The sequence below is a fragment of the Vitis vinifera genome, chromosome 19 (assembly GCF_030704535.1).
Source record: "Vitis vinifera cultivar Pinot Noir 40024 chromosome 19, ASM3070453v1".
NCBI classification, from domain to species: domain Eukaryota; kingdom Viridiplantae; phylum Streptophyta; class Magnoliopsida; order Vitales; family Vitaceae; genus Vitis; species Vitis vinifera.
In genome coordinates, this window is record NC_081823.1 from 8,478,808 (window position 1) to 8,550,896 (window position 72,089).

A 72,089-nucleotide genomic window follows, 5' to 3' on the forward strand; every position below is an offset into this window, starting at 1 on the left:
GAAGTTATTCCAAATGAGACTAAAATGTATTGAGATGAAGAGTTTAATAAATTAATGTGAAATACAAACAAATAAATAAAATAAATAAACATGAAGTTTTTTTTTTTTTTTTGAAGTCTATATCCAAAGCTTTGTCAATTTTATAAGGATTTGCACCTCATGTGGAGAATTTTTTGCATTTAAGATTTTTTTTTCTTTTTAAGTTTATCTCTACGGATGGAGTATTTTCCAAATAGAGTTTTAGTACACCAATCAACATACATTAAGAAAGTTTTGAAGCGTTTTTATATGGATAAAGCGCATCCTTTAAGTTCTCTAATGGTTGTCTGATCACTTGATGTGAAAAATGACCTATTTCATCCTTGTGAAAAAAGATAAATTACTTAGTCCTGAAGTACCATATCTTAGTGTTATTAGTGCACTTATGTATCTTGTCAATTGTATATGTCCAAACATTGCTTTTTCTATCAATTTATTAGCAAGATATAGTTTCGCTCCAACTTGAAAACATTTGAATAGCATCAAACATATATTGCGTTATCTTTGCGAAACTACTGATATGAGTTTATTTTACTCAAGGGAATCAAAACAATTAATTGCTTAGATATACAAATGCAGGATTTCTTTCAGATCCACATAAAGGTAGGTCACAAACAAGGTATGTATTTAATTGCAATGGTACTACTATTTCATGGAGATCTGTTAAACAAATAATTGTGGTCACATCATCAAATCATTTAGAAATACTAGCAATTCATGAAGCAAATAGTAAATGTGTATGGCTAAGGTCAATGATCCAACATATTCAAGAAACATGTGGACTACCTTCCATCAGATGCAGTGCAACCAAGTTACATAAAGATAATGTTGTTTGTATTGCACAAATTAAAGGAGAATTCATAAAATACCTATTCACAAAGGCGTTACCTTCAACCACATTGAAAAAGTTAAGGTATGACATTGGAATGCGAAGATTGAGAGATCTACCATTTGGAAAGTTGAAGAAATCATAATCATGTTTACATGAAGGGGAGAATGCTAATATGGATATATTGTACTATTTTTTCCTTCGTCCAGGTTTTGTTCCATTGGGTTTTCCTGGCAAGGTTTTTAATGAGGCAGTTACCATATTCTTATGATCATCCAAGGAGGAGTGTTAGAAAATATGAGAATTTATCGGGTTATGGGAACTTGTAGATGATCATCCATATTGATGTATATCTCTTTGTGACTCCCTATAAAAAGGAGATACCTCTAATGAAATTCAAGAGACTTTTCTCATGCATTCTATTCTCTTCATACATTCTAATTTTTCTTTCTTATTTTCTTCTCCTTTCACTTTATAATTTTACAACATAATCCTTAATTTATTTAACAAAAATGATCCATTATATGATTTTATAAAAAATATTTCTTAAATAAAAATTTATCTTTATTTGGTTTAAAGAAATATTTTTTTTTCTATTCCATTCAAGGTTTTTTTTTTTTATTGACCATGCAAATTATTTTAATTCTATAGAACGAAATTTTAAAAAGATTTTATTATAACTTTCATTTCCAAAAGGTACTTGAATCCAATTTTTATTCTTAAAAGAAGATTTTATAACCTTTATTATTATTATTATTGTTAGAAAAATTAGGTTAATTCAACCTATGGTAATCACCCTAGAAGGGGGGAGGGAGGGTGAATAGGGTGATGGTCTCTTTTTGCAAATTTAAACTATGTGAATGTAAGAGACAATTATATACAAGTATATAATAAGCAATATAAAGACAATTGCATATAAATTAAAAGAGTAGGGAAGAGAGAATGCAAACACAAGATTTTATAGTGGTTTGGCGCAACCCGACCTACATCCACTCTCTTCTAGCTTCAATCCCAAGCTTGAGGTTCCACTAATTCAAGGCTTCCAAACCAAGCCTTCAAGCAATACAATTAGATTATGGTTCCAATTCACCCTCTTGGACTTTGGCTCCTAGCACCCGTTACACTTCTCAAGAGATATCCCATTCTTGAACAACCCCTCAAATGATACCCCACACTTGAGGAACTTCCTCTCAAAGATTTACAAATAAATGATCTCACAAAATCCTAGTACAAAAACTTTAAACTCAAATGATACAAGAAAACTATGATTGAAAAGTGCACTAAGGATATGCAAGTTTTAGAACAATGGCGCACTCAAAAACACTCTTCCAAGGCTCAAATATATTCAAGAAAGGTTGGGGAAGGTTAAGCTTTTAAACAATGAAGATTGGAGCCTTTTTATAGAAAAGAAAAGTCAAACTAGTCGTTTAGGGTTCGATCGGTCGAGCTAGGGGTTGACCAGTTAACTAGCCGTTAGCATTAAATGCTTGGCAGGTGACCGTTGGGCCTCAACCGGACCTCGACTGGTCCTCGATCGGACCTCGATCGGGAAGAGAATCACCTCGATCGGGAAGAGAAGGCCACTAGGAGAAAGAGAAAGTTTTTGGCATCCCTCGATCGAACGAGCACAACCGGTTTAATCGGTTGAGCCATTTTTTTTGCACAACAACCAACTTTTTCAACTTAAAACCTTTTAAAACAAATTTGAAAAACATTTAAGACAAGGTTTTAGTTGAAAACATGAAATCATCCAATTCTTAAGATATTTAAAATAAAATAACTCTTGGATGATTTTGGTGCATAAGTAAATAATGTAATGCATGAAAATCCTAGTGCACCAACAACCTTACAAAGAGATCTTATGAAGCTTGGGTCTTGAAAAACACTTCTCTTTGAGGTGGTCTTCTTCTTCATGATTTCTCCTTGGCTTGATTTGTTTTTGTGATTACCACTTTGGAAATCGTCTTGCCTAATCATACTTGAAATATAATCATTAGTTCTAAACCTTATTTTGTTATCATCAAAATCAAGATTAACCAAACCTTAGTTTCACAATTATTATTATTATTATTATTATTATTATTATTATTATTATTTACAAATTTCTTTGCTCAAAAGAGATTTTGATTTTTGTTACTATGTGTAAAAAAAATGTTTAAACTTGTTGGAAAAAGTTTAAATTTTATTAATATTAAAAAGAATTATCCTAATTTATATATATATATATATATATATATATATATATATATACTTGCATTAAATAAAAAAAATTCAATCATTTTTTTTTAAAAGGGTGATTTTCCATTGTTTAAAAAAAAATAAGGTGGTCATTATTACTTATTATATGGGTAATTTTAATTAAAAAAAAAGTGTTCCAATTTGTTAAAAAAAAAAAAAAAAACCTTTAGTCCATTAAAAAAAAAAAAAAAAACCTTTCTAGTCTATTATTAAAAAAAAAATTAGTTTATAAAAATAAAAATTCAAATTAAAAAAAAAAACACAATATCTTATTAAAAAATTAAAATAAAATAAAACTGACTATTAATATGCATTAAAAAATGGGGGGAAGCTACAAATTTATTAGAAAGATATTTTAGTTTATTAAAAAAATATTAATCTTTATTTAAAGAACTGGTGTTAAATTTATTGATTTAATTTCAATAAAAATATCTTAAAATTTTATTGAAAAAAATAAAGATTATAGATTTTTTTTCCCAAAAAAATGTTTCCCACATTTATCTAAAAAAGGCTCACAAATTTATTATTTTTTTTATCAAAGGAAATAATAATAAAATTTTAAATTATTAATGTATAAATGTCAAGCAAAAATCATCAGCCCATTCAAAACAAAGGCCCAAAGCAACAGTCAAACATCAAAGTAATAAATGTCAAGCTCAGTATCCATCAACAAGCCCAAAATATGCATCAATACCCAAACCAAAGCCCCCAAATAGGCCCAATCTTACAAACAATTACTATTGAAATAAATAAATAAATAAACTTACTATGAACCCACATTTTTCATATGTATTACCATTTAACAAGGAGATTCATTTTTTATCATAAAAAGCTAATTTTTGAAAATTTAGAGTCACCATTTATTTTAGTTTATTTTAAAAATGAAAAAAAAAAAACATTTTATGACTCCTTATTTGGAAAATTGACCTAATTTATTAGTAAAGATGTTTATTATTTCAAATATCACTATATAATTTTGAAAAATCTTTGAAGAGTTTATTTACATTGAAGAATCCCCATTTGTGACCTCAATTTGATTACTTTCATTTATTCATCAAAATATTTAATTTTATTCAAATTTATTTTCAAAAACTTTTTCGAAAGAATTTATTAAGTATAATTCTATTATAAGACAAATATATGAATTTTATTTTATTTTGAAGAAAAAAATTATTTATTTTTTCTAGAAAAAAAATGATTTTTAAAAATTTGTTTTCAAAAAAGTATTCCAATTCAATTTTTTGCTTGAATGAGAATGAGAAAAGGATGGGAGAGTAAGAAACAAAGAAAAATGAAAATAAAAAAAAAAAACAAAATAAAAATAAAGTGGTCTTGAAATATTAGGTTTAAAAAAAATGAAATGGAATGTGCTTAGGACTATTTTGGGATCTACACATATAATTGAGTCAAATGATATGATTTTCTCAAAATGTCAAAAATACCTTTAAAGAGTTGAATTACAAAATGATATTCAAATTGTATAAAAGAAATTTATGGTGTGCAATTATGTTGTATCATTTATAGTGCACCTTATTTATTATTATTTTTCTTTAAATTTAATTTCTTAATGATTAATTTTTAAAAAAATATTTAAAAATAATAAATTAAACTGGTCGTGCAAAATAAAATCTTAATTTGAAAAGTTTATTTCAAAATATAACTTTAAATTATCTTTTAAACCACAATTTAAAATGAAAATATTAAAAATATTTTTAAAATGATTTCAACCTAATTTTTTATTTCATGTATTAACAATACACATAATATGAAAATTCTAAAATGCATACAAAAATTCCATTAAAAAAAATGTTCAATTCCAATTACGTTTTTAAAATGTTGTTATTAATCTTAAATTTTAATGAAAGATTTGTTAATTACTTCAAAAAGGGTACCAAAATGTTAGATTATTAACAATAAAATAAAATGGTAAAATAGATAATAAAATTTAAAATAAATTTAAATTACAGAAAATATTGATTTTTACTTAAAATTTAACTTATTCAATTATAAAATATAAATATAGAAATAAATTAGAAAAATTAAAAAGATTCAATTAAAAGTCTATTAATATGTTTATTGTCCTTTCCTTTTTCAATTTTTTTTATATTATTTATATAAGATTTTTTATGATATTTTTAAATAAAAAGGTAATACTAATGAAAGAAGTTTCATTTCAAAATTTAACAAGAAAGTTTTACTTTAATAGTTTCTAAATACCATTTTTTGTCTTATAATTTTTTAATAAAAATATTTTTTTATTTTCAATCATTTTTTCTTTTCAGTACAATCTAGAAAAATGATAAAATAGATGATATTGGTCATATTAAAATGTTAACAAAAATGTTTATTTTAAAATTATAAAAAAAAAAAAGGTTTTTTATTATGTTCTTATTCCAATTTTGTATATTAGTAAATATAAGAAAATAATTATAATAATAATAATAAGGCCAAATAGTTTGTTGGCTTTGACCTTTCTTTTATATATATATAGAGAGAGAGAGAGACATGAATAAGAATAATTTATATTTCTTTTATAAATTTATGGATTAATTGGTTAAGAGGGATGCCCAAATTTGTAAAATTAATCTCTCTCATTTTTTAACTTAAAAGAATGCTCATTTTTTTTTATATAAATACCCTTCAATACTTCAACTATTACATGTGTGTTTTAAAAGAAATAGTCATTTTTGTAGAAAAATGTGAGGTCATTATGGTACAAAATGGGGTTTTTTTTTTCATGTTAAAAAAAAATGGAGGGTTAATTTTAAAAATTGAGAATGATTTCATCATTTTTAATCAAATAACCCTAAAGGCATATTTGGTATAAGTTAATATGGAGTAAGAATGAATATTTTGTTTTCATTCATATTCTCGCCTAAATAGGAATGAATTTGGTAATTCTTTGATGTATATAAGAATGCAAAATTGGAATGATAATTTATTTCCATTTTAATGTTAAGTAAAAATGGAAATAAAAATAAAAAAAATATATCAATATTATATGCCCATATGGTTTAAAATAATTTCTATTTTTATCTGGAAAAAATCTCACATTATACATAGTTTAAAATAACTTTTTATTTTCATTATAAAAAAAAATCCTTTAGAGGTTTTTTTTTACTAAATAATAAAAATCTATTTAGGCATGTGATGCAATGCTAAGTAAATATGGGAATGAAAAAGAAAATAAATAAATAAATAAATAAATTGTCAATAATATATATATATATATATATATATATATATATATATATATATATGCTTTAAAATAAATTTCTATTTTTATTTTAAAAAAGTCTCACATTTAGTTTAAAATAATTTGCTATTTTTATTATAAAAAAAATCCTTTAGAGTTTTTTTTTTTTTACTAAATAATAAAAACATATATGGACATGTGATTTAATGACTTTTAAAAAATTTATACCATTATTTCATTGTTGGTTTTTAGAAAGTAAAGTAAAATAGAGAATTGTTCTTCCAATTTTTTTTATTAGGAAAATGAATTTCAAGTAAGACTTTTTATTAAATAATTTAATAAGTTTAGTAATTTTAAAAAATAATTTAAAACTCAAAACAATTTAGCTTTTAAATCAATGGAGGTTAAAATTCAGATAAATTTTATCTTTTGAACCAATGGAGGCCTTTTTGAATTGACTTATGACAAGTCAAAAATTCTTTTTTAAGCTCAATAAAAACTTCTATTTATGTTTGACAAATTTTGTTGGAGAAGTTTATGGCTTAAAAAAAGAGTTTATATGGAAGTAAACAAAATTTTGCTTCTATGTTTGTATTTTGGCTTGTGCAAGATATTCTTTCATATTTCATAAAGTTATTATAATACCAATACTATTTTTTAAAAATTATGACTTTGACTTTAACTTTAACTTTAACTTTTAGTTAAAACTAAAAATATGAAGTTATTCCAAATAAGACGGAAATGTATATGGATGAAGAGTTTAATAAATTAATGTAAAATACAAATAAATAAATAAAATAATAACAAAATCTAATTAAAACATAAAAAATAGTGAATCTACTTTATTTTCACTCAAACCCATCAATATAATGTTTAGGCATTGTCTAAATCAACCCAACAAGCCTTTTTTTTTTTTTTTTTTTTTTTGAAGTCTATCTCCAAAGCTTTGTCAATTTTATGAGGATTTGTACCTCATGTGGAGAATTTTTTGCATTCAATATATATATATTTTTTTAAGTTTATCTCCAAAGCCTTCTCAAATTTTAAATGTTTTTCCGTTTATAATTTATGTAGGATAAAATAAAATACTAAAGTGTAATGGTAGTAGACTTTTACTAGAATGTTGATGTAGTCCCTAACTAGGGCTTTCACTTGGCCAGGTCTACTATTCCATTTAGTACATACATGATTTTAAACATTTACGTGTTATTAGCCAAAAAATTTTTGAAGACAATGTTAGATTCTTCTAAGAAAGTCAAGGGAAAAAAATAATAAATTAAATAAATAAATGAAGACAAAATGAGATTAGTCTCATCTTCATTTAGAAGGAAAATACCAATGCATTATTTTATTTGATACAAAAGAGTAAATTTTAAACCTCAAATTATATAGAGAACATGTGTTGCTCGTGTGTTTTCATATGCTAGGTTGCGATGGGTTGGCGGGAGATACCATGTTCATGCATTCCTCATGCATAAATCTCTTTAAGCTTGCAAGAATTGTCGGTGCTCCTTCGCCTTATCAAATATGTGTGAGGCTTGTGCCCCTTTCATATGAATCATGCTATAGTAGCCACATTGGAATGAGAAGGACATTCACCATTTGGAGGTCCCCTTCTATGATAAAGTAAATTTGAAAGCTTTGCCAAATGCTTGATCAAGCCTTATATATTAGAAGGCAAGTTCCCATCAAATTTGTGGATTGTTGATAGGATATAAGTTTGGGTTAAAAACAAAACTTACTTATAAGCACATTCAGTTCTTCATGCATACTTTAGATATAATTCTCTAACATGGATGAAGTATCATCTTTTGTATTTGAATCATTGATTAGACCACCAAGCCTTTGCAATCATAAATTAAGTCATTGAGTCATAGCTCCATAGGCCATCTAGGCTGCGATACTCTCACAAGAAGCATGAACATTTTAATACATATCATATACCTTTTTAAAACGTGAAGCAAAAGGAAGAATTAATAAACTTATTTGAAGTTTTTTCATGCAAAACTCATTTTAATAAATAGTCGTACTCAAGCTTTTCTTTTTAAACTTATCTCTAAAATGTTATGAACCTTAGGATGGATGGTTTTCATTGCGCAACAACTTGCATAAATTGAACTCAATCTAATATATTCCTTTTTCAACTTGAAGGGACAAAAAGAGCAAATGACTTTTGTTTGAAAATTTCCAAATCTGACTTACACTTAGGTGGAGCTTAAATTGATAGATTAAGCTATTGTGCTCAAGATAAACCTAACTCGACGTATACATATATCATCATTTTATAAATGTTTTATATTTTTTAATTACATTCATCTACATATATTACATCTTCTATTTGTCAAGGACTATTCATGCTTAAAAATAACATCTATAATGAAAAATTTTCTAAGAATTCGTTTGCATATATCATCAAGAATTTAAAAATGAGTTTGGTTACAAACCCATAGTGTTCTTCAATATGAATAGGCTATAAACTCTTGTACTCAAGTTATTTCAAAATTCTTTAATGTAAGGAATTGTACCCAAAAAATTGTATTCAAGAACCCCTTATTAAGCTTGTCTCCAAAATTTTATTTTTGCAAAAGATAGTTTGCATCATGCTATAATTTAAGCCAAATTTGATTTTCTTGTAAAAGTCTTCTTTTGCAAGTCTCTCCTTCCTTACTAGTAAAGAGTTGTATTATTTGTTAAATAATTTGAATATTAAGTATTTTGTTGATCATTGTTTATAAAAAAAAAATTTGATTATTTCTCAAAAAGATAGTATGAAAAAAAATAGTTTAGGCTATGGCGGTTAAGTGTTTTAAAAAACATTCCTAAAAAGAATGTGAAATATTTTTAATTTATTTTCTATATTTTTCAATATGTTATTGTTTTATTTTTTATTATCTTATTTTTTAAACCAAAATTTAAAAAACAAGCGAAAATAATTAAAAGATATTTTTTTTATAAAAAAAGACTATATTTTCTATTTTTAAGACAGAAAAACTGTTTTCTATTATCCAATTGTCAAATATGTTTTTCTATTTTTTTTATTTTAAAAAACAGTTGTCAAATATTTTTTTTTTCTTTTTAATAATTTGGTTTGAAATAAAATGAATGGGGAGTGTTTTGGCATTGGATATTAAAACGTGATCCCAAGCTAGGGTTTTTTCTAGGACGAAGATTAGTGTGGGTATTGGCCAAAATGATTTTCTTAGAAGAAAAAAGGGCATCCAAAAGAGTGAAGGAAAAATGTAATTAATAAATAAGGACAAAAAAGATGTTTGCAATATGTAATTGGCTGGAAAACGTGATTGAGGATAGTCGATTTGAAACACTTAGTTGCATGGAGAACACGTGTTGATTGTATTTTTTCAAAGGCCACATCTTTTTCCTGCATCATCCTCTTTGGTATACAAATATTTTTGTATTTTAAAAATATAAAAGCAAAAAAGATTAATAAATACGCGATCTAATATTTTCTATTTCTACCCAAAAAAACTGATAAAATTGTTTTAAAAGCTTTAAATTTTAAATTTGGAGGTTAAGTTTATAAAGATCTTAATACCATATTAAAGATTAAAGATAAATCGAAGACAAGTATACATTTTATATTTTTCGATTATTTATCAAAAGTTATTGACATGGAAAAAAATGAAATTTTATTGAAATATGAAACCTTTGTTATTTAAATTTTGAAACCATGCTTATTTATATTATATACAATTTTTTCGATTTTTTTTATTAAATATGTAAATGCATGGAAGAAATTCATTTTTACAAATTAAAGAATATTTTTGTTAGATTTGGACAAATATTTCCAAACATGCAACGTTCCTTTTTGATTTCTTTACCCAAAAAGGCCTTTCTATTTGATTAAAATTTCCAGTTTTGCAATTAATTTACTTATTAGGATTGATGATTAAAAGACCCTAATTTCTGATTGCTGACGTGGCAGGATCACAGAGCCAAACTGCATCGAAACCGCATTTAAAGACACTGCAGAGTATCCAATCCTGATTCCCAATTTGAACGAACATCATATCTTGTCCGTCAGTTTCAGGAATCTCGTACAGAAAACAGATCTTGGCCGTCCATTCTCTTCCATGGTTTTCAAACTTCTCCCGAAATCTGACAGCGCGATCCGATATGGCATTTAACTCCTTTTAAAATCCGGATTTGAAGTCCGCCCTATAAATTCCCCAAAAAGGCCCTCACTTCGAAGAGAAAAAATTTCCCCCTTTTCTCCCGTTAGAGGGAAACGCGAGAAAATCACTGAGAAAATTGAACTCCAAAAATTTTCCAGTCGAAACTCTGAATCTTCGAATCTGCTGTAAACTCTCTGTAAGTTCAAATTCTCACACTCTTTCTCTCTTTTAATTTGCAAAACTTTGGTGGATAAACGTACACTCTTTCTTCAGGTGCTTTAGCTCCGAAAATTGCGCGTGTCGCCCTAGGGTTTCTGCAAATGCTTCTAAAGGGCTCGCATTTTTGTGATTCTTTCTTCACGTTTTTTGTGTTTCGTTCGTCAAATTCGTTTCTTTTTGGTTCATGTGTGTGTTTGTTCGATCTTTTTGTAGATCTTGCTAGGGCTTGGTTTTCGTTTATGTCTGTTTGTTTCATTGCATGCATGACAGTGGCTGGTTCCCTTCTGGTTTTTTTTTGTGTTTTTTCTTTTGAGCTTTAGTGCAGGTGGATTTTAGTTTTGGTTTGGTTTGCACTCCGTTTGGTAGCCGAGAAAATTGAGGTGAAGAAAACAAGTGAGGTTTTGGAGGTTGTGGTCTGCAGTGTTTTTGTTTCTAGGACGTGAGGAACTCATGTCAGCTCAGCCAAGTAGTTGTGTTCAGTCTGTTGACCACATTTCAATGTAGCTTTGATCCCAAGCAATAAAGAACCTGAACCTCAAAATTTTGATCTTTTTTTTTTCCCCGCATTTTCTTTGCAAGAGGTTGTGTCAGTTACTGTGTCCATTCTCTTCCATGTCTAGATTTTTTCTTTTCTTTTTTAATTTATGTTATTTTTGCCCCTGATTCTTATTTTAAGTTCATACTTTTGTTTTTTTCCCCTCTCTCTATTTTGTGTTTGCAATACAATATTCTGGATGGAACTAGTTAACTCAAAGATGGTATTTTTCTGTTGCACTTTGTAGCTGTTGAAGAATAAAGACTTGTTATGTGGTAAAAGGTCTGCATTTACTTTGAATTTGGTGAATTATGGGTGACGAGACCGAAGTTGTGGCGGCAGCAGAGAATGGAAATGGAACTACTCTGCCGGAGAAAATGGAATCTGTTATGGAGAAGAAAGAGGAAGAAAATAATGGAGTGAAAGAAATGGAAGAAGACAGCAAAGGTGATGAGAAAGTTGAGACTGAGGCGCTTGAAGCTGAGAAAATGGATGAAGACCTAGCGGCCAAGGAAGAGAAGGAAAACAAAGAACTAGAAGAAAAAGAGGAACCCAAAACTGAGGTGATGGAAGAGGATAACGTGTCCAAAGAAAATGAAGCAAGTGAAGAGAAGGTAGAGAGCAAAGAGAATGTGGAAGAGAAGGTTGATGGTTCTAAGGAAAAAGAGAAGGGAGGAGAGATAAAGGATGGGAAAGGGCCAAGGAAGCGAGGAAAAGGGAGGAGCAGTGGAGAGAGAGTCAAAGATAAGGTGAAGGAAGTGGAAGAAAAAAAGGTGAAGGAACCAAGGACTCCTGCAGCTTCCACTATTGCACGACCTGTACGGGAGCGGAAATCTGTTGAAAGGCTCGTGGCATCCATTGAAAGAGACTCAACAAAGGAATTTCATATTGAAAAGGTCTTGTCTCTTAAACCCTTTTTGGTTCATTATTCCTGGTTTTTTGATATTTAGCTCATAGCTTACCTTGGAAATTGCAGGGTCGTGGGACTGCACTGAAAGATATACCTAATGGTATGGTTCTTAATTTTTGATAACTAACACCTACTATATTATATGCTTCTTTTTGGGCATTCTTTTTCCATTTATGAAGTAAGAATGATATAGAATCTACTTGCATGTTCTTCCATCTTCTTGATCCTTCTATATGTAATCTCTGTATCCTGATATGGATGATAAATTATTTATTTAATTTATGACCTAATCATTAAATAATGCTTTGAGTTTTAATGAGGTTAGAGCTGGAATTAGGTGGTTTTGAAGGAAGATGTTTTTCTTGTTCTCTATTCAGGCTGCTATCCGACAATTTTGCAGCTGCCAGTAGGATCATATGATTGTCTAGCTCTTTATATTGTATGCCTTATCCTTGATCTTTTTGCATGTATTGCTCTTTTATGATAGTACAGACTTTAGTTAAATCATCTCATGTATGGAAAACTGGAGTGACTAAAATAGCAATTTCATCAACATTTATTAAGGTGTCTTGGATTTACTACTGAAAACTTTGCTCCGTTTTTACTAGAAAAGTAGTTTTTTTATTGTTCCTTAATAAGCAATATGGGATTCTCCTGTTTGTGTGGTGTATTGAAATTGGATGTTCTCGTCATATTTGTAATAACATACCATGTGCAATATGATTTGTATGACAAGGGTCATGTTGCAACACTATACTCTATGTTCTCATCAACTTTGAATATCTATTTTTATTAAGGGTCATGTTATGGTACTGCAGCAGTGTAGTGCCTCCTTTTTTTCATTGGAAGTATGGTGCCTCCTTTTCTTCAGCCACTGGATTGAATAAAAATCAAATCTTGACCATTGGAAGTATAATTGTCAGGTTGGAAGTACCAGGGTCAACAGCTTCCTAATGTAATGTTCTAAAAGACTAAAGGCGGGTCTTGAGGTGTTTTGCTCAAATAAGGTGGGGGGTAAGCCTCAACATACGCCTCAACTTTACTTCTTGCCTCATCTGAGCAAAACCTCGACTTATGTCTCAACTTACGTCCTGGAGGAAGAATGAGATGTAAACCTCAACTTAAACAAATGAATGATTATAAAAATATTAAAAATCAGAAAAATAATCATAAAGTCACTAGAAAATTTAATAATAAAAATGACATAAACTTCATAATTATAAAATTAATTATTTTTTCATTAATAGTTTTTACTTTAATTCATTTTTCTTTCTTCTAAACTTTAGCTCTCTCTCATATTTTTGGCAAATAATTTTCAACATTACCATCACTATCATTAATAGGATCCTCCAAGGAATATAATCATATCCAATTGTTATATTATCCTTCCCCAAACAGTCAACAATTCCCTTATTCTTTTTTCTCAATCTCTCCCTTTTCCTTCCATTGAAAAGGTTAATTGGAAATCAACTAAACTCTTATTTCATGAAAGGCTTAATCAAGTTGAGACTCAATATAAAACTCATGAAATCTATATCAAAAGCCCATGAAAGTAGAGATGATAGTTGCCATTAAAACTTGTATTAAGGCTTAAGCATCTTATAAAGTTATATACCAGAAGACCATTAAGACCAAAAACCCATTGGATATCTGAGGTTATATAGCCTCAAAGCTGTAAGCCTCGACGGCATGAAGCCTAAGCCTCACTAGCTTTTTAAAACACTGTCCAAATGTGACCGAGTTACTTCGGCATGTAGCCAGTAACCGCCTGATATGTCAATTTACCTCCCAATGACATATTGTTGTTGGATGCACAATAGAAAAATCTTCTAATGATGTATAAATGGAGTAGGCTTTCATTTCTCCCAAGGGACCTACTTCTGTCACATCACTAGCCTGCTACATTACCTACCTCTTAAATTTACTCTTATCATCTCCATCCATTCTGTCCCAATCTCATGGTCCTACAATCAATCCCTGAACCTTTGTCTCCCCACTTTTCTCCAAAAAATGCTTACTCTTACTGCACACACATTGATAACGTACACAATTGAGAGTTATTTTAAAGTTAGATTTGAAATTTAAAAATGTAATTTCATGTTAAAATAGAACTTTGAAACTCTATTTTGTTACTTCTATAAAAGAGTTCTCTTTGTAGCATTTAAGATCTAATGTCATTTTTTGGGAATGATAGTATTTATTAGTGGATTTTATGATGATTCTCTGAATCAAATTGTCATATTTTGTTAAGTTGATTTGATATAGCTCTTCTATACATGTTTACATCTATACTATATTAAAATTGATCATCTATTCCTCAACATGGGAAAAAAAGGCTTAAGATACAATGATATGTAGGAGTCTAGAACGCTGAAACTCTATTTTGTTACTGCTATAAAAGAGTTCTGTTTGTGGCATTTAAGATCTAACATCATTTTTTGGGAATGATAGTATTTATTAGTGGATTTTATGATGATTCTCTGAATCAAATTGCCATATGTGTTAAGTTGATTTGATATAGCTCTTCTATACATGTTTACCTTTATACTATATTAAAATTGATTATCTATTCCTCAATATGGGAAAAAAAGCTTAAGATACATGATATGTAGAAGTTAATGCATATATGTATTTACCATTTAGAAATCTATAGTTGTTTCTTGCATATTCTAATAGTTATATGCTTTGGCATACTGCTCTCTGGGAATAAAATCATTTATTTGTGGGTTTGTTGTTTGGGTCTTATGATGAATCTCTGCATTAAAATGCCATGCTTCGTTAAGATGATTTGATATATTTCTTCGATCAGTTTTTACACAATTTCTACATCAAAATTGATTATCTATTGCCCGATATATGGAAAAACCCTTAAGAAACATCATACATGATATGTAAAGGTGGGAAGTTGATGCACACATCAGTTTGAGTTGACAACGGTGGTTCTTAGTATGGTACAACGGAAGTTTGATGGTAAGTCCATGTTGTGATAGATGACGTACTCAGTCCATGACTGTTCACAAAAGATCAGACCATACATGTCTGCAATAATGCCATGGGTTTACTAGTAGTGTGGTTTATTTTTTGATAGTTAGTAGCTGTGTGGTTGACTCATTAGGGTATAACTCACAAAGGGCACACTGGAACAATGCCTTCTTGTCTGGTGTGATGAGGTGGTGGCTGAGACACTGAAAGTTTTGGTGGGGCACATTTGGTATTTCATACCACCCTTGTTTTATAATATTTTGTCATTGTTTTAGGGCATTGAATTTTGGGAATTGAGTTTGCTGAGGCATGATTATTGGTGTAACCTCTGTGTTTGCAAATTCTTTACAGCCTATATTGAGATAGGTTTGCTGCAGAACTTTGTAATTGTGATCTGGATTGGATTTCTTTATTCCTTTGCTGTTAGATCCTTTTCTCGCTAGATCAGAGGTTTTGATAGTTGCCAACTCAAATATAAGTAAAGGATTATTGAAATTTGGATTTTGATATATGATTGAGATGTTGAATTTATATCATTAGGAACCTTGAAGGGGAAAAGGGAGAACATTTTAAGGGTCACAGGTGGATTTTTGAGGATATTGTGAGAATTTTCCCAGGTCTCTACATTGGTAGGGCACTGGGGGGCCTACTATGGTAAAGGGAGTCAAGTAGAGTCCCATTTTTGGTGAGAATGTTGCATGGCTTCAAAAGGTCTTTTGAGGAGGAGATAAGGACGACCAATTTTGAGATGCATATGGAGAGATCCTTTAGGTGTGTGGGTTTGTTATAACTTTGTGCTAAGAGTGGTGAGATATATCAATAAATTTGTGTTTCTAAAAAATAGGGGGGGAAAAAGAATGGTGAGCCATCATTAAATGCTCAAAAAAATTAAATGAGCTTATTTCTAATTATTTTTGTTTTTGTTTGATTTGATACATGTTATTAGATTCCTTTATTCCATTTGTTATTTGCATTGAATGTCAGGCAAAGTTATTTCCAGTAAGATCTTATAAACGACATGAATGATGACTTTCAAACTCAAGCCTCCTCCATTTTTAAATGGTGTAAAGGGGTGGGCCCATATCACCTAGAGTTTGCTTCACCGGTAGTTGGGATAAATGCCTTGCTGTCAGGGTGGATCCCCAGTATCTAAAGAAAAACAAAATGTTAGTAGGCTTGTTTTACCACAACTATCTATTTATGGCAATATTTGGGGCATGGTGATATTCTTTCTGTGATTTATGGATTGTTAAGTAAACTTTATATTTTTATCAAGTCCTTGTGTTATGTGATATCCTGATATTTCCAAGAAACTTTTTCTTTTGTGTTATTTTTCTGCAATCTTATTTTTTCCTGCTCTTTTAACAGGTTCTTGAAAAATAATATGAAGTTTTTGTTTCTACTTTTTTCATTTTGATTGGTGTTTGAGAGTATCGATGTTGAATAACATACAAACTTTCATTAAAAAAATATGAATTACACGTAACCTTCTGAAATTTGTCTTCTGTTTCAGTGGCATACAAATTGTCGAAAAGGAAGAGCGATGACACTTTTAAATTGCTTCATACCATTCTCTTTGGAAGGAGAGGAAAGGTAATTCAAAATTTTGTTTAAAAATTTTTAATGGCCATTGATATGGTAACTGGGACATATTAACTGAAACTGTGCCTTTGACATGCTTTTTTCATCCTAGAGTTTGTGTTCTTCATATGTTATTAATCCCTTTGGAGAAGGGATGGCCTTTCTTTTTTGGCAAATTGTCTAAAGTATTAACCTTGACACCTTTATTTAAATTAATATTGCCACTTTCCTGCATTCCAAATGATGTTTGGAAATTCATCAAAGTTACCCTCAAATTTATTTTGTATGTTTCACCTGAAACGCTTCAGATTAATGTGTAAAGTGAAGATGTCTAAGGCACATGGTTTTAATAAAGTGATGAATTGCATTTTTGCTGATTCCCCTTTAATTTTTCTGGCTATTTCCATCTGTGAATACAAATGCTACAGTTTAGTCTTTTTGTTGCAGTTGTGTTGGACTATATCTGCTCCTGTTGACCATTCAAAATTCTCTTAGTTTGACTCCAAATCTTTACTTTCTGCAGGCGTTTCAGGTTAAGAATAATATATCCCGGTTTTCTGGCTTTGTGTGGCATGAGAACGAGGTAAAAAAAGAAAGATACATGTTTGAGAAAGGAACTTAGTGGAGTTTACATACAATTCTTTCGCAGGCATACTGTGTTTTATATAAAGAAATTTCCCTGTATTTGGTTGTAACCACTTGGTTTGAAATAGACGGTCATGGGTAGTATGGAAGATAAACCTTGTTGACCTTCCATTGTAAAAATTTTAGGCAAGTTTTTTACTTTCCATTATTCATTTTTAATAATTGCAGGAAAAACAAAAGATTAAAGTAAAAGAGAAATTTGACAAGTGCGTTAAAGAGAAGCTGTTGGAGTTCTGTGACGTTCTTGACATATCAATTGCCAAAACTACAACAAGGAAGGTCTGTTGTGTTCTTTATGCTTCATTTTAGGTTTGGAAAGTTTCTATGGCTAAAAGATTTTGTACTTTGCCGATTTTCTGCTGAACCCTCATTGACTGGGAAAATATAGGCCATTCCACTAGAATTGCCTTGTGGATGTGCACAAAAAGCTAGTGCCATAAATGAACCCACCAATTAAATAGTTTGAAATGCTTCTGCACTGTGCAGCATCGAGGATCAAACTATTAGGCTATGTTTGGTTCCTGAAAAATATTAAAGAAAGAAAAAAAATGTTAAGGAAAATGGTTTTCTAATGTTTGGTTTCACTATGGAAAATACGAAAAAAAATCAAATATATTTAAAATTAGTCAGAAATGTATGCATTTTAAAATTATTTAATCTTTATATAATCAAGGAAAATGAGTGAAAGGAATTTGAAAAAGCATATAAAAATAATTTATTGACTTTAAATTTATTTTTCATTTTCCTTCACTTTTTCTTTCCTTTCACTTTTCCTCTCTATTTTCTTTTCCTCTTATTTTCCTTCAAGTTTTCTGGGAACCGAACGTAGCCTTAATCTAATATCCTTAAAAAGAGGAGCGCCTAATAATCTATAACTGTGATGTGCAGCGTAAATTGAAATTTTCTTTCCCTTGAGATGAGCATGTGAGTGATGCAACTATAATGATTTTGAGATACACATGCAGGAAGATATCGTTACAAAGCTGATAGAATTTTTGGTGGCTCCTCATCCTACAACTACTGTGTTACTTGCAGAAAAAGAGCAGGTTGTTCACCTTAACTTTAAGTTTATCATTAAAATGCCATTATATGGAACAATGTTTTTGCTGTGGCTTCTTTCTTTTTATGTGTGTTCTATATATCAGTCAATTAAGGGCAAAAAGCGCAAGAGGGTGGTCAAACGGAATTCATCTATGTCTGGGAGCACATCTTCAAAACGTTCAGCGAAGGTATCATTTTACTTTTGGCAGAATGAGAAATATAGGTTGTCAGTATATTATTACTTGTGATATGATACGATGCTCCATAGCCTAGTAGTTTGTCTCTGTGAAACTTCATTGGGTAAGAACTGGAGTCTAGAGTCTAGTTATAAGAGGTTGGATTATCTTTCCTCTTGATCCAAACTCTTTTCACTACCACTCCGTCATGCACCGTTTACAGTTGATAGTTGGGAATTACTCTTCTACATTATGAGTATCGATTAGGGACCTTTTTCATCCAGGCTGGAGGTGTTAAAGGTTATAAAATGGTTCATGCATAGTTGTGGTATAGCTGTTATAGGTTTTGCATTGTGCCATCTGAAGATTCCCACTTAACATAGGTTGATGACAGACACATTCAATTATATGTCTTTGGTCCCTAAATTTTCTTTTATTCTTTATTTGCCACATAGAGGTTTTGAGTGGGAGGACATGAGACGTTTATTTTGAGGTTTCTTTTATCTTGGGGTTTCCCCCCCTTCAAACTTCTCATTTTGTGGCTCTAGTTTTCAGGGAGTGAGGAAGGAAGCCTGTTTAATAGTTCGTCACTTTGTTCGTTTATTTACTTGTATCTTATTTGTTATTGTTTTTTCTGTCATTCTCTGGCATATTTTTCAGAGTCGAAGAAAGACTGAGGATACTGATACAATGGAGGAGAAAAAGAGTATACATGACTCTGAAGATGATTCAGAAGAAGAGGATGACAAAAATGAAGAGGAGGAAAATGAGAATGGTATTCCTGAAAGATCTGAGGATGAGATATCTGAGCATTCTGAAAGTGAGGAAAAAGGAAATGAATCAGAAGATGAGTCTGAAGAAGAAATAGTAAAACGCAAACGAGATTCAAAGAAAACACCCGTGAAGAAGGAATCCGCAGGAAAAGCTAAAACCAAGAAAACACCAACACCAAAGAAATCAATCTCTCCACCAAAAAGGTCTAAGAAATTATCATCAAACCGCTCTAAGGCTGATGATGACAGTGATACAAGTCCAAAGGTGTTTTCAAGAAAGAAGAAAAATGAGGTAGCTAAAGGAAGGTCTTCGACTCCAAAGAAATCTGTCTCCAAGGAAAAACCTGGTAAAAACATAATGTCTTCTTTTCATATCCGTTGTGGTTATGGTGCTGATAAGAAAGTTCAAAATGGTAGCTTCTGTTAAAATTTAGAAAGGGGAAATTTTGATAAAGGTTGCTTTGTTCAACAGTTCCAGTTTGTTCTGCAAAGTAAAAAATCAACTAGGAACTTATTTCCATTCTAGTACAGAAGTTTGGTAGAACTTTTTCATAATCAACAACATTGTGAATATTTTCTGTTTTTCTGAAGGGAAAAAGGCGGTGAAAGGGAAGGACAAGCCCAAAGAAGATAAATCGAGTCCAAGTGATGACGAATTAAGAAATGCAATATGTGAAATACTTAAAGAAGTTGACTTCAATACGGTAAGAAGCTGATGCCCATAATGCTCTGATGTCTATATTAGTTATAGGGGTAATTGAAGGATCTTTGAGAATGTGTAGTTTGTCCCCACTTATACTGTTTGCTCCATGAAGTCTAGTGAACACCAAAATTGCAGCCCTTTGGCCTAGTTACCCCTTGAAATTCAGTTGAATTGTTTTATAGAATCATTATGCATTCACCTAAGGGTCATACTCTCCCGCCTCTCTCACGGGCACAAACCCATCCGCCTACACTCAAGCACATCCTACATGACACATTAAGAAAACAGTTAATTTTAGCTTTATAAAATCATATAGGTAGAGGTAGAACCACAAGATGGAAGATATAGAATCTGTTTGGAGGCATTTTTGAAAACTATTACTCAAAAAACAGTTTTTGAGAACGGTTTTCAAGAAGAATTCTTTGATGTTTTCAACAAGGCAATGTTTGGGAAGTGTTTTCGAAAATAGTTCTGAAAACCAGTTTTTGAAAACTATTTTTTGATGTTTTGTAGAATAAAAGTCTATTTGGAAATTTGAAATGTTCTTCACATGTTTTTTATGTTTTTAAATATGTTTTGAAAATAACTTTTATTTGTATTGTTTTATTTTTAATCATTCTCCATATTTATATAATTATTTTTTAAAATAGTCCTCAAAAAACAAGTGAAAACAATTGAAAAATGTTTTCTCAAAACTTCATATTTTCTGTTTTTAAGAATGGAATTATTTTTTGTTTTCTAATTGTTAATTGTGTTTTCCTATTTGTATTTTTTTTTGGGTGTTTAGGAAAACAGTGAACTGTTTTAAAAAACAGCTACCAAATATGGCCTAATTCTCTATTTTCCCATGAAACTTGGCAATCGATTTTGGTATTAGTTTCTGAAAGGATCTTTCTCGTGGATTCACTAGTCAGCAGTTAGTGCTTCAACCTATTTAAATATTGCTTTTAACTTGTTTTTATTTTTTTCCTGTAGGCTACATTTACCGACATTCTGAAGCAACTTGGTATGTACTCTCCATTTCTATTGACTTTTATGGATTCTATGGTTGTTCTTAAAGTTGGGAATGTTAGGATGCTTAAAATTGGCCTTCCAGTACTTGGGTGATCAACTTGTTCAAGCTTTACTGATAGAGCAAACTGATCACTTCTACTCCTGATCTGTCAATTTTACCTAGGATTTTCTTTGTTTGGGTGGATAAATTGATGCTTATGGATTATCACCCTTGTATGGATTATGTTAAGCAAGGCATCCGGTGCCATTGGGATCCTTGAATATCCTGAAAGTTTAAAAGTCTATTGTGGGTGTTTGTTGAAATGCAGGGAGTGTAGCATGGTGTTGACAGTTTCTAGCTCGATTGGGATGAAGATTTTCTTCCCTTGTCTATTTGTAGTGGTGGGGAGGATGTGTGTTTGGGAAACCTTATGTGAGACTACAGCTAGGGTGAGGGTTAGACTTGTGTTTTCGTCCTGATCCCTGACAGAAACTTTTTCATGTCTCAGCTCGGCAGTTTGAAACGGATCTTACTGCCAGAAAGTCATCCATAAAGCTCATCATCCAGGAAGAGCTTACAAAGCTAGCTGATGAGGTTGACGATGAAGACGAAGAAGGTGATGCTGAGAAAGATGAAGCCCAGCCTGCCAGCCAAGAGGTGGAGGCCTGACCACCTAGATAGCGCAAGGCATATGAAAAATGGTATACCTAATTAGGTCTGTCATTGCCCTTCACCTCTTTTCAAATTCTGTTTGTGCACCCATGTACTGTTTAGTTATCTCTTGAGTACATCCAGCTGTAACTTATTCTAGTGTTTTATTTCCTGGCAACAGACTAGTGTTGGTTAGAAAGTAGTGGAGGTTGAACTGCCCGAGCTATGCTGCAGTTTTGCAGCCTGTTATGTACACATTAACATCATAAAATCTTTAGGAATTTTTCTCTTTAATTTAACCGACTTAAAAGGGATAGATGTTTCAGTTTTGTTTCAGATATAGTCCGGTATTTATATGCCATACTTTTTTGAGTCATGTATAATTTGAATCTTGGGTGTATGATTTTCCTTTGGACGGTTACTGATACGTTGGGGTCTCATTTTTGGATTCAAGTGTTTGTTTCATCTGTTGATAAAAATATCAAACCGACAGCACAATATCACACCCGTACTGCTTTTCCGGTACTGGTACCATGCAGCAGGGGACCCTACTGGTGGAGCAGTGACTGATTGTTAAGTTTCTTGGACCCATTTTGTTCAATGGGATTGGGTCTGGATTTCCTTGTATCACAAGGATGTGGAATGTGGTGCTAGTACAACAGCTCTGGACCTTCTTGTCAGACAAGTTGGTAAATGCTCCCCAGGCCGGAGAGATGCGCGTTTATCAGTTGGTTGCTCTTGGTATTATTTGCTTTGTTAGTACCTACAATTGTGTCCATTACTTTGGAATTCGGATTTGTTGCCATTTCTCACGTCATATTTGGTTTTGGTTCATTTTAGACTCCATTTTGCTTATATCGAGCGCTGTTGAGGGAGATGGAGATGGAGCATCGAAACAAGTTGCTGCGGATCCGCCGTAAGTCACTTTATCCCAGCTTGCATGTATTGTGAAATTATTCAAATGATACGCGGAATGCGAGGTAAATGTTACCGAAGTCGATACCAACACTGGTAAAGGCCTGATTTCAGACCACTGGGGGAGAGCTGGGCAAAGAACCTTTTTCGATCGAGAATTTATGCATCATCCATCTAATCACTCAATACATTTATCTTATTTACACATTTATTTTAAAATGTCAATCATACGACACATCTAACAATTTCAATATATCCAAAAATATCCTTTTCAATATTCTCTTTTACTCCTATCTTTTTATTTTTTTCTCAGAATTTTCAAAAAAATGTTTAAAATTAGTTTTGATTAAAAATTTGTTTTGAAAAGATGTTATTTTTATTATATTTATGAAAAATAAATTATTTTTTAAAAACAATCTAGAACCATCTTTTAAAAACTATTTTGGGAAATGAAGTTGAATGGACCCTTATAAAGTTGTTATGTGGTGCTTCATTTTACTAATGATGACCCAAAATCCAAGAATTGGATTGGAAGCTTGAGGTTTCCCACTAGATTAAGAAAGCTGCTAATTTCCATGTGGTTCCAAAATCATTAATAATATAAGATGTCAAAATCCTCAAGCTAAAGACAAATCACTCCACTTAAGCTTAGTGGAGCACTCATTGCATTTACCACTAATCACCAAAGCCCCTTCCACCCCCCATGAGAAAAAAGAAGGATTAATTAATCACAATCCGGGGCTGTGCATGCTGTATACGTGTTTTGTGTTGAGCGAGTTGTAATCATAAGTGGGGGGCCTTCCCCATTTATGATTATCTTATATTTATGTGCGCAAAATAGTTACAACTTACAACCTCCTGTTGGTTCAAAAACAGTTTGGGGTCAAAATATTTTCTATGGAGTCACCTTTCCAAATTCATTGTCAAACTGCCCCTTTCATTCCATTAAGATATGACTCGCATAATACTATATTGAAATTGTACTTTGAAATTCTTTTGTATTAAAGTTGTATTTTGAAAATGTGGTTTCTGATTTTTCATTGAAGTTGAATTTTGAAATATATACTCTGTTTGGTAAATGTTTATTAAAAATATTTTTTAAGAATAGTTTTTGAAAATTATTCTTTAATATTTTGTAGAACAAAATTATGTTTAAGAATTTGAAATATTTTTAATATTTTTAAATATGTTTTAAAAATAATTTTATATCTATAAATTTATTTTTAATCATTATATATATTTGTATCAGTATTTTTAAAACAACTCTTAAAGAACATATAAAAATAATTTAAAAATGTTATCTAAAAATATCATACTTTATGTTATTAAGAATAAAAAAAAAAAACAGTTTTTGGTTATAAAACGTGTTTTTTTGTTATAAAGTGTCTCAAATTCTTAATTAGTATAAATTCATTTTTTTTTGTAAAGAATATTACCTAAAATATTTCGAGATTGATATATTATTGTAATATTAGACTTCTTTATATAATAAAGAAGGATGTTGGAAATATCTCTATAAATATTTTAGATCATGAGGGGAAAAAGTTATGAGATGGAGATGGACCTGTAGAGACTATATGAAGTGGATAGAGATGTGAGGAAGAACGAGGGGTACTCTGTGGAGCAAGAGGGCTTGTAGTAGAAACATGTGATGTTTCGAGAACCCAATAGTTATATTTGATTCTGTCCTCTATAATATTCTCTATTGTATAGTGGAATCATTCTCTTTCATTCGTGGACGTAGGCATGGTTGGCAGAACCACGTTAAAACCTCGTGTACCGTATGTGTGATTGTTTTATCTTTGTGTTCTTGAATTAACATTGTTGACATCAAAGCTTTTGTTGGCACTACATTTTTTAGTTTTTTTTTTTTTTGTTTTGAAAAAAAAAATGTTGGAAGAAAAAGTTGTAAAACAAACTCATAGCTTCTAATTTTGAATTGGAGTAGCATTTAAAATATTTGATTTTAGATTTTGTATCGAAATTGCATTTTTGAGGGGTTTCAACACAAAGTCGAAAATTGCATTTTCAAAATATGAATTTAATATTTTATGATATGGTTTTAATAAAAGTTTAAAAACAAATAACGTTAAATGAGGTGGCTCTCAAATGATATTAAAAGAGTTGGTTTGATAATAATTATGAATATGTTACTAACATAGCATAGAGCTCATTTGACCCCAAACTCCAATAAAAAAAACCAAATGAAGAACAAAACACCAAAATCCTCTCAACAACTTCAATTTAATATTTTGCAATTCACTAAGAGAAATTTGGCTTTAAAAAAAAAAGAATAATCTTCCAATAGCATGGAATTTGGATACAAGTCAATCAACTTACTCATATCATCTTGAATATCTAAGTCCCACTCTAATTTGAGGAATACTATTACGATACAAAAGTCATCCAACGGATGTTCTTTCAAAACCCTTGTGCGTGATTCTATTTAATAATAAACCTCCACACACCGCCCTTTTTTTTATTTTAGCCCTTTATTTGAAATCTAAGTATTTTAAATTTAAAAAAAATCAAGGAGTTGCGTGGTTGTAGCCGACCACGTGCCAGATGCTATTTCAACGGTGCAGATCAGCCGCCTCCCGACCAATCAAATGGCAATAAACTCGTCCTTGGGAACGCATACTTATCGACAAACAACGGCCCAGAGTCTTCCACGTGTAGCACTCGATGGCCTTATTAGAGCAATGATCCAACGGAGAACGGACCCGCCATTCGCTCCCCTAAACCTCTCCCCCCCATCCATTTCCCATTTTGCCCCTCCTCCGCCTCAGGTCTCGTCGGCGATATTCCAATCACTCTACCGCTCGTACTCCGCATTTTTCGTCTGTTTTTCGGGCATTGGACCGCCGATTTCAGTGAATTCCTGTGAGTCAAAAGCTTTCACTTTTCTTCTTCAGTTGGTTGTAGTGAAGTTGGAGAAAAATGCATTCTCATCTCTCTACTGCGTTTCTCAATTTTCTTTTTTCTTTTTTGTTTCTTTGGAATTTCAAAGTTCTTTTTAGTTTGAATTCTCGTTTACTGAAATTCTGATAGCTTCTTCTTATGGTTGTTTCAGTGTGGTTGAAGGTGTTTTTCTTGCTGGTCGAGACTCTACGTCGTCACCCCCAGAACCTTGGGTTTCATCGCTATGAATTCAACGTGTTTTCGTTGAATTCGAGACTTGGCTTAGTTTTTGTTTGCGCTTCTTGAGCTGAAAACCCTTATTCAACGTAATTGCTACGAAAGCGAACGCTGACTTCATACTGATATTCAAAACTGCAATTCTTTATCTCATAGTGTAGTCTCACTCTCTTGATTGTTCTCTTTACTGCTTTCTCCCTCGAATTCGAAGAATTCGCAATTGTTTCGTCGGATTCGATGGCGGATTCCGACAACGACTCCGGCGGCCATAACAACAACGCGGGCAGCGAGCTTTCGCCGCGAGAGCAGGACAGGTTCTTGCCGATTGCAAACGTGAGCCGGATCATGAAGAAGGCCCTTCCGGCGAATGCGAAGATCTCCAAGGACGCGAAGGAGACAGTGCAGGAGTGCGTGTCGGAGTTCATCAGCTTCATCACCGGAGAAGCGTCGGACAAGTGCCAGAGAGAGAAGCGGAAGACGATCAACGGCGACGACCTGCTCTGGGCGATGACGACTCTAGGGTTCGAGGACTACGTGGATCCGCTGAAGATTTACCTTCACAGGTTTCGCGAGATGGAAGGCGAGAAGACCTCCATGGGACGCCAAGGGGAGAAGGATGGTCCCAGCGCTGCTGGGGGCAATGGCAGCGTCGTGAATCCAGCGAACACCGGTAGTGGTGGTTTCGGGGAGACTGGGATGTATGGTGCGATACCATCAACGATGATGATGATGGGCCATCATCAGCATCAGGGGCACGTGTACGGGTCCAGCGCATACCATCCGATGGCAGCGGCCGGTGCCAATTTCGGGTCGGGTAAGGCCAATTCGGGTCATCCCGGGTCCGGACCCTCTGCGGGCAGACCGAGATAGCTATAATTGTGGATGATGAGACGGAAGGTGGACGAAGATTGTGACGGTAAAAAATTTAAAAAAAGACATACTTTTTGAGTTTGATTTTTCATACTGTTAATGAGCACCCTCATAGTTTGTATAAGCTGGTCATTCTCAGAGTCACAGTCATGCATTCATCTGGGCTACGCTCATCTTGCATTATCAAAAATAGGCGTGCTCAAGTTAGTTTTTCTTTTTATAGGTTTTTTTAATTTTTCTATTGTTGGGATGGTTGTTGCTTAATCCAGGGTTGTAGAGCTTTTATATATAGACTATGATTAGATTTGGGGTAGGTGATAGTTTTATGTGTTGTAACTCCAAAAAAGAAGGGAATTGTGTGTGAAGTGAGATTGTGACATGTATATCATATATCATAATCCCTAATGAATGTTTCACTTCTTCTGATTTCATTTTTCACTCATTTTTATGCACAAAAACAGGCAGGACAAGACCCAATTGCTGGGAGGATGAATATTTGATTTCATAACTTTCGGTAGGATGGACTATGGAGAAATGTGAAGAAAATATCAGCTGTATGCATCAAATGGTGTCCCTATCCTTGACAAAAAGTTGCATGTTGTAGAGGGCACTACGGGTACAGGAGTCACCCACTAGTACCATGAAATTAATGTCCACCGTTTTCCTTCTTGTTTTCAACTTTTGAAGCCTGAGAACGGGCAATACAAGGTAGTGGGGACTTGGTAGCATCTCAATTATGTTGACCAATCCACCAATGGAAGGGGCCTATGTCTCGGTCAACTGCAACAGTATGCTGCATTGGTTTTGTTCTTGGTACCCGCGAGCCTGTGTCTTACTCATATGATGAATGTGGAGGACACCATGATTAACCACCATGACTTTTTTTTGTTTCAAATTCAATATATTGCATTTTTAAATTTGGTTTTCTATTGTGAGTTGACTTGGAATGTCAACTTGCGTTTTGAAGAACGGGGTGAGTTGTTCATGGCTAACATGTGACTGACTGACTTTACGTCTATGTAGCTAGAATAAATTGAAGGAGAGTAGAAGAAGAGTCTCATCAACGGAAAAGGTGAAGGATCGGGGCAGAGAACAATATCCGAAGCTTGTGGTGGAGAGATTGAGAATTGACAAGATGTCACAAATCAGTCTTCAAAAGGTCCAGACCAATAATACCAGCAGGATTTTTTCTGTTTGATGAATAAGAGAACCAAATCAAATTCAAGAATTTTTCATGGACAAGGGTGGTTAGGGGAGGTTCCACCCAGGGCTCTCAGAAGCATGGAGCATCTAGCCTCCAGCCTGATGAAAACTTTTTAGACCCCCTCCCCCCTAACAGCATCTGGCCTCCAGCTTTAACCCTGAGATTTTTCTTTTGACTCTTAAATGAGTAACAAGCACTACTTTAAAAAGAATATTTGAAGTAAATGTATATCTGAAGCCCACCAAGAATCCATTTCCAACTCCCAGTGACAGCATATGCAAACCAAACTCCGCCAAAGGGAAAATGAAATAAATGCAATTCGTGCAGGTGAAGACATCATCCACCATGCATCCGTGCAAGATCACCGCTGACACTACCATCCAATGTGCTTTGCTCCATGAATAATAATTCACCGGGCACAAAATGAAGTCACCCAAAGCTACTAAAACCTTGAGGCACTGGGTTTAAAAATAAAAGTTCAATATTCTATTTCTACTTTGCGATTGCCATCGGGACAGGGCCCAGATTTTTATTTCTTCAATTTGGACTGCCAAAAATTCCCTACTCGATCCGGGCCCAGCCCAAAAGAGAGTACCCTGACCTGGACTACAGAGTTCAGATCAATGTACCTAGCAACTGCAAATCATTCACCATCTGATTGGGAGGAGGGAATTTGCAAAATAGAAAATCTCAAACAGCCATGATCAAGAGAGAAAGACAAGAACAGAACAAACACAAAGCTACAAACGGGGATCCTCATTATGAAAATTGGATAAACCAATATTCATTATATACAAGAGAATATACATGTACAATTCTCGGGTCAAAACAATTGCATTCATTGAATGCTGAGATTTCCTACATGATCTTAACAAAACAAGGAAAAGAAAAACATTGCGTGATTAACATCATGGTATGCTAACTAACAAGGAAGGGGTTAAAAAAATGATACAACAAAGTTCCAAAAAAAAAAAAAAAAAGGCACATTAGTAACATCCTCAGTGCTAAATCCTATTACATCACAATCAAACAGTAAGTTCTAAAACAATCCAGCACATCTCAGACTGCAGCAGTTTCAAGCCATAATCATCATCCACAACATTGGTTTGTTCAGATGCTAATTAACTAAAACATAAGTGCAAAGAAGTCTAACAACTCAAACAAAATGTTCCACTTCTAAATCAATGTTGGCTAACGAGTGTAATCCGTCATGGAAGGTTCAGGTCCTTTCTCCAAGAGAGAGCCCAGAGTTCTGCTCAACAGCTTCAGTTCCAAAAGCAATTACTGTTCAAGCTATGAAACAAAAACAAATATGTGTTAGTAATATTTGCAATTGGCTTTACAGTTGTTCTTAATACAATCAACAGTGTGTGGCTTCTGAGGAATTCTAAAGGGCATAAAATCTTATAAAAACAAACATATTTTCAGGAAATATACAATTCCCATCAGTTAAAACCAAAAAGTGCAAACAGAACTGCTGAGTAGGGTGACTGGTTAATCTAGAAAGTAGCGCAACTGCAAAGCATTTCAGGCCAAATGCAACACCCATAAAAATTCTGGAACAAAAATTCCACTCCCAATCACATTTTTATTTTTTGAATGTCACTGGGAAAAGATTACAACTCAACAATTAAGCCTTGTAAATTGGAAATATGGGCTCTACATTTAAGAATTTGTCACAGGGCAGAAAATTAAATTTTATTTTTATTTTTTCTCTTTTATACTAGATCCAGCAATAGAAAACCCAATTTGATTATAAATGACAGTCATGAATCTAGTCAAGGGTCTGCAAGAAAGGAGATCGGTATTTAGTTGCTTTAATTTAGCTATGTTTTGGCATGCAGTATAACAACTTGTTGGTCTTGTTCAAATCAGAATAGTTTGTGAACATTTGCTGTCAGTTAAAACCATGAGAACCGCTTCTACCTGTGTTGCAAGCTAAAGCGATAGGTTGGGGGCTACACTAGCTCAAAGTTTTCCATCTTATGATTTTCTTCTGTGTATAGAAACCAATAGATACCAATAGCAGCCTGAGTAGCAGGATTAATTCTAAAGGCAAGTGAAAGATACAATACAAGATAGAGGCTGTAGAAAAATGGTACCAGAGATTTATAAATAAAAAGTCAAAATAATATCATGATATCATCAGATAGATCATATTTATACAAATAGAGTAATTAACACAAATGCAGCAACCAACAGACCTAGAAAGGGGAGTGGTACATTAAGATCTTTGTCTTATATACATGACTTAACATGTAAGACTTGAGCAAAATGAGAGAAGCTGGAACCTTTGTTGTCAAAAACTTGAGATACAACAGGATACATATTTCAGGTACAATGATACGAAGAACAAATATCAATTCCATCTTAAGAATGCTATAAGATACATAATGTGACAATTGATATGTAAATCCAACAAGACTTTGACTGTTTCTTATAGTCGAGAAAAGTCCTATTACAATTATTTTTTCCCTTCAAAAGTTGTTATATTTTTGTTATCTTTAAGGTTAAGGGCACAAACAAAATGAAGTGAGACAATGCTTCATGGAACTGTTGCACACATGCACTGGAGATTGAAGTTGTTCATTGCCATTGAGAAGATATAATTTGAATGAAACATATGTTACCTAGATGAGTGAGTTGACCACCTTTAAGGATGATGATGAATAAGAGCATAAAGACCTTTGTTTAATATATTTTTTTCCTTCTTATTTATTTATTTATTCTTTTAGAGGATGGTAATGAATTTGGAAAGCTAGAACTTTTGGCATAACACATAATCACATTTACATCAATGGCATGCATATGCAATACTTGTATATATGATCATAGGTATATTGTTGGGGATATGAAGGAACTTCACACTATTCACATAAAAATACATATTGCTTTAGAAAGGGCTTGTTGAAGCTTGGGACTTAGAATTAAAAAGACTAGAAAGTTTATTTTGTGGATTATATAAATTATGCTTTAAAATGCCACTTTGAAAGTTGATTACATCAGAAATTTAATCTTCAACACAAACATTTTTTATATCGAAGAATGGTCATATCCATCTCTTTTATCCATACTGTCATTTATGATATTGGTTATAGGTTGCTTTATATCTAATTCTTAGAAATTATATATTCTGACATGCAATAACACTTCTAATAATACTTTTTTCTATATAGGCATAAAAATACTTCCAGTACATAATATGAAAAGATATGAAATCAACACATTAACATGATTTATTAATGGACAAGTATGTCTAGAACTAAATGAAATAAGCTGGTATCTATAACTCCATAAAATCAGCAAATAAAGCAACATTTTATGCAACCGTGGTGGTAGATAATTAAAAAATAAGTATTAAAACCAAAATAAGTGCAATATAGATATGTGCACACAAATAATGCATCAATGACTTGTTCAAAGCCACAAAATACAAATTACCATGTGCACTATACATGCCAAGAATGCACATTAGAAAATCAATAATAAAATAAGCAGAAAGGTACTGAAATAACAAAGAATTCATAGCTAAAGAAGTTACCTTTTCATGCCAGAAAAAAAACCATGCTCCTAAGAAAGAAGCCATCAAGAGATTCTGGGTAATGCAGGGAGAAGTGGGAATAACCATTCAACAAATCCGGGACCGGATGAACACAACTTGAAAGATAGTTCACACGAGCATGACGAATCCACAGTCCATTATGTTTCTTTTTTTTTTTTGTCCTTCCTGGAAGAACAGACTCCAGAAAGAGAAGCAACTCCTAGGTTACTCAGAGGTTAGCCGTCGCCTCTTCCCATAATCGGCATCCCTTGATCTTGATCGTTGTTCTTCCTCTTGTGATAATCGTGATTTGCTGTGTGTTCGTGATGATCGTCCCCTATCCCATTCATCATCATGTTCTGATTCACGGTCCCTATACCTATGATGATCAGCATATCTGTCTCTGTCTTCCCTGTATCGTTCCCGATCACGGTCACGATCCCTATCCCGATCACGCTCCCTATCACGGTCCCGTTCGCGATCTCGAGAACGTTCCCGTTCTCGATCACGCTCCCTATCACGATCACGACCAATATCTCTATCTTCACGATGCTTTCTTTCAGGCCAATCATTTTCATGAACCAGATCTTTTTCCCTAGGCATGTCTCTATCAAACCCTTGTTCTCTATCATCTCGATATCTTCTGTCAGAGGATCCTGACCAGTCCCGTTCAGATCCTCTGTCCTTTTCCTTCATTGTGTTTTGCCAGCCTCCCCTATCATGACTTACCTCACCATACTGATGATCAGATCCCGCTTCCTCCCCATAACTAGACTCCCCAGCTCTCCCACCATGCTCATCACCAGCCCATCCAGCCATATTTGGATCCGACCACATCCCCATATTAGGTCCCTCAACACTTGTCGCCGGCATCATCCCCATTCCATTCATGGGCATCCCTCGTCCAAAGAATGCTGGGTTCACATGAGGAGCTACACCAGGCAAACCAACTCCTCCAACAGGTGGGAATGAAGACAATATTCCTGAAAAGGGTGGTGTTGGTCCAGCAGGAAAACCTCCATAGCCACCCATTCTTGCCATAGGGGCCCCAAAGGATGGATCAAAACCCTGCCCCATCATTGTTTGAGGATGCAACAAAGGAGGCGTTGCAGCAATACCCTGCCCAAATCCATTTCCACCATTCCCCATTATACCCCTCCCACCCATTCCCCCAGACCTATTTCTCATTGGACCAACTGGCCCTCTACCTCCCATCCCCTGGGCATTGCCTCTCCCCCAATTACCTCTACCATAACCCCTATTATTATCCCCACCTTGAAAATTCCCGCCTTGTTGAACATTGCTGCCACCAGGTTTTCCCCCACCGTCACCCTGCCCCCTCCTCCCTTGAGAAATGTTAGTCTGGGCCATCTGCTGATTTCTATTCACCTGGGCCTCTCCCATTCTCTTAACACTATAAGGTGATGCAAATGCAACAACACAAGGTCGCCCATTAAAGAGATGCCCATTCATTCCCTCTTTACAAGCTGTGGCTGCAGCAGGATCATAGAACTCAACCTGACAATATCCTTTAGACTTCCCACTCGCCTTCTCATCAAAGAACTTGACCTCCTTCACCACCCCATACTTACATAGCTCTGCCTCAAGCTCAGCATCCGTTGTCCACCAATGTAAATCTCCAACAAAAAGTATTGTCCCACCACCACCACCACCACCACCACCACCTCCACCACCACCTCCACCACCACCACCACCGCCTACACTGCCACCAATGCCATTGTTGCCAACCACATACCCACCTGTATTTCCATTCACATTTCCGCCTCCTTGCCTTGCTAAACCCTCGTTTCCAACACTCCCGACACCACCACCATGTGGTTGTTGCTGCACGATCCCTTGAACCCCTACCGTATTGTTCACAGTCTGCTCCTCAAAATCACTAGTTTTTATGGACGACTGCCCTAATTGAACCCTCATCCCACCTCCACCAACTGTAGCTCCCCCTTGCGACGCACCACCCGGTCCTTTCACGCCCATCTCATTCCCTCTGTACCCCACACTCTGATAACCCTCCAATCTCACAGAAACCCTAGCCCCACCCTCAGAAACGCCTACCGCCACATCCTTCTCAAACTTCCGCTCTGCACCTCCGCCAACATCACCACCCACTCCAGGTATTGACATACCCGCCGCTGGGGGCAGCGTCGGGGGCACTGATGGAACCGCGGGATCAATCTTGTTCTCCTCCACCTCGTTTCTAAAGCCTAAATCTTCATTTTTACGGAGAGATTGAAGAAAACCCTCGCCTACATTCACATCATTATAAAGATCCTCGTAGTCATCGTCTTCCTCGCCGATAAAACCCTCGTCGGCAACGGCGGAGATCGCCTCGTTCCGGTGGAACTGATCCCCCGGATCTCCCCCGTCGCCGAACCCACCTCCGTCGCCTTCCTCCACACTCATCCTCCAGGGTTTTCACCAAAAATTTTAAGCGTTTTTCAGAACTCAATCCAAAGCATTTTCTACGAGACAACAAATATAAAGAAACAGAGAAGATCGACAGAGAGATGAGTTTCAAGATCTTACCAGGGAAAAGGAAGAGAAAGAAAGTTTTGGAGAGAAAAAAAAAAAAGGAAACCCTAATCTGGAAACTTGCGAGAGAATGAATTTTCTCGCCTAATCTACCTAGCCGAGAAATTGCTAACATGCGCTGGCCGCGTCATACGCACTCTTTGTTTTCTTAATTACGTCAGCTTTATGGTGCACAACATTTTCTAATAATTTCATAAGCGATCATAATAATAATAATAATAATAATAATAATAAATATTTTGCATGCCTCATTATTTTTATGATTACTACAATTCCTTTTATTTAAAAAATATATAATTTTAACTAGAAAATAAAATAAAAACATGAAAATAATTATAATTATTAATTACAATAATTGTTCAAAAATTTTAATATTGAATTATCAATTTTAATTTATAATAATATAAAAGCCACAATCTAAAAATAACTAATAATTTTTTTTAATGAGATTTAAAATATATTTAATAGTAATTTTAAGAAGTGTTTTTAATATTTTAATATTTAAACTTTTTATTAAAATAATTATGTAATGCATTCTTATAATTTTTAATAAAAAATAAAATACAATAATAATTTTTTAAGATATTTATAATTTTAATAAAAAAAATATTGAAAATTTTAATTTAATTTGTTAAAATAATAATTCAGCATAAAATTTTAAGAGAAAATATGATTTAAAAAAATAATAACAATTTTATAGTAAAACATATATAGTTAAATAAAAAGTGGGACTTATTAGGTTTATCTTTTTCTGAAAAAAAAAAAAAAAAAGAGATGGCGGCATACGATTGGTTGGTTGACCGACACGATATAGACTTCACTATTTTCTATCGTGCGCCTTGCGCACACTCGTAAGAGAACAACAAGTGTGCGGCTAAACTGATGGCCGCTAGTGGGCCCAAGTGTGAAGTGGGTCGGTCTGGTCCTCACAGTTGGCCCAATGGGGTTTTCGTTAGCTTATGGGCCCCACATGGACTGAATAATTTAGGAACAATTGATTGTTATTTATGAAATTTATAGCTTGGTTCTCCGAAAATATGAAGTAAAGTACGAGGTAAAGAAAATAAAGAAGAAAAATGGAAGAAAAAAAAAAGATTAAAAATTAATAAATTATTTTATTTGTTACTTCAAACTCAAATCCTTATTTTTCCTTATTTATATAAATATTAAATAATTTTAAAATATATAAAATTTTAATTAATTTTAATTATATTTTATTTTTCTTTCCTATTTTTTATATTAAAATCAAACATAATAAAATGATTTTTCTTAATATTTTTTCCCTTAATACATTTTGGAACAAAACATATTCTTTATGTTGTTTTTATTATCACGGAGTTTAAATGAATAAATATATGTAATTTGAAACTTGATTAATATATTTGAAAGGGATATTTGAAATTAATTTTAAAAAATCATAAAATAAAAAAAATAGTAGAAAAATAATGACCTATCTACAAATATTGATTATCTTAATTAAATAAAAATATTCTTCAATTATATTAAGGGAATATAAACTAGTAAAATAAAATATTTCATAAAATTAAAAATTAAATATTTAAAATTGGTATATAATTTTAATGAAAAAAAAATTGGAAAGATAAAATCAATTTAAAAAATTGAAAATTTTTGAAGTTATAAAAAGTGGAAAATATTTTTCTTACCATAAAATGAAATAAAAGGCAACTTAATTGGCAAGTTTATAAATTAGAGAATTTAGAATTAATATAAAAAGAAGAAATAATTTTTTTAAAAAAATTAAATCAATAGGATAAAATACTTATGGATTAGTCAATATTATAATTATGGTAAAAATTTAAAAAAAAATGAAATTTGAATACCATAATGAATTGATGGAAAAAATATGAATGAAATTAAATGAAATAATAGGAATATTTTGAGGAAAAGAACTTTACAAACATTTGACCTTACAAAATAGAAATTTAAAAGGGAAATTAGGTCTCCCGGCCCGACCCGATGTTGACCAGGCCATTACAGGCCAACGTGCCGGGCTAGCACTACCCACTTCAAAATCGTGTCGGGTCGAGCCGACCCATGCAAGGAAAGAGGTGGCCCAGCATGGCCCATAGGTCCACGGGCTAATCATGACGGCTGGTCGTGGCTCATGGGCCACCCACTTTGTTAAAAATTTAAATTTAATTTTTGAAGTCATTTTTTCTTAAGTTTTTTTCATTATTAAATAATAAAAAAATTTGTTACTTTAAACACCTTTAATAATTATATTTTTTATTTTTTATACACCTCTAATAATTATACTTTTTATTTTTTACATTTATATTTATCGAGTTTGTGATTGTAAAATTTATAGAAATGTTAGTTTTTTGTTTTTAAAAATAGTAAAAAAAAAAAAACCCATATTTGAATTTGTTTATTTTTTATCAAAATAAAAATAAATTTCAAATGATGGAATAAAAAAGGAAATTAAATATAAAAAATAATTCTTTTATTCAATATTTCAACAAATTATATGAAAAAATAAGGAGAAAAAAAAAAAGCGAGAATTGCATCACTATAGTTTGAGTACATCCCAAGTAGGTTGGCACCCACTCAACTATCAATCATATGCATTACTCAATCTTTAAATTTTTTCATCACTATTTTGATAATAACAAAATAAAGAATTAAGGAATAATAATTTAAAATAAAGGCTATGCGGGAATAATGCATCTCAGAGTTAAAGGTTCATTGTTCAAGAGGATAATACATATCATCATGCAAGACATCAAGATCAAGATATGGGCTTTTATCTTTTATATATTCTTTCAATCAATTGTAAGGCTGAGAAAAAGGTGCACTAAAAGATGAACATTCACATCAAGCTTTTCCTTGCATAAAAAAATGTCCATTGAGGAAAACATTTTCTTCAAGAACAATTTATCAAATGATTATGAAAATTGAATTATTTTCCTTGCACTTAAAAAGGGTTTTCAAAACTAGGATCATTCACCTCAAAACCTTTAATTCATTTGGAAACATTTTTGGGCTTTTGGAAGATAGCAACAGACAGTATAGTTGATCAAGTGGTTGATTGGAAAGTTGATCAAGTGTTGGGATAGAGTTTTAAAAGCATGACATAATGTAATAATAAATGTATTTCATTATTATATTTATTATAATTTTGGTTTTCTCTTTACTATCCATTTATAGATTGTATATGTTGAGTATTCAAGGCCGCATCACTTGTATTGTACATGATTTAGGTGCATTATGAATTGCACGAAAATTTTAAGGGGTTTCTTGTAAGTTGATGACTCGTTCATAACTATTTCATGGACTCAAGCAATTTATTTAAAGTTGTAGTGCACTTTCTCCTAAATTGAGGGATAATTCGTCTTGGTCGGACTAAGTTTCCTATGGTAGGTGCATTAGTATTTGTAGTGATACATTAAACATGACCTATAATGAGTAATAGCATGAGTTATCAGGTAGTTAAGACTTCACCAAGGAGCTCTCAATCTTGACAGAATATTGAACTAATGCTGAAGTATTTAGTGGCTTTGATATTGGGTGAGATTTTAAGGTAATCATATATTTCCTATAGATTATGTTTTTATTGATAAATGTAGGTGATAACAAGTATTATCAAGATAGACACTATGATATTTCATGGGTTTAAGACAGTATATCCCCTTAGATTATCCTAGGGACATATGATCACGAACTTTGTGGTCGTAGTAATTCCTTAAGTGGAATTTGATACATGTTTTTAGAGAGATAAAGTATCTTAATTGATCACATAATAGGAAGATATAAAATTCAATGATTGTAGAGATAATATTGAAACATTAATAGCATTCACCTTGTTATATTACGTCACCAATTCATAGGGAACTTACATACAATCGTTAGTGGGTCATAAGCCTAAGTTTTTTATCTTGATATAATATAATAGGATATCAAAGTACAATTAACTCCCTGTAATGAGATGTTGAGTCAAATTAAGAACTGGATTATGAGAGAATCAACATTTTCCCATAGGTCTTAGTGACTTGAGCTCATATTTCTTAGTGACACATTATTTGAGGATATTTGGGTTCTTTATTCATATTTATGCATAAGAGCACTATATTAAATATGTAAAGTTAGATAAGAGTTTATGAATGATCTTTTTGAATTGGGCTAATTAATTAATTGAAGTTCAACTAAAAAACTAATTAGAACTCAATGGACTAGATTAAGTAACTCAAGCCTAAGATGGATTCAAGTCACTTAAGTTTATAGACAAGCCTATAAAAACCCCATGAAGGCTTAGGACTTATAGTGTATTTTTATTATTTATTGTTTATTTATTTATTTTACTATTTAGTCTTTATGAAAGAGGAACCCTAGTCTCCATCCTTTTAGAGAGGATTCCACCATCTTCATATGCCAAGGTCCAAGAGTGAGTCATTAGAAGAAAGATTATAAGCTCTTTGAGATCCACACCACCATTTTCATCAACTAGAATTGATTTGATAACATCCATATCATAGTTATTAATTTTGTGTATCTAATTCTAAGGTTCAAATTTTTGAATGCTTTCGTTGCATAGATTTGATCCCTAAGATAATCTTGGATGCACTCTAACGATCCAAGGCTTGGAATGGAGTAGTCTAGAGATTCCAACACCAAGTGTCTTGGTGAGTGCTTCATTGCCTTTGTTAATATTTTATTTTATTTTATATTATATTATATTTTTTATATTCCAAAACATATAGATAGTTATGGAAACCTTTTTGGCACAATAGGTGGAGGTTAATCAATTCACAAGCGTCTCTCGTAATGGTCTTTTGTTGTGCATTACATGCTTCAATGGCTAGCTAGGTACTGAATTGTTGATTAAACCAATTGACATTTTACTCAAATGGCCAGTTGGCTTCCAAATGCTATGTAAAATATCCTTATTTCACATTTATGGCTCTTCACTAATCTATTATTGATCCCATTTGAAAGAGTTTACTTTAGTTTCTTAGTCATATATTGACTTGTGTCAAATTTTCTCAATGGTTAAGATGTGTTAAATCAATTTGAAGTTATTAAACTTTTCTTGTATATGTAGTTTAAAGTGTATGAGTGGAAAGAAAAAGATAAAAAAGAAAAATTAGTATTTATGGCAAAAGAAAATGTCATTTGTAATAATAAAAAAATCTAAAGGAAAAATTGTAAATATAATTAAAAAAAATGTAAAAGAAAAAAAGCTATGTTTTTCTTGATTATATAAGAGTAATCTATATAAAAATTAATTATTTAATTACTAAAAACTCATAATAATAATAATAATAATAAATCTGATAAAAAACATATTCTAATAAGAAAATGTATAGAAATTATTTGGTATATTGGTTGAGGGTATTTTTGGTATCTGATATATTAATTGATGGTATTTTCGTGTAAAAAAACGTAAAATACGCCATACCTTTATAATTTTTTTGTCAAAATAAAGAAAAACAATTAAAGCTTTACCCTAATTAATAAGCAAATAAATTATTTATAATATATTAAATTGTAAATTTAAAGTTAATCAATTAAGAATATCACCCAAGAGGAGGGTGAATTGGGTTTTTGAAAATAATTTCCAAACACATTGAATTTAAATGAATTAAAGAGCAATGAATAAAAAGATGGAGTTAGAGAAAAACAAACATAATGTTTTAAATTGGTTTGACACTTCTTACTTTCGTTTACTCTCCTCAAACTCCAAAGTGAGGGTTCCACTATCTTTAATGTTTCAACTAAGTTTTCAACATTCTATACTTGGATGTCGGCTCTAATGGGTGCTCCAAAATCCTTTTGAGTATACCTCAACTTGGAGCTTTGAATGCTCATAATTTCACTTTAATAACAATGAAAAAGACTCTAACTCTAGCTCAATAAATGAGCAAATACAAAAGGAAAACTAAGATGAATGACAAGAGTGAACTAAGATGGTTTTCAAGTGATGAATCAATGTACTAAGTATGAAAAAGAGAGCTTTTAATGAGAAACAAGTAGTCAAGAAGATGATTGGAGGTGTTTTCATACAATAAATGAAGTGGAACTTTCAATTTATAAATTTTTATCATTGGACACCAAAAAGACACCAACTAACCTTGTTCGGACAAGCTCCGGTTCAATCAGTTGACTAGTCGTTGGGTATTTACCGCACTACAAATGACTGTTGAGCCTTATTCGAACCTTGATTAGACAAGGATTATCCTCAACCGGGAAGATAAGCCTTATGGAAGAAAGATAAGGTTTTTGTTCACACTTAAGCGATCTTCGACTAGGAAAAGGGAATTGGCTAAACCAATTGGTCACAACCTTGACCGAGTAGACAGAAAAGACTCAAAACCCTTCATTTTTTAAACTAATTTTTTCTAACACTTAGACAACAACTTTAGAAATATCTTATGACTAATTTTGAGAGGATTTGCCTAAGGTTTTTAAAGATATACTTGAGTTTTGATGAAATAGACTTTCAGATAACTAAGTATAAAAAATGATGCATGAATAGGTTAAGATTCCTAGGTGCACTCAAGTATCCATCTTACATTGAGTACCTAGACATGAATAATCTTCATGCACACTTGATTTCGTACTCTTTTGATCCTTTGATGAGTAAATTGACTTTCACATATAATACCTAAAACTTATTTTGATTTTTAACTATTAACGAACTTAACTATGTTTTGTTATTATCAAAACTTAGGAAAATCTTTGGGCTAACATAAATTAGTACAAAAATCAAAATTATATGAAAGAAAAAAAAAGGCTAATAGATTAATAAATATTAAACTCAGATAACTACATATAAATAAAAAATCTACGTAACTAAAAGTTAAGTAATTATTATTCATAATTAGAAGTTATGAAAATAATAAAATTAACATTTATTTTTTTCTACAAATTAAAATTTTATATAGCTAGAAGCCATATAATCATTAATTTATCAAAATAACAATATTAATTTCTTTTACTAGCTATAGACTACCAATTTTTTTTCTTGATCGGTTTATTATTGTATAATGTGTGTAATCAGTACTTATAATTCCTAGATTATTATCGTTAAATGTAATTTTTTTAATCTCTTTATTATGTGATTATTATTGTATAATGTATGTGATTTTTTTATATGATGTTATTGTCAAATTTAATTTGTTTATTATTGAAAAACAAAAAGAGAAATAAAAAGATTTAAGTTTGAAATGACAAAGACTTCTTATATAAGAACTTTTTGCAATAAACTTGTGCAAATTTATTTTAATGAAGGTATATTGATTTATATATTTGTAGTAAATAACATCTATAATAGAAGACTAAATTAATGGAAAGTTTTATTATTAAATTATTGGAATGTATAAAGTTTAAAAATATTTAAATCAAATATGTAGAACAAGGTAGAACATGAATCAAATTCCTCTCTCCAAATTCCTCTCTTCTTAACCATAGACCCATAAATTTCATAACTAGAAGTTATGTATATAACCTTCTCATAACTAGAAGTTATGTCAAATTCTCGTAACCAAAAGTTAGTAACGTAAAATTATGTAAAATGTTATATTATTTCTCTCTTAATTAGAAGTTATAAAAACATAGTCATAACTCGTAATATCATTTCATCCTTATAACTACTTATAAGTAGTAGTTTTCTATTAACAATTATGCTAAAATTATTTTATATACTCAAGAATCAATGTTTTCAGAACCGGACCGGTCATTGAACCGAAAAAGTTATTGGTTCATAGTTCACTGGTTGGACCGGCGGTCGAACCGCGGTCGAACCGGTGACATCATAAATGTATTTTTATTATTTTATATATTATTAAAAATTAATAAATTAATAAATTCTATCTAAATTGTTACCAAATGCAACATCATCCCCGACTTTTTTATGACATGAATCAGTATGTAAATTATTCCCCGCACCAACCAAATAAAACATCATGCCTGACTTTTTTTATAAGTAATAATCACATGAAGAATTTTATATGAAAAGAATTTTAAAACAACAATGTATTATCTTAAGACCCGATGCCTTTATTTATTTATTTTTTCTTTCTTTGGAGCTAAGCGCCACTGCATCTTAACAGTTTCTCTGGTTGGGATCGAATCACCACAACCCCCAAGTTTCTGAGGCATACTCTTCTTGCCCAGCTATCCGGTACAATCTCCTTCACTTAAATTCTCTAAGAAAACTCAAACAATCTCCAAAAAAATTTTAGGTTTCTATTCGGTTGAAATTGTGGGCTTGTGTTCTTGATGCTATTTGTTGAAGTAGAGAGAGGATTATTGAGAAACAATGACTTGACTTTTCCATTGATTAAGAATGAATATATATACACAAAACCTAAAACACAAAAATAGGAAACAATCTACCCAAAACACAAAAATAGGAAACAATCCTAGAATTAGGGGATTACAACAAAAATAGGAAGTTACAACTAATTACAAGAATTTGAAAATAGAAAGAAAATATATTGTAATGAATTCTCTAATATGCACCATCAAGATGGAGCTCCAGAGGAGAAGCCAATCTTGACCCGTAATTCTTGGAAGCTGCTTCGTGGAAGCGATTTAGTAAGAGCATCGACAAGTTGATCTGCTGAAGAAACATGAGTAACACGAAGAGCACCTAATTGAACTTGATCCCGAATAAAGTGATAGTCAATTGCCACATGTTTCATGCGCGAATGAAAGACTAGATTAGAGTAAAGATAGGTGGCACCAACATTGTCACAATAGATAACATGCGGCGTAGGTAGAGTGACGCTAAGCTCTGTGAGAAGGGAACAAATCCAATTGATTTCTAAAGTAGTAGCGGCAACTGATCGATACTCAGCCTCTGTGGATGACCGAGCAACTGTACGTTGTTTCTTGGATGACCAAGAAGTTGGATAACGACCAAAATAGACAATATAGGCACTCGTAAAGGTATAGTCGTCTTTGTTGCCAGCCCAATCTGCATCTGAGAAGGCATGAAGAGAAAGTGTATTTGCCTTATGAAGAAATAATCCATGAGTCAATGTGCCACGTAGATATCGAAGCAGTCATTTTGTAGCATTCCAATGTTTAGACGTTGAACGATGCATGAATTGGGATAGCTTGCTAACAGCATATGATATGTCTGGGCGAGTGAGGCAAAGATACTGTAGACTGCCAACAGGGTTCTATATTTTGTGCAGTTAGTCAAAGCTGTACTTGAATGAAGTTTGAGATTTCCATCTGTAACAAATGGTGTAGCAACAAGTTTTGCACCAGACATTTTTGTCCGAGCAAGAAGATCAGAGATGTAGCGCCTTTGAGTAAGCAACACACCAGATGGAGTGGTAAGAACCTCAATGCCGTGAAAGTAGGAGAAGACGCCAAGATCCTTGATTGAAAATCTTTGTGACAGGAGGTCAATGTAGCACTGAATAATATTGGTGTTGGTACCTGTGATAATAATGTCATCCACATAAGTAGATATATAGTAATGTCACTTGAGTGGAGAATAAATAGAGAAGTGTCTGCATGAGAGTTTGTGAACCCAGACTCAATGAGGAACATGTGAAGTTCAAGATACCAAGCACGTGGGGCCTGCTTGAGTCCATATATAGTCTTATTTAATTTGCATACATGTGTTGGATTGTCTCTATCAACAAATCCGGAAGGCTGGGCCATGTAGACATCTTCGAAAAGATGGCCTTGAGGAAAGACATTATTAACATTTAACTGTCGCAATTTCCAACCTTTACTGACCGCCAGGCTTAGAACAAGCCGTATTGTTATAAACTTGACAACCAGACTAAAGGTGTCATGATAATCCACGCCAGGTCGCTGATGAAAAACTTTGGAAACTAATCTGGATTTGTACTTGTTAATAGAGCCATCAGGAAGCCGTTTAATACGAAAAACCCACTTACATCCAACAAGATTCTGCATAGAAGTAGATGGAACAAGCTTCCAAGTTCCATTCCGAACAAGAGCATCAAATTCATCATTCATGGCTTGTCTCCATTTGGGATCGGTGAGGGCTTGGTTAACAATATGAGACTCAATGTCTAATGGTTGAGAAAGGACAACAGTGAGATTCATCTTGGTTAGGGGTTTGTGGATGTTATTTTTGGCTCTAATGGTCATGGGATGGGTATTTTGATGGGTGGATAAAGTTGTGGTTGACTCAAAAGAGGTCTTAGAATTGTGTGGTTCTGGTGGTAAACGGTCGATTGGTGAGGAGGGGCGGTCGACCAGTTAGGCATTTTGGGACGGATGTTGACATGAGGAATCCCTATGTGGAGGCGTATTGAGTGAACCATTTGAAATTGTTAGAGTTTGGACCAGTGGAAGCCGGTTGGAAATGAGCTCTGGGGTGGGACGAGCTAGATGGGATTGGTGAGTGGTAAAGGGAAAAGTGTTTTCAAGAAATTTGACATGACGAGAAATATTGGTTTTAAAGGTGGACAGATCAAGACAAATATAAGCACTTTGTGTTGAAGAGTAACTAAGAAAAACAGAAAGAGTGGAACGAGAGTCAAGTTTATGTTGAGAATAAGGACCAAGCCACGGATAACATAAGCAACCGAACACCCGAAGTTTAGTGTAGTTGGGTGGAGACTCAAAGAGTTTGTCAAAAGGAGATGAGAGATGTAGTGTGGGTGTGGGCATATGGTTGATGAGATATACAGCAGTGACAAAGGCGTAAGTCCAAAAAGTTAGAGGCATCGATGCATGAGTGAGAAGAGATAGATCGGTTTCAACAATATGGTGATGACGTCGTTCGAAAAGACCATTGTGTTCAGGTGTATGTGGTGGTGTAGTAAGATGGGATATACCATTGGTGGAAAGAAAATTATCAAGGGCTTGATATTCACCACCATTATCTGAATAGAGGGTAACAATTCAGTGTTTAAATTGGTTTTCGACTAATGCCTTGAAACGCACAAAGACATCATACACATGAGATTTCCGTTTAAGTGGATAATATAAAATATACCGTGTATAATGATCAACAAAAATAATATAGTACTCAAAACCATCAACAGAAGAAACAAGAGAGGTCCATACATCAGAAAAGAGAAGTTCAAGCGAATGGAATGAGGTTAAGGTAAAAGACGAAAATGGAATTTTATGACTTCTATTACATGAACAGGCATTACAATGTGTGGAAGAGGATAACGAACTAGACAATAATAGTAAAGAAAACTTAGAGACAATATTTTTCATAATAGTAAATGATAGATGACCTAGTCTAGAGTGCTACTCGGACGAAGTGGTCTTGACACTGGAAAATGCAAGCAACGGTGAAGAGGAAATAGAAGGGAATGTAGTCGGCCACTCATATACGCCATCCTTAGGTTCACCCATCAAAAGGATTTCTCTCGTGTTTAGATCCTTCACCTGAAAAGCAGAGGGTAAGAATTCAACAAAAACATGGTTATTAGTGCAAAATTGATAAATTGAAATAGGTTCTTTTGCATGGAAGGGACACAAAAAGATGTTTTGTAAAGTAAAGGTGCGAGAGGAAGTGGGTATGGTGGTAGAACCGGTATGTGTGATGGGAAGGGTCGATCCATCGCCAATCATGATATCATCAGATCCTTGATACAGACTATAAAGAGAGAGATTGGTCAAGTCAGACATAATGTGGTGAGATGTTCCACCATCCAGCAACCAAATAGAAGTAGTGTTGTTGCCGAGAACAACATGATTGGCTCATGTTGCTAAGGTGTGGAGGGATGATATCCTTGAGTGCCTTGAGGACGAGGTGTCGGGGATTGTTTATTAGTGACAAGCCGAAACATTGGGCATCGCTTGGCAGTGTGCCCTTGAATACCGCATGCTTGACAACGACCCAAATAAGGTTTGGGTTAGCTTTGATCATAAAGAGAAAACACAGTGGTAAGGCTTGGTTGTTGTGGAGTGGTGGCTAGTGGACGTCAATTTGGACGATTCCTAAAGGCTGTAGGATTTGCCATTGCTGGTAATGATAGAGGAGATGGTTGAGCGGTCTGAAGAGATGCTTCTTTGTTGAGAAGTTTCTCATGGAGCTCAACAAAAGAAATTGACATGTCATGGACATTAATTGCATCAATGACGGATTTGTACTCATCACTTAGTCCTTCAAGAACCCGATCAATAAGATCCTCATCATCAATTGGCTTCCCTAAAAGGGCAAGTTCATCGGCACGAGTTTTTATCGCCTGCGCATATTCACTAATTGATTTTGAGCCATTGGTACATCGCTTTAATTGTTCCTTTAATTGTTTAATATGACCACGAGATGGTTTGACATAAGTATTAGCTAAGGTTTGCCATGCATAAAGGGAAATGGTAGTGCGGGCAATAAGTGGTTATAGTGAAACGGAGATAGTACCAAGGAGAGCGTTAAAGATGAGACAATCCTAACGCTTCTAGGTTGTGTATGTCGGATTTGGGGATGCAACACCAATGACGGTGACAATGGGTGGTGGTGCAGTATGAGCGCCATCAATGAAGTGATGAAGATCATAACCTTCAAGAAGAGATTGGATTTGAAAGCTCCATGTGAGATAATTGGTGGATGAAAATTTGGTGATATTAGAGAGATTGATTGTAATGAGGGGATGTTGAGGATCTTGGGAGTTTTAAATGGTGATAGGATCGTTGGTGGAAGAGAATGATGCACCAGAAGCCATTGAGAAGAAGGGGAAAAAAAATGAAGAAAATACGCTCAAGAAGATTAGGCTCTTGATACCATGTTGAAGTAGATAGATGATTATTGAGAAACAATGACTTGACTTTTCCATTGATTAAGAATGAATATATATACACAAAACCTAAAACACAAAAATAGGAAACAATCCTAGAATTAGGGGATTACAACAAAAATAGGAAGTTACAACTAATTACAAGAATTTGAAAATAGAAAGAAAATATATTGTAATGAATTCTATAATACTATTGAGTCAAACCCTACAGGCAATTGGGCTTTTGGAAATGCCTAGAACTTGTTGGTTCGGCTTCAAGATGGGTTCCAGAAAACACATAATAAAGTTTATAACACGAATCTGTATGTAAATTAATTCCCCACACAATAATATCCTATACAAGATTCTATTTAAGAAAACACGATGAGGGAAGGAATAAGACATAATGGGGTTAAATAATAATATCATACCTTGATTTCCACTTTTCCAGGTTGTAGGCTTGTAATACTATATGAAAAGTTATAGCAGCAGAGTGGGGGCTTACAACAAGGGGAGAGGGGGAGGGGGGGTTACAACAAGGGTTCCAGCGGTAGGGGATGGCTTAGCGGCTTCCAATGTCATGACGAGGAAGACGCGACTCAAGTGACGGTGATCTTGCAACGGCCAGTGGAGGGAGATTTTGCACGGTGAAACAACCGACGGTAAGAGCCTATCACGGCACGTTGAGGGTGGGCTGGGAGGCAAGCGGCAATTGCGGTTTGGAGATGGAGGGTTTGGAGAATGAGGTTTTATATATTCCAAAACGACATCGTTTTGATGCCAAAAACATCAAAACAACGTCATTTTGATGCTTAAAAAAAATTGAATCGAACTAAACAATTCAGAATGAACCGACCGGTTCGTCCGGTTCACCAATACGACCGCTAGTTCAGCTGATTCAACCGGTTCAATCCCGGTTCAACTTGTTTCTGGTCTGATTGACTGAATCGGACTGGAATCGTGACCGGCTAGTCTGGTCCGATTTTTAAAACCATGTCAAAAACTATATAGCAAAATATTAATATAAGGTTATGTAAAAATTATTTTCCATTTATGATTTTATTGATCATTGTTATTTTTTTAATAAAGATTAGTTACATATATTATGTTTCTTTAAAGAATACAATATTTGCATTTATGATGTCAATTGAAATTAATATAAGAAATTTTATATATTAATTTTGTGGTAATAATTTTCATTTTGCAATGATGTAGTTCCTTTTTATCTATAGAATTTATAATTTAATTATCTAAATATGAGAATGATTGGACATTGTAACCATGGTATACCCAAAAATTTGGTATATATATATCTTATTTCTTTTCGTATAATATATGCAATGTTTATTTATTATCAACACGTGAGAAGCTAATGTCAATAAAATATCAAGGCTTGACAACTTGATTAATAATGTCAATAAAATAATAACATTACTTGAAATGCATAGACTTTGTTTCATCTTAGTCTGCGCATGAATAAATGTGAACTAGAAGTCTAGAGAATTATTCATTTGCAAAGTATTGCAAATGAAGCATGAGATGTATTCATTGACATAAAGATAGTGCAAAGTCTCATATATTGACCATAAATCCTACAATATATGTTATTGTCCTTGAAGAACAAATCAATAAATGTTATAGTAAATAAATCTAAGATATGTTTGAAGCATGGTAGATCTGTAAATAAATTTACTAAATTCTCTAATGGTACTTCGTTCACTTAAAGTGAAAAATGACCACAAGTGCCTTATTTTAGCACTATTAGTGCACTCATGTACCTCGTAACTTGTACATGTAATATAACATTCTCTGCCAACTTGCTTGCAAGCTATATTTCCACACCAATTTGAAGATATTGGAATGGAATCAAACATATACTATGATATCTTTGTGGAATAACTAAAATAGGTTTATTTTATTCAAAATGATCGAAGTCTCAATTGTTTGGATATGCGAATGTTGGCTATCTTTCAGATCCTCACAAAGCTTAATCTCAAATGGAGTATGTATTCACCTATAATGGTATAACAATATCGTAGAGATCAATTAAACAAATAATGGTAGCTACCTTTTCAAATCATTTAGAGATACTTGCAATTCATGAAGCAAGTTATAACTATGTATGACTAAGGTCGATGGTTCAACACAATAGGGAATTTTGTGGACTATTCTCAATCAAAGATAATTTGACCAAGTTACATGAAGATGATTAATATTACTTGTATTGCATCACTTAAAGAACGATTTATAAAAGATGATAGAACTAAGCATATCTTCTTCAAGTTCTTATATACTCATGATCTCTAAAAAGAATGGTGAAATTGATGTTCAAGTTCAACAAATCCAATCACATAACAATTTAGTAGATCTATTGATAAAAGTACTACCATCTACTACATTGAAAAAGTTAAGATATAATATTAAAATGCAAAGATTGAATGATCTACAACTTGAAGCTTTGAAAAAAACATAATCACGGCCACATTAAGGAGAGGATATTAATAGTGGTACAATATACTCCTTTTACCTTCACCCAGCCTAGGTTTTGCCCCATTGTATTTTAATGGCAAATGTGGGGGGCTTTCTTCCATGTGTCATTCCCAGACTCAAGACCCTTTGGTCATCTAGGGCAAACACATAATCTGTCTGGGATCACTCTGTTTGGACCAAGATGAACTCCGTTTGGTATCAAAATTGAGAAGTTTTCCTTCTTCCACAATACCAGATGAAATAGACAGACTAAACCGGTTGACTTTTCAGAAAGGCTTACAATGTCAGACAGAATGGACAAACCGAGCCGGCTAGACCTATCAAACGGGCAAATCCATCCAGTAAAGTCCTCAAGATTTCTAGCATGTGTGGTTAACCACGCTTGATGTCTGAGCACCAACCTAAACGATTGATGTCTGAGCGCTAGCTTAGACAACTAATGTTTGAGCGACGTACTAGATGCCATTTACACCCAAAAGTCATTATCAATTAATTATTACACACAATCCCAGACATTGAAAAGCTAAATGGATAGTCAACTACACGATCTGAGATTTTGGCACGACAGTCAGCAAATGGCACCAATTAATCGCCTTTACTTGATATGATTGCCCAACCCACAACGCAATAACGACGTTGATAGTCCACGCAATCATCATTACAAGATAAGAATGGTGTCATTAGCTCTCTATAAACCCTTTAAAAAGCACGAACAAGGTATACATACACATACGCTCATTCTCTCCCAAAAATATTTGAAGTTATCCTCGTCTGACTTAAGTTTCGGAGGGGCGTGTCCGGACCACCCGTCCGAACATCTTTTTGTGTAGGAAAGAAGTTTGTCTAACTCCAGTGAAGTTGGACAGACTCGTCAAGAAGCACGAACAAGGGAAGAAGTCCACCTAACTCTAGTGAAGTTGGACAAACCTAACTCCAATTGGCTTGACACCAATAGAAAGGTTTTTAACGACGTAAAACTAATAATAAAATTATTTAAAAAATATTATACTCTTTTCCTTTACTAGAGCTTTTCCTAATGGATTTTTTCTTTTTTTAGTAAGATTTTAATGGAGCAAATTCTTATGATCATCCAAATTGGAAGAAATTTATTAGGATATAATAACTTGTGGACTATCCATTTCTAGTATAGATGGTTATCTCAAATGCGTGTTAGATTACAAGAATTTGTGGACAATCATCCAATTTCTGGTATAGGTAGTTATCTCAAATGCTATAATAAATATCTTCCTAACTTTCTATGAAAGGCAAACCTATTAATGGAATGAAAAGAATATTCTTAGCATTGTAATTTGTTTTTCTTTTAATTTCTTATTCTTTTTCTTTTATTTTACAACAATTTCTTAATTCTTGCTTTGTTTTTTTCCCCCTTAAAAATAGGGTTGCAAATCATAATCGATGAATAAACTCAAAATTTTCAAAGCTTGCCTATTCACACACTCAAAATTTTTGATAAATATTTTTAATTGGAGATATTTGCTAAAAATGCTCACCCTCCTTTTTTAACTAATATTATAGTATTATACAAGAGAACCTGTTTTCAATTATTATTATTATTAGAACCTTTATCATTTGTAAAATTAACTAAGCCAGAGTCATAAAAAAAAAAGAAGGTAAAAGTAATATTTAAATAAAAGTAGAAATTCTAAGACCAAATGGTGAATTTCTAAAATTAATAATAAGAAATGATTCACATCTAAAACTTATATCCCACAAGAACCCATTAGGGATTAAATCCAGCCTATTTCTTTACAAATATTCCACAACAAAAGAAAATTCTATGGTATAGGGGATGAGTATGCTAAATTATATAAAAATTAGAATTTAAATACAAATAAATAGCTCCAAGGTTTAAAAAGAAGAAGAAGGGATTGGGATTGGGGTTGGGGGAAGGAGCGGCATGAGTACAAAAAATCAAATCCATGCACATTAATAGTGAGCTCCCAATCTTTTCCCAGAAACTACTTTTCATTACACCATTTCAGTAAAGAGTTTTGACATCAGGTGAGAAATTTACAAGCTGTTACAGCAATTTTACAAAATTTTCCATAGATGTAGCTGTTTGTGATCTTCCTTGGCTTCCACTCAAAATAATGATAATTATATATTAATGAAAATAATCATTTAAATTAAAATATCCAAAATTTTTGGACTGGGTACTAACCAGCACCTAGCTTTGTGGAGTGGATCCTTCATGTGACACCCATAGGAGAATGATTGCCCTGGTCAAGTGTTGGAGCTAATCTTCACCATACCCTCCATCATCATCTCCATCTCCATCTCCATCCCCATACTCATTTTCATCTGCTGCTTGTCCTTGCTCAGCATCGCCCAGATTGCTATAGATGGGTGCATTATTATCCACAGCCATACCACCCTCTGCATCCTCTGGCATTGATTGGTCCTTTGCCACCATAGACTTCAAGTTCTCATCACTGAAAAATGCTGTATAGGGCTTGGAGACCTGCAATAACAACTAGTTAATGAAGGTTTAAGGAATTTATCTTGCAGCAAGTCTTTTAACTTCAGGACAAAAATGGAAAATTTGATAAATAATTCTGAAAAGTCATGGACTTGTGGGGTAAGAAAATCCATGTTCTGGTTGAAAGGAAAAAAGAAAGCATGTGTTTTTCATTTGGATCATTCAGAAGAATTTGGCTACTTCTATTTTTGAAAATTCCTCTTCCTGCCTGACAAGAGAGTAGCCTCCCTTATTTCATCTAGTGATTTATGACCACCCTTCACCAACGATTTCCAGATTCATGGAGAAAGCCATAAGCAGAGGCATGTGTCTCTCAGAAGCCTAGAGACTATTCCAAAATAACTTCAAAATCTGAGGTCAGAATAGATAATAAATCAAAATATATGTGGAAAATATGACAAGGAAAACTAAGACTAGCCACTTAAAAGATTGGGAGAATTTGTTAGTGCAGTGAAGGTAATGAAACTCTCAAATTAATAGGTAAAAGAGAGTACACCTTCAAAAGACAATTTCGCTTCTCCGCACTTTCCAATAGGTTATTCCAATGCTCATCTTTTTTCAATGTTGATGCAGACCCCACAACCTACAGAACAAGCAAAGTTTAGCTTTTGTGTAAGGGAGTACAGTTTGTAAATTTATTAAGACACTCTGCAGAAAAGAAGAAAAAATAAATAAATAAACCCTTCAAATGACATCATACCAGGACAGAAGCCCTTGCTCTTGTAATCCCGACATTCATTCGGCGAAAATCAGCCACAAACCCAATGCCTTTATCTTTGCTGGCCCTAACACATGAAAAGATTGCAACATCTTTCTCACGTCCCTACAAGGAAAGATGAAGTTTTATCTTTTACCTTATAAGATCTAATACATGTTATAGCAAAATGGAAAAACATTAAATGAACAAATGACGCCCTTTGATGGTGTTCTAAAAGATTTGCTCAGCTCAAATCTGATGAGTTCATTTAGATTATCATTCTAGATAGAGAAGTGAAAGAACATTCAACTACAAGCTAAATTGGGTTAGGCAGTTGATATCAGTCTCCCACAGAAAGACGATATATCACAATTTGATAGTCCCAATCTGCCAAAACCATTCACGTTATGCATTCTTTCACATCACTGCACCACATTTCTCCAGGATGATATTGATTATGAAATGTGATTAGCATGTGAGAAATTCAACTGGGAATTAATTCAAGCAATATCAGCAATATCACAACTAGCTTTTCCATGTACCAAAAGCTAAATTCGAAGACATGATAGATGAGAAATTAGATGCATGAACTGGATTTTAACAAGAGAAACATGGAGGCCATTTTACCTGGAAACCATCAACAGTATTAATGTCCACTACTTTATCTGACTCCACCCCAAATGTGTCCTGAAAACGCTCGCGGAAGAGCTTGACTTGGTGTCTATACGGGGATATAATTGCAAGTCTAGAACTTGACTTCAGCTCTGGATATCTAGTCACCAATTTATGATACATGAGGAGGACAAACTCAACCTCATCAACATTTACCCAAGAGCCACTACCTGAGGGCTGGGACTCTTTCCCCTCATGTATATCAAAAAAGCAAAATGGCCCAAAGCAGCGATAGTCATGCCATAACCTCACTGTCTGATCTTTAACATCTGGCCCATCTTCAAGTGCCTCATCATAGAATTCCTTTGAAGGAAAGCTTCTTATCTGTTTAAATTAGAAAATTTGGAATATTAATTACACAAATGTACTAATAATAAACAATAACATAAGCTGAACTTTGATGCATTGGCTATGGCACGGCCCTGACTATAGGCCCAGATTCAAGTATAATCAAAGGGGTTGGAACTGTAAATGAATGAATGCTGAAACTAAATGCATGGAAAGGACAAAGAAGAAGAAAAGGTATTCCCTATAAGTTCGATGCTTGAATATATAACTGGTTGTTCACATCCTTGGTTATCATCAATATTCTGAATATTAGTAGTGGTCATTGCTAATATTCTGACATCAGACACAAAATTCCATCTTTTGCAAACTTGGCTAAAAGTTCAGGCCTAACCTCTGGATGCATGCGGTATTGTGTTTTCAGCATTTGTACTGGATAGCCGGCCCTCTGGAATCTCTTGAACAAGCTCATGCCATAACTACAGTACAAGAATCCAACAACATTAAATTGCAATGAAAATATGAATATGCTACAGAACAATGAAAAGGTGTCACTAGCACAAAAATCGAGTGCTTTACCCAAATTTCTCAGCAATAGGAGAAATTACAGTGGCTGGCAATTGAACTGGATCGCCAACCTGGGTATAGGGGGAAAAAACAATGACACTACTTCAGGAAGGATTTAAACATTTCTAGTAAAATTAGGAAAAGCAGTTATTGATCATATTAAAAAGAATTAACAGATTAAGGAACAAGGACAAATGTGTGTGCATGTATTTAACCAAATCAATCTAGCAAGAGTTTCAAACACAATTATACACTTGTACAAACACAAATCACACTTTACACAATTTAGGAGATCTTCCAAACATGCATTAAAAATTGTGCTAATAAGGTCGGTCCCTGAAAGGAAAAAAAAAATTCTTTCTACCACATCAAAGAAGATATTTTCCTTTTCTTGTCAATTTGCTTGCTCTCCTTTAATCAAACAAATTGTTGCTCTATTTTCCTCCCTAAGACATGCCTATATACATAAGATTCAAGTTACAACTCAAACCAAATTTAAATTCCCTTTAATCACATTCTTTCTAGATCTCTATATCTGTGTCATAGAAATCTTATGCCTTTGTTACTCAGAAAGGAAATAATACAAATCGTAGAACAGATTCAAATCGGTAAAATCAAGAGACAGAATCTACCAACCTATTAAAAACATCTTAATAGACCAAAAGAATACCATCCTATGTCCAAAGTTCTCAAACTAGGCAATCTAATTCAAAAACCCCAGCATCAAAATGCATGCCTCTGTTCTATCTTAAAACCACTTCGACGATTATTTTTTGCAAGCAACTTATACTTAGAATACAACTAAAACCAAATTTAAATTCCTTCAATCACACTATTTCTAGATCTTTATATCTGCATGTCATAAAAATCTTACTCTGTTGTTACTCTAACAAATCATAGAGCAGATTCAAATCTGTAAAATCAGGGGATAGTCTATCTGCCAACCTATTCCAAACAACTTAACCATAACTCAAATTTCATCATCAAAAGAATACTAAATCAGTATCTAAGCTCAAAGTGCTCAAACTATGCAATCAAATCCAAAAACCCCAAAATCAAAATGCATGTCTCTGATATATCTCAAAACCAATTGGACAGTAATTCAGAATTCAGTCATCAAAAGAACATCAAGTATAATTTAATTTCAATAGTTATGGAAAAAGCTACAAAAATGTTTCCCAAAACATAATGTAAAATCAAGGAGGTTAAGGGCTTTTAGGAACATTTTCGAAAAAATTTCTCAAATAACAATTTCAAAAATAATTCCTAAAAACAGTTCTCAGATACAATATAAAAGTTTCCAAAGTATTCTCCATGTTTTCAATTATTGCTCAAAACATTATACAAAAAAAAAAAAAAAAACTGAAAACACCTAAAATTTATTCCAGAAAATAACCTGTTTCAAAACAAATTCTCAAAAAACTGTTTTTTATTAAAAGTTTGTCAAACGTGTTTCTGAGTTAGAAAACTGTTTTCAAAGTCAGAAAATTGTTTTCAAGAATAGTTTCCAAATAGGTCATATGCCTCTAACACCATGTGAATATGAGAAAGTCCAGCTCTTCATTCCTCAATTATAAAAAAATATCATCATTTAATAATGCCTTTATTCAAGCTTAGAAGTCTATTAAGATCTCCTGAAGATAATAAAGTTATTTGGCTCATCTTATCTTAATTTTTAAAACACATAAGTCAGTATAGCACCTAGGTGTTTTTGAATTATGCAACCATAAGCCATCCAAATGTTTAGTTGAAATAAAGCCTTTATCCTTGCAATTTTAACTCCTATTTACTCCATCTGTCCACTCAAACATAAAAATGCAACTATATATTTAACACCAAAATTAATATTTTACTCCTCCATACAAGTCTTCTCTCATTAAAAGATAATAAAGATATACAAGCTCCAAGCCATGAAATTACAATGTCTACCAATATCAAAGAAAATGTTATTTGATGATAATATTTTTATTTTTTTTTATAGGATCTTAACCTAATCCTTTACAAAAGGCATGGGTTGGAATTTTTCTCAAAGTTATTGTTTTTATCTTTTATCTTAATGTCCTTATCTCACTTAACATAGGATTGTGCAAAAACAAATTGCCTACAAAAAAAGACTGTTATCCAAACAAAATCACAAAACAATTTTCATTATCTGCTCTCAAGGTTCAAGTTGTTCTGAACTACCATTATGGCAACTTATTTCTTTTGTGATAAAAAACACATTAATTCCAATCAAAATACCCATGTCAGCGTGATACAACACAAGTGTAAATGTGAGATCTATGTTGGATACACTTATATTGCTTTATATCCTTCTTTAATTTTTTTAATTATACTTAAATTGCATCAAATACATCTACTTCGCTCCTTTTCTTTTCCTTAATTTTTTAAATTATATCATATAATATTATAAGATAAATTATAATTAAAAATAAATTTTGAATTAATTTTTAACTCCTATAAAGTGTTTTATCTCTTTCCTAATTTTTTAAAATTATAATAGGTGAAATTCAAAAATGGATATAATAATTAATATCATGTAAAATTTAAAGACAAATACAATAAGTAATAATGTAAAAAAAATCTAAAGATAAATATCAAAAAATCTTAAATATCTAGTGATAAAGTATAATAATTAATATATATAAAAACAAGACAAAATTTTAATATGATAAGAAATTAAATATGATCAAAGATTGTTATAAAAAAATTACTATAGATTTTTGAAGTTTTAAACTAATCAAAATTACTAATAATGTGATATAATATTTTCTTTCAGATTTTTCTCCACATCCTATTAAAATAAAAGACCTATAGCAAGTAGGTTCTTCATGTCCCATTAGTGGTAACATCTGTTGAATATAATGTATTTATAGTGTACAATCTTTCTTTCCTTTCTTAATATAGGTCACATATATGGTAGTTAGTTAAACCTATCCTTGTATATATATTTCTCTATTGTAAAAAGTTAACAAGATGAATGAGAATTAAGGTTTTCTCTCTCTCTCTTTCAACATGGTATCAGAGCCAAGGGAGAAAACCTTATTCTTTCTGGTTTACCCGTGTAATTAATTCTGGGAATCCGTCCAGTGACCGTGTTTCATTCCGGTCACTTTTTCCATCTCCCAAAGTTTTCCGGTCAGTCATATCACGGTCAGAAAACCTCATCACTGTCAACATTTTTCCGGCGACTTTTTTTCTGGCGATATTTTCCGACACCGACCACATCATCAAGAGCGCAAAGAGGAGATCTGCAACTTTTCTCAAAGCACCGGAGCCAAAAACCCACCCACGAGCCATTTTTCTCCGGCAGCCTGAATCCCACGCGCCGGGGCGTGAGGGCGCATGGCCCACTTTCCGGTGCCGAGCTTCTTCCAGTAGGCTTGTCCGGCACCATCTTGCACTTCTAAGCCTCTGTAAGTCCTCTTCGAACCCTGCTTCTCCATTTTTTTGGCATTTCAAGCCTCTGTGGGTCTTCTTTCAACCTCCGACGGCCTCCGACAGCAGCTCTCTTCCTTGGCCGAGACCTGTGTGTGCCTTGGAAAGGCCTCTTCTTCATTTCCAGTCACTTTTCTCCTTTGTTTGGGTCCCGACATACCAGGTTCTTTTGCCACAGCTGTGATCCGACCTCCCTTTAGGGCTCTCTTCGATCCAAACGTGATTCAATCTCAGGTGAAGTGGATATGGCGACTAAAAATCCTATTTTTACATCCGTCATCTCTGGATCTCCTACTATCACATCGGAAAAATTGATTGGTAGTGAGAATTCTCTCATGGTCAGCGTCCGTGGAACTCTGGTTTATGGGACAAGGTTATGAGGATCATCTTGTTACACCTGAGGATGCTATACCTGATGTTGACAAAGTGCAATGGAAGAAAATCGATGCATAATTATGCAGCGTATTATGGCAATCTGTTGATCCCAAAATTTTACATCATCTTCGTGCCTACAAAACCTGCTTTAAATATTAGACTCAGGCTAAAGGATTATACACGAATGATATTCAACGATTTTATAAGGTGGTTTCTGATATTGTTCATGTGAGACAGCAGGACATGGATCTGTCTACTTATATTGGTCAGCTTGCGTCTCTTAAGGAGGAGTTCTTAACTTTGATGCCCTTCACTAATGGTGCTGAAGGTCAACAAATACAGACTGACAAGTTCTTTATGGTGTTAACCCTCATTGGCCTCCGTCCAGATATTGAGTATGTCCGAGATCAGATTCTTGCTAGTCCATTAGTACCATCATTGGATGATGTGTTCGCTCGTCTCTTACGCCTTTCCTCTACTCAGACCTTGTCGACTGATGGTCCTTTAGATTCATCTGTGTTAGCCTCTCAGACTAACTCTCGAGGAGGACGTAGTGGCAATCGGGGTCGAGGACAATGTACTCAGTGCACCTATTGTAATAAGTTTGGTCACACTCGAGATCGTTACTATCAGTTACATGGACGGCCTCCTCGCACTGCCCAGATTGCTCAGTCATCTGATCATCTGCTATCTCAACCTGACTCCGCTGCGAGCTCCACATCTCAAAGTATCACCCTTACTGGTAGTGATTATGATGTCTATCTCTGATATTAGGCAGCCACATCAACTTCTGTTGCCTAGACCGGTAATGTCTCTATCTGCTTTACTCAATCTCCTTCTCTTGGCTCGTGGATTCTAGATTTTGGAGCATCTGATCATATCTCTGGTAATAAACACCTTTTCTCCTCTATTACTACTACCTCTGCCTTACATACTGTTACTTTAGCTAATGGTTCCCAAACTATGGCTAAAGGTATTGGTTTGGCTCATCCTCTCCTTTCCCTACCTCTCCATTTTGTCCTTTATGCCCCTGAGTGTCCTTTAAATCTTATTTCCATCAGCAAAATAACTCGCACTCTTAACTGTTCTATCACTTTTTCTGATAAATTTGTCATCTTGCAAAACCGGAGTACGGGGAAGACGATTGGCATAGAGCGTGAGTCTCAAGGCCTCTATCACCTCACATCACCTTCATCTCCTACAACTTGCATTTCCACTAATGTTCCTCTTCTTATTCACAGTCGTTTGGGTCATCCTAGTCTCTCCAAGTTCCAGAAGATGGTCCCTCGTTTTTCCACTTTGTCGTCGCTTGCGTGTGAGTCATCTCAACTTGGGAAACATACTCGTGTCTCGTTCCCAAAACGTTTGAATAATCGGGCAAAGTCTCCTTTTGAACTTGTTCACACTGATGTTTGGGGTCCGTGTCGGACCGCGTCTACTTTAGGATTTCAGTATCTTGTCACTTTCATTGATGACTATTCAAGATGTACTTGGTTATTTTTAATGAAAAATCGAGCTGAGTTATTCTCTATTTTCCAGAAATTTTATGCTGAAACCCAAATACAATTCAATATTTCTATTCGAGTGCTACGTAGTGACAATGCTCGGGAATATTTTTCTACACCCTTTACTTCTTTTATGTCCCAACATGGGATCCTCCTTCAGTCATCTTGTGCTTATACTCTTCAACAAAATGGGGTTGCTGAACGTAAAAATCGACATCTTGTTGAGACAGCTCGTACCCTCCTTCTCCATAGTCATGTTCCTTTTCGTTTTTGGGGGGACGTTGTTCTTACAGCCTGTTACTCGATTAATTGTATGACCTTATCTATATTACATGACCAAATCCCTCATTCCCTCCTTTTTCCTACCCAACCTCTTTATTTCCTTCCTCCTCGTGTCTTTGGTTGTATTTGTTTTGTTCATACTCTCACACATGGACAGGACAAGCTCTCCACCAAGGCTATGAAATGCATCTTCTTGGGATACTCTCAACTTCAGAAGGGCTATCGTTGTTATTCCCCTGACACTCATCGTTATTTTCTCTCCGCTGATGTCACCTTCTTTGAGGATTCTTCATTCTTCTCATCCTCGAATCTCTTCCCATTTCTGAAGTATTGTCACTTCCCTATATATCCCCCCCTTCAAATGCGCTCTCTCGTCCTCTTCAGGTTTATCGTCGTCGACATCATGTTGTTGCTCCTCCTCTCTCTTCCGCTGAGGTATCTGATGACTCACCTCCTGTCCCACCGATTTCTCCTACCCCGGCCTTGTCATCTATTGACCATTTGCCTATTGCTCTTTGAAAAGGTAATCGATCTACTCGTAATCCTCATCCTATTTATAATTTTTTGAGCTACCATCGATTATCTTCATCCTATTCTGCCTTTGTCTCTACTTTATCCTCTGTTTCTCTTCCTAAGAGCACTAGTGAGGCACTTTCTCATCCTGAGTGGCGACAGGCAATGGTTGACGAAATGGTTGCTCTGCACTCCAATGGCACATGGGATCTTGTTTCTTTACCTCCTAGTAAATCTACAGTTGGATGTCGTTGGGTCTACACTATTAAAGTCGGTCCTGATGGTCAGATTGATCACCTTAAGGTCCGCTTGGTTGCTAAAGGTTATACTCAGATTTATGGTTGTGACTATGGTGACACCTTATCTCCTGTTGCCAAGATTGCTTCTGTTCACTTATTTCTCTTCATGGCAGCTATGTGTCATTGGCCTTTTTATCAATTGAATATTAAGAATGTTTTCCTTCATGGTGAACTTCTCGAGGAAGTGTATATGGAGCAACTATCTGGTTTTGTTGCTCAGGGGGAGTCTGGTTTAGTGTGCAAGTTACGCCGCTCTCTATATGGCTTGAAACAGTCTCCTCTGACATGGTTTGGGCGTTTTAGTTCAGTTGTTCAAGAGTTTGGAATGCTTCGGAGTGAAGTAGATCATTCAGTTTTCTATCATCATAACTCTTCGAACCAGTGCATCTATTTGGTAGTTTATGTGGATGACATTGTCATTACAGGCAATGATCAAGAGGGTATCCAAAGACTAAAGCAACCCCTTTTCAACCACTTTCAAACCAAAGACTTGGGAAACTCAAGTACTTTCTGGGACTTGAAATAGCTCAATCCAGTTCAGGTGTGGTTATGTCACAAAGGAAGCATGCCTGAGACATCTTGGAAGAAACAGGTATGTTAGAATGCAAACCTGTTGACACTCCTATGGATCCAAATGTCAAACTTGTACCAGGACAGGGGGAGCCTCTAAGAGATCTTGGGAGATATCAACGACTTGTAGGCAAACTGAACTACCTCACCATCACTCGGCCAGACATCTATTTTCCTGTGAGTGTGGTTAGTCAATTTCTACAGTCACCATGTGACAACCATTGGGATGTTGTGATCCGCATTCTTCGATATATTAAAGGAACACCAGGTCAAGGTATGTTGTATGAAGACAGGGGTCATACCCAAATTGTTGGTTACACAGATGCAAACTGGGCTGGTTCACCCTCAGATAGGCGTTCCACCTCAGGGTATTGTGTTTTTATTGGCGGTAACTTAATATCCTGGAAGAGTAAGAAACAAGATGTAGTGGTCAGATCAAGCGTCGACGCTGAGTATCGAGCTATGGCTTTGGCAACATGTGAACTCATATGATTGAAGGAACTCATATGATTGAGGCAACTCCTTCAGGAATTGAGATCTGGAAAAGATGAACAGATAAAGTTAGTCTATGACAATCAAACCGCATTACATATTGCATCCAATCCAGTCTTTCATGAAAGGACCAAGCATATTGAAGTTGACTGTCACTTCATTAGAGAGAAGATCGCATCAGGATGTGTTGCTACAAGTTTTGTTAATTCAAATGATCAACTAGTAGACATCTTCACTAAATCTCTTAGAGGTCCAAGGATTAAATACATTTGTAACAAGCTTGGTGCATATGACATGTATGCTCTAGCTTGAGGGGGAGTGTTGAATATAATGTATTTATAATGTACAATCTTTCTTTCCTTTCTTAATATAGGTCATATAAATGGTAGTTAGTTAAACCTAGCCTTGTATATATATTTCTCTATTGTAAGAAGTTAACAAGATGAATGAGAATTAAGGTTTTCTCTCTCTCTCTTTCAACAACATCAAAATAAAATACACTCAGCATCTTATTAAAATCAAAAAGACATAATGAATATATTTTTTAATTACAATTAACCAAGCAATATTATAGATAACTTATACTTATCTTACTATATTCATGTTTACCGTTAATTTATTTTTTATTAATGTCATCTTAGTACTTGCACTCATAGTTGAATCCTCGCGGCCTAAGATTTAAGAATGCAAGGGATCCAACACCTAAACACCTACACCCGACACTCGTACTTGAACCCATGTAATGTCGTATTTCTTATCAAGTGTTTATATTTGCATCTACCAAATATCTCTACACATCCACCTGAATTAAGAATTTTTTTAAGACAAAAATGACCCTTAATAAAATAACTAAAGTACCCATAAAGTTAGCATTGTTTAGCACTATACTTCCAAACATCCCTAAGGGTGTCCACCACTATATTTTTGAACATCCTTAAGGGCACCCAAGACTATACTTTGGGACATACTTTCAACATTCCATCTTGCAAGTTTGGACACCACAAAATCATTTCTTTTTTCTTTTTCATTTCTCCCCCACTTTTTCAAAATTTTTCATTTCTAAATTATTCCCAAGTGTTGTGGTTTTTAACCTTTGAATTTAGTTCACCTAATCACTCTATACACCCACCTTATTCCTTGGGGTTTGTTTGTTGTTAGAAAAAAATTGAGCGAAAAAGGAAGAAGGTAGGTGTGGAAGAGAATAATGAGAAGTGTATTTTAGGTATATTGAAAATTTTTAGGTGGATGTGTCAATAGGATTAATGTTTTAAAGTGGATGTATAAAATAAGGTGGATGTGTAGAGTGATTAGGTGGATGTGAGAGTGATTAGGTGAACTAATTTCAAAGGTACTATCTTTCCCTAGACACATAGTGCAGTTTCTCAAAAATCATCCATCCACTTCAGTTCCTAAGGCTCTAATCCCGTAAGAATTGGTAGCAAGCTGCCACACTCAAAATTTGAATCCATGATCCAATCCAGTTCTACTCATAACCCGTAAACACATAGTGCAGTTTCTCGAAAATCATCCATCCACTTCAGTTCCTAAGGCTCCCATAAGAAATGGTAGCAAGCTGCCACACTCAAAATTTGAATCCATGAGCCAATCCAATTCTATTCATAACCCTGACATAAAACCAAAATTAGAAGTCCGAGGCCAACTGGGACTCTTCAAAACAATACTCAAACTAAGGATTTTCAATGAAACAACTACATGATACAAATCAAGTCAATAGTCTTCCCAATCACCCTTAAACAACAAGTCTTATCCAATAAGGGTTTCCAAGAAATTTGATCCGTTTAGGATTGTTATGAGAAATACCTATTTTGCATGGTTTTGGGTGCAAGGGTCAAGTACTCGTATGTCTCTATGTGCCTAATCCTTCGTCTCCAAATTTAGGATACCAAGACTTGGCTAAAATGGGTAAGGGCATTCGAATCTAACATAATAAGAGGTCTCAAATACTTTTTTGTCAGCAAATAAGCTTTGGAAAAAAGATTTTGCCTTGGGATTTGTTGTTGAGGGGAAAAAAATGAGAGAAAAAGGAAGAAGGTAGGTGTGGAACAAAAAAATGAGAAGGGTATTTTAGGTACATTGAAAATTTTTAGGTGGAGGTGTCAATAGGATTAATGTTTTAAAGTGGATGAATAAATAAGGTGGATGCGTAGAGTGATTAGGTGAACTAAATTCAAAGGTACTATCATTCCCTAAACACATAGTGCAGTTTCTTGAAAATCATCCATCCACATAAGCATTGATAGCAAGCTGCCACACTCAAAATCTGAATCCATGAGCCAATCCTGTTCTACTCATAACGCTGACATAAAACCAAAATTAGAAGTCTGACGCCAAAAGGGACCCTTCAAAACAATACTCAAACTAAGGATTTTCAATGAAACAACTACATAATACAAATCAACTCAAAAGTCATCCCAATTACCCTTAAACAACAAGTCTTATCCAACAAGGGTTTCTAAGAAATTGATCCGTTCAGGATTTTTATGAAAAATACCTATCAAGTGCAAGGGTTGAGTACCGGTACGTCTCTATGTGCCTAATCCTTCATCTCCAAATTTAGGATACCAGGACTTGGCTACAATGGGTAAGGGCACTTCAATCTAACATAATAAAATAAGAGAAAAAAATCAAATAGAAATCACTCAAGAGTAAAGGTATGTCTGATTGAAATTCCATTTTCTTTTATCTTTTATCCCTGTTGTTTCTCTCTCTCTTCAATATAACTATATGATAAGGAAGAAAGGTTTATTTTTCTTTTTTCTTTTTTCTTTCTTTTTTTTTTATTTTAAGTAAAAGGATATTGTATTAATGAAAAGGTATACACAATGTATACATATACAAAAAACCAATAAGGGCGTTAACACAACCGCACCCTATGGGGAACCTAACCAATCCACAAAATCTATCAAAGAAGAAATGCTATCCCCCATGTACACTCTAACCCAATCCCAAAATAAATACAAAAAATAACTTTTAAATGTTTGATCTAAGCTTTCCCTGTCCTCAAAAGCTCTCCTATTTCTTTCCCTCCAAATGGACCAAAAAATGCAAAGTGGAGCAACTTTCCAAGCCTTTTTCCTTTTTTTGCCAATTGGGACACCATTCCAACTAAGGAGCACCCCCCTCTTAGAAGAATGCATCACCCACGGTACATGAAAAAGAGCATAAACTAGCTGCCATAATGTACTTGCTTTCAAACAATACAAAAGTAAATGATCTCTCAATTCCTCTTCAACCTTGCACATAAAACACCTATTTGGCAACCTCAATCCCCTCTTTTTGAGTTGATCCTATGTCAAAATCTTAGACCAAGTTGCTTTCCAAGCAAAAAAGCTAGCTCTAACAAGGGCCCAAGAGTTCCACACTATACTGTGTGGGAAAGGCTCCACTCTCCTACTTGCCAGAGAGGAGTAAAAGGACTGAACTGAAAACTCACCATTCTTAGTCTCCAACCAAACCATGGCATCAAAAGTACTCGAAATGATGGAGTAATTATGCAACCTCCCGAAGAAGGCATCTACCTCCTCCAACTCCCAATCATTAAATTGTCTAATAAACCTTGGTCCCCAACTGCCCCCATTCCAAACATCTACCACCCAAGCATCCTTGAAGGAAGCTATAGCATAAAGATCTAGGAATGCATCCCTCAAAGACATATCACCACACCATCTATCTTTCCAAAATTTGACCCGATTCCCGGAACCAACCTAAAGGCTTGGTTTATCTTTGAAGACCTCCCAACCATTTCTAATAGTCTTTCATACTCCTACACCATACCTCCCTCTCACCTCCTTTGTGCACCACTCCCCCTCTTGAATCCCGTACTTACCAACAATTACCCATTTCCAAAGAGGGTTCCTTTCCTTCACAAATTTCCAAGACCATTTACCTAAAAGTGCCTTATTGAAAAGAGAAAGGTTTCTAAAACCCAAACCCCCATTTTGTTTCTCCAAACACACAATCGACCAATTAACCGAATGAGGCTTTCTATCCAACTCCCCTCCTCCCCACAAGAAATCTCTCTGAATTATTTCCACTCTAGCCGCCACTCTTCTGGGGAAAACAAATAGGGACATAAAGTAAATAGGTAAACTACATAAAGTACTATTAATCAACGCTTGTCTTCCACCTTTCGACAGATATTGTCTCTTCCACAAAGCAAGCCTTTTTTGGAACCGTTCCTCCACTCCTTCCCAAACCCTACTAGACTTGTAAGGAGCACCCAAGGGTAAGGAAGAAAGTTAAAAAATAAACTAAAAGCAAACAACCATATTTGAAGCAAAATAAGAGTATATTATAAGGCTCTTACACCCACACCTATGTTGTGTCATGTTAACATGAGTATGCTAAGGAGAATTGGAGAGTCCAAGTATCATAGCCTTAGGTTGTAAGGAAACAAGTGGTATGATTTTCATGTGATTCCAAGATGTTCTTTGTTTGGAGTGATTCAAAAATCACCACCCTCCTACAAAAAACAAACTAATTCGTTAATATGAATTTTCAAGTACAAATGAGGGATGAGGAATCCTTCAAAAATCTACAGGCTGATAAGAAGGGGAAATAGAGTGAACTTTTAAAATAGGAAAAAGTCGACTATATCACAAGGCTTATAAAAAGAAAAGGTTCATACCCCTTTTCATGACCTAGATTTAAACAAATAACACTAGAACCACTTATTGTTTGAGTCAAGGGAGATCAGGAACATGTGAGGTCCACATACATGGATTGACATGCGAACCCCATCCATATCTAACTTTGACACTCGCCACTCAGGTCCCACATCAAATATGTATAATTTCTGCTGATAATTTAAAAAAAAAAATTATATCATAACTGCACTGGTAATAATCAGTGTCTCCATAAAGCCATATGATGTGGCTTTAGACTACCATATATTAAAATATTGGATAAAATATTAGTATTATTATTTTTATGAAATACTAAATACCCACTCTCACAAAATGGTGTGCGGCTTTTATGAAATATTGAAAGAAGACCATGAATGATTTCCCCTACATGTAAGCTTCTATATAGAAGAATAGAGTATGTCCTGTGTTAGACAATCCATTTTCCTATAAGCTTAAGCTGACTTAAAATATATATCATGCTGCAACATCCCCCCTCCCGCCCCCCTTTCACGTGTGGCCCCATAACTGCCGTGGGAGGCACAGATCTCAATAGTGGCACATAAGTCACATTTTTGTGATCACACAATATTTTACAATAAATTAATAGAAGACTTGAACTTGAGACATCCAATAAACTAGAAGTTTGATAACATGTTAGATAATCAATTTTCCTAAATGCTTAAGCTGTTAAGGTTTAGGCCCACAATGTATATCATGCTCCAACACCCTGCATTCAGATTCAGTTAATAAATGGTTCCATAATTTTTTGTTTACAGTAGCTTCTCCACATTCAAAGCTTTTACTGAGTGTCGAATAACAATGGTTCATTGTATAACTCTAGTCTCAATTTTCTGATGTCAGTTGATAAGACCCAATATATTACAAGCTAATGAATGTTTTCTCTTTCCACCAATTGAGCAACTTCTTTGGTTGTCAGTCCTACTCCTAATAGAAAAAAAGGAGTGTAACATGATATTAGCATATACTAATAGTCTACTACTCCTTAAAAGATAAAACAGTCATGTAAACATGAAAATGTGGAACTCATACATGTATATACATAAGTATATTACTTTAAAAAGAAGAGAAATAATAGCAATTTCCAAATTTCAACAATTCAGAAAGAGGGGAACTTTATGCAGCCATTTCTTTTCTATAATTCATTATCTGCAACTTGGCATGATTTTTTTTTTTTTTTTTTTGATAGGAAACGACAAAGAGATATATTGATAAAAAGGAAGTACAAGAGAAGGATGAGGAATCCTTCCACCAAAGAAAAACAAAACTATAGGAATCAAATACAAGAAAATGCTAAGTAAAAACAAGCAAACTCTCTAGGTTAGTCCAACCCATTGGAATTACACACCACTAACCAATCAAGTTGTAACACGTTAAGGGGAATCCCCTTAAAAACCTTAGAACAAAAAGCCCAAAGAGAAACAAGAAAATGAATAGAATCCCAAAGGTTCTCTGAATTCCTAGTTTTATCCTAAAAAATCCTTGCATTTCTTTCCCACCACACTACCCAAATTAAAGCGATGCACGCAGCTTACCATAAAACAATCCCTCTCTTAGAAAATCCAAAACCGTTAAAATTGGTAGTCAGCATGTTAGAGATGCTCCTCGGGGGGACCCAATCCGTCTTGGCTAACTGAAATAATTTGTGTCATAACCCCAACGTCAAAGAGCAATGGAGAAAAAGATGATCTATTGATTCTCCATGCTTCATGCACAACTTGCAAATATCAGGACTAAGTGCTTTGTAGGGTCTTCTTGACTGTAGCAAGTCATTAGTATTTAGTTTCTTGTGTGCCACTAATCAGATAAAGGACTTGACTTTGAAAGAGACTTAAGAATTCCAAACAAACTTAGTAGGGAAAACTGGAGGAAAACCAGAAAATTGGGATAAGGCAAGAAAGAAAGATTTGACTGTAAAAAGTCCTGAAGGAGATAAAGATTAGGATCTCTTATTAAGAACCGAAGGTGATAAATGTAGACGATCAAGAGACCGCATGAGGCCTCCTAAATCTTCTATCTCGGAATCAGAAAGATTACAACGAAAGTTAAAGTTCCAAGAGAAGGGGCAAGTAGAGCCGAGAATTGAAGAAATAGGAATATTTTTATCTATGACTACTCTAAATAGCCTTGGATATTGTACTCCCAAAGGTTGGTCCCCCCACCACAAGTCTTCCCAGAACCGAATTCTTTCCCCATCTCCTACCACAAACCGAGTAAACTTGGAAAACTCTTGGGAGACTTGTGCAATAGCCTTCCAACTGCAACTTGGCGTGATGCTTTTGCCCTTTTTATTATCTTTGGACCCTATTGAGACACTGACATCATTTGACAGAAAAAGTTGAGGGAGAATGCATATCACATTATTTTTTGTTTTTGACAGATAAAAAGGTAAATATATTAAAAGGGGCCACCAAAAGAGAAACCCACAGTATACAGAATGTAGCACATTAATATATCAAGGTCAAAAATGAAATATAATTATAAAACAATAGGGATGTTTAAGCAAAAGAAAACCACATATTAAGAAGGTTCATAATATAACTAACGTAAAATGCACACCAGAAATACTTGTTTGCATCCATTTGCCAGCGGAACGAGAGTTGCTGGTTCCACCTGAAATAGCAAAGTTGCATGTAAGATGACATGTGCAGGATAAAGATGGGAACTAGGGACTATCTTTGGGCTTGATTAACAAAGAAAATTGCAGCAATTTAAAAGGCATTCATGCAATTAGCAAGCATTCGAATTCGCCTGAGAAACTGTTCTCTCCAAATGAATTTGGGAGTATCCCCCATACACTCAAAATAACCTTATGCCATACAGCACCACTTTCTATCAGCGATCTCCATAACTAATTCCCTTGCAAAGAAGTTTTTTTGATAGGTAAACAAAACAAATATATAAAAGCATTTGGAAAAGGGCACAAAGTACATACAGAATATACAAATAGCAGTTGAATACAAGTAAAAGGAAAGAGAAAAAAACAAACCAACACCTGATACAAAAAACTTTATCCTAAAGCCTAGAAATACATAGAATCCAAACTTAACAAACACTTGGGTGAGACCAACCTGAAACACCCCGCTACTGCCACAACCACTCTTCCTTGTCGGAAAGATGAACAACCTAGACTCTATGCCAATCAACAGCAACCCCAAAAACACAACCTACAAGGTCACTTACAAACCAACTCCCACCCACTACTCCTGTTTCTCTATTTTTTGTTTGAATTGCAGTAATTGATTGAGCATTCCAAATTTCAAAGCTCCCTAACCAAGTGGGGTGTAGAGGAGGGCGTCCACTTCACATCCGAAACTCTGCGCAGCTTTCTGGTTTCCATCTTTCTCAGCAAGGATGCAATTTTTTTCTCATGCCCATCCACTGACAATCCTACGAACTTGCTTAACAAAATAAATTTCTTATAAGATAGATTGGAGAGGCTCTCCACTTTCAATAGGCCCCTACTAGGGCCCCCAAAACCCGAAGCCCCCTACTCACCACGCACCTTTAGGTTCACAATCTTGGCATCCTTGGGCTGATTCTTTGAGGCTTCCACAACCAAGGCCTCACTAGAAAACATATGCAATATAATTGTCACCCTTGCCTTCTGCCAAAAGGCCCACATCCTGCTCTCTCCATGGAATCAAGTTATCAGTCCTCCCCAAAGAAAAACCCTAGTCACTGGACATGGAAGAAGTCGAAGAGAACGACCCTCCCCCCATTAGACAAACTGGATGCAAAAACTTACCAAAGAAACCTTCCATTGGATGCAAAAAAGTTCTCCCTAAAACCCGTACCCTTTTCGTCTTTTGGCTAGCACACTTAGTCCCAATATATAAGGTAGTCTCTCATCCCTTCTCTAATCACCAACCAAAAAAAATCTTTATGCAATCTCTCAATCGTAAAAGTGACTTTCATTGGAAAAATGAACACCAACAGGAAGTAACCAAGAAAATGAGACAAAAGAAATTGCACAAAGGTAATTCTACCACCTAAAGTAGGCTTTCTTTCAACCCTAATCGTCAAGAGATATTATCTAACATAAGCCCCCCAAAAATAGGCCTCCGGGTTCCTCTCTAAGGGAAGACCCAAGTACAAAATATACCACATTGAGACTCTACACTGCAGCGGAGGCCAATCCATTTTAGAGGTCATGACTTACATTGATGCCTAACAAGCTAATTCTTCAGGCCTGACTAGAAGGTTCACTCCAAATATTCTGCACTAGTACATCTTGTGCTGACATGTTGAGAATAAATCTATTTATTATATTTTTTTCATTCTTTTTTATTAGGTATATCCTTATCAAACCATTATTTTTTAAACAAAAAATAATAAAACTATTAAACAGTGAAGATAATTCTCTTCCTCATTTTTCATTTTGTCATTCATTTTTCCACAAAATCTTAGATTTCTTCTTTTTGTTTTTTCATTTTTAATGAACCACCTTGGCCTAAGGACATGCGTGCAGGGAATTTATCTGAGGTATGTGTTAGCATCTGGAAGTTCATATATAAATATAAAAATTCAGTGCATGAACCTTATAAACTAAAGTAATAAGTCTGAATGAATTATCAGCTGAATCAACAGTAACAAGGAAGACAAAGAGCTATATTATAAGATCACAAAGGGTGAAGGTTCTTACAGCTTGAGCAGCTTCATCTATTATGACAACATCAAACCCACTATTCAATTTACTGAAAAGACTTGAACCACTGAAGCTAAGGGTGGAGAAGACCTGCCAATCATATAGTCACTATGGTAAGCAAAACGATTTTGGTTTTCACTTTCAACTAAGACTACAATTACGTACAATTGCCGCTTCACTCAGAATTGATGAACGAACGCTGTCCCTATCTCTTCCAGCAGCTCCATGTTTCTGTTTATCAGAAGTAGAGTTCATGCTGGAAAGTTTTTGTTCCACCTGCAAGGGCAATTCCCCATGTCAATACGTTCAATCATCATATAGTTAATAATAATTCAATGAAGTTAAGGGATTTTTCTTAATTGTTGCCACATACAAGGTAATCCATGGAGACTGCCCGAACAGAATGGTGTGGTTTAAGACCAATCCGCACGATTTTAGGATTATACGCATGGTCATTTTCATCACGAACACCTGACAGCAACCATAATACAAGTGTTCACCTTTGTCAGAAAAGTGTAATATTAGGAATACTAATCAAACAGCATGAAAATGCATTATATTCTACCAGCAAAAGGAATTGCTCCTTGCCACGTTCAGCAGAAAAGTATAAAAGGACACAGACTTCCATAAGATCAGGGAGGATTTATCAAAAGATACTTTGAGAGAAAATGAAGTAGGAGAATGAAAACAAGAGACTCTAGAACAAGAAGAAGATGATAGGATATTATCTTTTTAGGTGGGGGAGGGTGAATGGATAATCAACAAGAAGACAAGATGATTAAATCGGTGCAATTTGTGACTGCATGGTGTAATCAGAGACAACAGACAGGTATTAAAGTTAATTATGTCAAAGAAAGTATCTACATAGGATAAGCCCTCAGATTTTTTTTATCCAAGGTAAAAGAAACAAAACTAAAGAAGCGTGTAAGACAGAATCAGCTGTCACCTGCAAACATCCCTCTATTGGCAATAGATCTTTGGAAGGAAGAGAGGTGTCTGAGCAGAAGCAAACTCAAGGAATAGGGATTTCAACAATATTGTCATCAAGTATGAACAATGAACATAAAGAACTGGGATCACAAATGAAAGAGCAAAGCGTTGATGGTGAGGTGATAGGATCAGAAATTATGATTATGTTCTGTTTAGCTAAGAGTTGACATTTGTGGATACATGTTTTAGCTCAAGGGATTCAAAAGATAAAGACTGCATACCAGCATTCTAAGTTTCCCTTTAAGGATGTTCTCAAGAGGAAGGGAAGTCCAATTTCAGGGTCATGGCCCAACAGGGTGAATGAAAAACCATCTTCCAGCCTTTGGAATATTAGTTACAGAAGAATCCTAGTGAGGGAGATTCTAACAATCACTCCAAACTCTGGGTTAACATTATGTGGGTGTTTTCAGGTAAACTTATACTCAACTGCTCACTTTCACATTGCCACAAATTAGTGGTCGTTCTACCAGAACCAAATCAACAATGGAATACTTTAAAATGTAGACTCATAGTTACACAATTTATCTCCAGAACAAGGGCATCCCAATCCCCC

General features: G+C 34.1%; 4 protein-coding genes across 12 annotated transcripts in view; 2 read left to right on the top strand and 2 right to left on the bottom strand.

Moving 5' to 3' along the window:
• Positions 1-10,447: 10,447 nt before the first annotated feature.
• Positions 10,448-21,981, top strand: LOC100249691 (DEK domain-containing chromatin-associated protein 4). Of its 4 annotated transcripts, none has more exons than XM_019217356.2 (12): positions 10,448-10,631; positions 11,437-12,085; positions 12,166-12,199; positions 16,595-16,674; positions 17,186-17,245; positions 17,476-17,586; positions 18,273-18,353; positions 18,453-18,536; positions 19,185-19,644; positions 19,889-20,001; positions 20,976-21,006; positions 21,323-21,981. In XM_019217356.2, exons 2-12 carry the CDS (start codon positions 11,501-11,503, stop codon positions 21,340-21,342), a joined length of 1,659 nt encoding a protein of 552 aa, XP_019072901.1. In that variant the 5' UTR covers positions 10,448-10,631; positions 11,437-11,500; the 3' UTR covers positions 21,343-21,981. The 4 variants fall into 4 exon arrangements, with proteins under 4 accessions (XP_019072901.1, XP_002266659.1, XP_059591308.1 ...); XM_002266623.5 differs by having other exon boundaries at positions 21,503-21,981; XM_059735325.1 differs by having other exon boundaries at positions 18,273-18,536; positions 21,503-21,981.
• A 3,281-nt stretch (positions 21,982-25,262) lies between these two features.
• Positions 25,263-26,999, top strand: LOC100251431 (nuclear transcription factor Y subunit B-3). 2 transcript variants are annotated; one of them, XM_059735327.1, is made up of 3 exons: positions 25,263-25,443; positions 25,634-25,787; positions 25,910-26,999. In XM_059735327.1, the coding sequence occupies exon 3, from the start codon at positions 25,936-25,938 to the stop codon at positions 26,566-26,568; it is 633 nt and encodes a 210-aa protein (XP_059591310.1). In that variant the 5' UTR covers positions 25,263-25,443; positions 25,634-25,787; positions 25,910-25,935; the 3' UTR covers positions 26,569-26,999. The 2 variants fall into 2 exon arrangements, with proteins under 2 accessions (XP_059591310.1, XP_003634760.1); XM_003634712.4 differs by having other exon boundaries at positions 25,634-26,999.
• Positions 27,000-28,531: 1,532 nt separating this feature from the next.
• LOC100246290 (uncharacterized) lies at positions 28,532-34,015 on the bottom strand. The gene is made up of 2 exons (XM_010646266.3): positions 31,314-34,015; positions 28,532-29,065 (listed from the first exon to the last, which is right to left on the bottom strand). Exon 1 carries the CDS (start codon positions 33,735-33,737, stop codon positions 31,539-31,541), a length of 2,199 nt encoding a protein of 732 aa, XP_010644568.3. The 5' UTR covers positions 33,738-34,015; the 3' UTR covers positions 28,532-29,065; positions 31,314-31,538.
• Positions 34,016-50,993: 16,978 nt separating this feature from the next.
• The window catches only part of LOC100263445 (probable helicase MAGATAMA 3), a 39,685-nt gene continuing 18,589 nt past the window's right edge, over positions 50,994-72,089 (bottom strand). For all 5 annotated transcript variants that reach the window (XM_019217412.2, XM_059735328.1, XM_010646267.3 and 2 more), the window contains 10 exons: positions 70,920-71,017; positions 70,712-70,822; positions 70,544-70,636; positions 68,458-68,511; positions 53,773-53,831; positions 53,588-53,672; positions 52,864-53,232; positions 52,240-52,362; positions 52,036-52,122; positions 50,994-51,521 (listed from right to left, as the gene is read on the bottom strand). In XM_019217412.2, coding sequence (XP_019072957.1) covers positions 51,297-51,521; positions 52,036-52,122; positions 52,240-52,362; positions 52,864-53,232; positions 53,588-53,672; positions 53,773-53,831; positions 68,458-68,511; positions 70,544-70,636; positions 70,712-70,822; positions 70,920-71,017 — 1,304 coding nt within the window. In that variant the 3' untranslated portion in view covers positions 50,994-51,296. The remainder of the gene's footprint in view (positions 51,522-52,035; positions 52,123-52,239; positions 52,363-52,863; positions 53,233-53,587; positions 53,673-53,772; positions 53,832-68,457; positions 68,512-70,543; positions 70,637-70,711; positions 70,823-70,919; positions 71,018-72,089) is intronic.

What these genes read in the sequence shown, in the direction of transcription:
- LOC100249691 (XM_059735325.1), top strand. Translation starts at nt 11,501, where the DNA reads ATGGGTGACGAGACCGAAGTTGTGGCGGCAGCAGAGAATGGAAATGGA. An exon ending in ACTGAAAGATATACCTAATG is followed by an intron (nt 12,200 to 16,594) that starts GTATGGTTCTTA and finishes CTTCTGTTTCAG; the next exon opens with TGGCATACAAATTGTCGAAA. An exon ending in TTGTGTGGCATGAGAACGAG is followed by an intron (nt 17,246 to 17,475) that starts GTAAAAAAAGAA and finishes TAATAATTGCAG; the next exon opens with GAAAAACAAAAGATTAAAGT.
- LOC100251431 (XM_003634712.4), top strand. Translation starts at nt 25,936, where the DNA reads ATGGCGGATTCCGACAACGACTCCGGCGGCCATAACAACAACGCGGGC.
- LOC100246290 (XM_010646266.3), bottom strand. Translation starts at nt 33,737, where the DNA reads ATGAGTGTGGAGGAAGGCGACGGAGGTGGGTTCGGCGACGGGGGAGAT.